This window comes from Eucalyptus grandis, chromosome 9 (genome assembly GCF_016545825.1).
Source record: "Eucalyptus grandis isolate ANBG69807.140 chromosome 9, ASM1654582v1, whole genome shotgun sequence".
In the NCBI taxonomy this organism is placed as follows: domain Eukaryota; kingdom Viridiplantae; phylum Streptophyta; class Magnoliopsida; order Myrtales; family Myrtaceae; genus Eucalyptus; species Eucalyptus grandis.
Window position 1 is genome coordinate 23,771,189 of NC_052620.1, and position 60,948 is coordinate 23,832,136.

General features: G+C 39.2%; 6 protein-coding genes across 14 annotated transcripts; 2 read left to right on the forward strand and 4 right to left on the reverse strand.

Moving 5' to 3' along the window:
* Positions 1-857: 857 nt before the first annotated feature.
* On the reverse strand, positions 858-7,843 carry LOC104418626. Of its 9 annotated transcripts, none has more exons than XM_018862975.2 (15): positions 7,614-7,843; positions 7,434-7,496; positions 7,240-7,296; positions 7,041-7,139; positions 6,487-6,573; positions 5,832-6,398; positions 5,275-5,742; positions 3,952-4,013; positions 3,755-3,860; positions 3,579-3,658; positions 3,142-3,429; positions 2,806-3,006; positions 2,665-2,701; positions 1,904-1,945; positions 858-1,128 (listed from the first exon to the last, which is right to left on the reverse strand). In XM_018862975.2, exons 1-12 carry the CDS (start codon positions 7,680-7,682, stop codon positions 2,934-2,936), a joined length of 2,019 nt encoding a protein of 672 aa, XP_018718520.2. In that variant the 5' UTR covers positions 7,683-7,843; the 3' UTR covers positions 858-1,128; positions 1,904-1,945; positions 2,665-2,701; positions 2,806-2,933. The 9 variants fall into 9 exon arrangements, with proteins under 9 accessions (XP_018718520.2, XP_018718516.2, XP_039157336.1 ...); XM_018862971.2 differs by having other exon boundaries at positions 2,050-2,701; XM_039301402.1 differs by having other exon boundaries at positions 858-2,701; positions 3,142-3,199; positions 3,321-3,429.
* A 2,147-nt stretch (positions 7,844-9,990) lies between these two features.
* LOC104418628 (pentatricopeptide repeat-containing protein At3g50420) lies at positions 9,991-13,813 on the forward strand. The gene is given in 2 exon segments (XM_010030021.3): positions 9,991-11,014; positions 11,017-13,813. Coding segments are annotated over 2 exon segments (2,109 nt in total). The 5' UTR covers positions 9,991-10,098; the 3' UTR covers positions 12,210-13,813.
* A 153-nt stretch (positions 13,814-13,966) lies between these two features.
* Positions 13,967-16,367, reverse strand: LOC104418629 (GDSL esterase/lipase At2g23540). The gene is made up of 5 exons (XM_010030022.3): positions 16,051-16,367; positions 15,778-15,908; positions 15,416-15,664; positions 14,941-15,196; positions 13,967-14,336 (listed from the first exon to the last, which is right to left on the reverse strand). Exons 1-5 carry the CDS (start codon positions 16,292-16,294, stop codon positions 14,113-14,115), a joined length of 1,104 nt encoding a protein of 367 aa, XP_010028324.2. The 5' UTR covers positions 16,295-16,367; the 3' UTR covers positions 13,967-14,112.
* Positions 16,368-26,066: 9,699 nt separating this feature from the next.
* On the forward strand, positions 26,067-30,443 carry LOC104418630. Its single transcript, XM_018863003.2, has one exon. It carries the CDS (start codon positions 26,986-26,988, stop codon positions 29,755-29,757), a length of 2,772 nt encoding a protein of 923 aa, XP_018718548.1. The 5' UTR covers positions 26,067-26,985; the 3' UTR covers positions 29,758-30,443.
* Positions 30,444-31,930: 1,487 nt separating this feature from the next.
* On the reverse strand, positions 31,931-38,873 carry LOC104418631 (protease 2). Its single transcript, XM_010030024.3, has 11 exons — positions 38,288-38,873; positions 37,846-38,024; positions 37,299-37,521; positions 37,068-37,209; positions 36,780-36,980; positions 36,331-36,456; positions 36,095-36,223; positions 34,394-34,791; positions 34,018-34,234; positions 33,525-33,715; positions 31,931-32,238 (listed from the first exon to the last, which is right to left on the reverse strand). Exons 1-11 carry the CDS (start codon positions 38,668-38,670, stop codon positions 32,061-32,063), a joined length of 2,367 nt encoding a protein of 788 aa, XP_010028326.2. The 5' UTR covers positions 38,671-38,873; the 3' UTR covers positions 31,931-32,060.
* A 2,851-nt stretch (positions 38,874-41,724) lies between these two features.
* LOC104418632 (extra-large guanine nucleotide-binding protein 1) lies at positions 41,725-48,843 on the reverse strand. Its single transcript, XM_018863017.2, has 8 exons — positions 47,234-48,843; positions 46,997-47,134; positions 46,808-46,912; positions 46,553-46,738; positions 45,322-45,502; positions 44,204-44,436; positions 43,035-43,198; positions 41,725-42,667 (listed from the first exon to the last, which is right to left on the reverse strand). Exons 1-8 carry the CDS (start codon positions 48,446-48,448, stop codon positions 42,073-42,075), a joined length of 2,817 nt encoding a protein of 938 aa, XP_018718562.2. The 5' UTR covers positions 48,449-48,843; the 3' UTR covers positions 41,725-42,072.
* Between the last annotated feature and the right edge of the window lie 12,105 nt (positions 48,844-60,948).

Genomic DNA, 60,948 nt, shown 5'->3' on the forward strand with positions numbered 1-60,948 from the left:
ATAAACACGAACGTGATACTTGCAAAAAAGCCCATGAAGTAAATGATTAGGGATGGGTAAGACACAATCCTCTAACCATTAGAAGGTCCTCCTGCCCATCTCCTTATATGGTCCATGTAAAGCTTTATATACCGTCCTCTAAATGGGAAGGCACGTGATAATGCCCTGCACAAAGCATATAATTGAAATGGGCGAGAAGAGCATTAATAGGTCCAAATGAAGCCTTATCCATACTAGATTTTTTGTTTATTGATCTATCAAACTCTAACTCTCAACTCACTTCCAGAATTTTATCCAACCTCTTTATAAAGCATTAGAATCAAACCCTACACTTGAAAAGCCCTTGCCATCTCAATTTCAAATGTCCCTTCCTCAGACTAATTCATCGTAAAAAATGAAAATATTCATACACGTGATGCTACAAACTCCACCATATCCAAAGGCTGGTGTTTAGTGATTACTAGCTCTGAGAAACTAAATATTAAGTGCAAGTTTAACTACATACCATAATATGCTAGGCTATTTGATCAGTACTCTTATGGTGACTAGTATATTTGAACAGACACCGCAACACCAGTAGAATAGGAATAAAAGAATCCAAGATAACCTTCACTCTCTTATAAGGCAACAATCCTGATTAAATGATTATTACAAATATAATAATTTATCAATGAATTAACTAATTAGCCAACTGCAATTTATCATAGTGAATGGTACTTCAAATTTGTAATATTTAGTATGTTACTAGTCGTCTTGTCGTGTAATTCACATAATTCACATACTACATGGTCCAACTCCACAATTGGTTTGAGGAATGACATAGCCGTTCGCCTACCCGATAGACAAAACCTCGCCCATAACCAACATAAACCCATTTTCAAAATGTATGTACGACAAGCTAATTACAAAAGATCAGGAATCTAAAGTCCACCAAAAAGAACATATACATTTTATTAACTCAAAAAAAAAACTTGAATATCAAACTACACAATTCCAGCGACTAATCAAATTAAACTCGACCTAAGTAATTGTACAAACATATGTACAACTATCTCAAAAAGTATCAAAAACTACCAAAACGTCTCCCGCTAAAACTGCTCTCGTCCCAATCGTCCATAATTGTAGAACCTGAATAAGAATTGAAATGAATGTTATAAACAAACCAACACCGAGTAAGTAGTCTCTTCCGAGCAAATAAAGCACTACAATACGCACATTTACTAATAGTACCTGAAATATATTTATCCAAATCTAGTAATAATATATGTACAAGATCAAACGGGAGTTACACATATCATATTCAATCAACAAACATCAAAGCAAACATCAATGATCCGGTTCATTGATCAATTTGATGCTCAATATCAAACTATGACCTCATAAAGCCTTGTCAAAAAGACTCGGCAAAGGTGTCCACCTATATCAACTAGTGGCTTGGCCCAAACAGGATGTCTTAAGAATAGTATGCATACTCACAACCCCCCAATGGTTTAGATAATAGCACCATTAGGCATAAAACCATCAACTCATCCTCCAATCATAACCAATTCAATTTCATAAATCAGGTTCACGAAATAATACATATTAACTGTTCACTATTCACTCCACCGAGCAGATTACTTTTTATATTCTCAAACCATTTAGAACATGTATTTTCAGCCTAGACTCTCAAATCATTTGCTTCATACAAACTACTTCAAGAAATGCTTTGCTATGTCATTTCACATCACCAAAGGGGTTCTGAATGTCTTCAGCTTTATGCTACATATATACACTGAACATCACTCTTCCTTTTTAATAAAACATCATTCCATGATGCCTCTTTCATAGCTTATAACATATATACATTTCCTATAATTTAAGAAATGAGTTTCCAACTCATAAAGAGATAAGCACCACTTACCTAACAATCCCCGAAGCTACCTCGAGTAAAAAACTCTAAATCCTATCAATTAAGTGAGAAACTAATATCAAAATCAAGTAGATAACTACCTTAACTAAGACTTGATTAATTTAAGCTTAAATGGTAACAACACAATTTTGATGCACCTTCCAAAACTTGCTCAAAACGGAGCAAGTCTGCTGAGTGACAGCTTGCATGCCAAGTCTGAAGTGGCTAGTTCAAAATATAGCGTCCATTTCAAGTGGGCGCAGAGTCATTGGAAAGTTACCGAGGTGTGAAGAAAAGGAGACCTCACCTTTGACTCAAAAATGGACAGAGGAGTAAAAACTAGCGCCAAAGACTGTTTTCAATGGTGCGTAACAAACTTCATAAATCGACTTCTGTAAAATCTAGAGATCTACAACACCCTAAAGTTTCTTTACAACATGATTTCACAACTCAAAAACCTCCTGATTCAACCCAGTGACTCAGAATCGCAACTAACTCGGACAATCCAGCATTAACAGAACACCTCTTTGATTAAGTACAACAAAGCTTCAAATTCTTCCTCTCTTTCTTCCTTTTCATTTTCTTCTTCTTAGACCAGCTACGACAACAATTAAATGGGCTAGGGATGTAGCTTCAAGGGTTTAAGTAGCGCACTGAGCTTGGATCTCTGAAGCCTTCTTCTCTTTTCTTTTCTTTTTTTAAACAGGCCCATTTGTTACATCCCCTGCAAATGAACCTTTGAGTGAATAGACATAGCAGAATTTTTAAATTACCTCAGTGTATATTGGAAATGATGAAGTGGTGAGTCCCCTGCAACAATTTGAAACACCCAATGTCACTGACCTGAAAGATCTTCAGAAGCATGGTACTCAACAAAAGGGAAAAATCACGATCTTCCTTTATCAGCCACCTACATAAAAGGTGTTTTATTGGTATTATGTCCTTCCATTGCAAGTGCTGGAGTGGGTGAATCTATCAGGAAATGCATCTCATTCTTGCCATCCTCCAAAGTAACTCTCAAAAAGATGATGCCTTCAATCTCTCATGTCAACCTCCCCTCACCCACCCTTCCCATACATCCCTTGTTAAAACATAGCTCCTGGAATTCTGTTAGACTGCCACATAAATATATGCAGTTCAGATGTCTCTAGCATCTATCTCAGCCGAAAATTTAGAAACTACTGACATATGTTTACATGAAGAAATTTTCATATATAATTATGATCAAAACAGTCAGGAAGAAAGCATACCGTCTCAGAAGAACTTTAGGATTATAAGGAAACAAATTTTTCTGATGGAGATTTTCCACTGAATATTTTAAGGACAGCAAACATAGTTTAGCTTTGTCAAATGGCTTTCCTCCAGCTCCTTGGAGTTTATGCCCATGTCTGAAGTTTCCAGTGCTATACGGCTCCAGACGAAAATTTACCTTTAGTTGGGAAATTTTTCTTTCCTTAGTTGACGGCCATTCCTTTGGACTCCGCACATATGAAAATTGTAAAAATGCTTCCCATGATTCAGAGATCAGTCGCAGGCACCTTCAAAGAAAAAGGAGATACAAAGAGAACATAGTCAAAAAATGCCAAAGGAGAAAATGGATATCCGCAGTCCAAACATACCTGGATTTCCCATTTCAGCAACACAAGAGAAATGGAAATATGAAAACTATTTCCAAGAAGGTGCATACCGTAGAAGATATTCTGCACAACTGATTCCCATGTCCTTAGATATGAGGTAATCAAGAAGCACCTGATGATCATATTTGATCTGCAGATCCAAAAGTCAAAAGGTCTTAGGACCTACAATGATACAAGACAAAAAACCTAAATAGGGTTTCAGTCCAGGAGAATCTACGAAACATACCTCTGCAAGAAATGAATGGAATAAGTTAAAAGGATTAAAAAGGTTTGAAAGGTGAATAAGGGTATTTTCCCGTGAGTCTGGGATTCTCTCTTTTACTTCATCAAACCTGCAAGCAGCATAAGTTATAAAAAGAATCACATAATTCACTGATCTAATAAGAATATAGAAGTAGAAAATTTGAGAATACTTCAGCTCACTTTTCAGATCCAGGAATCGGAATGCTAAGCACTTCCAAGAGCACTTTAAATAACAGGTCATCCTAATGTTAAATAGAGAAAAGAAGTCAGTGCCCTCACTCAAATCATTTCCACGGAACATCGATAGCTAAAAAACTAGGCCTTAGTCCAATCTCACTGAATACAAAATTATAACAATGCCATGTAATTAGAGTAATATATGAGCCTAAGGAATAAAGATCAGCAATATAGAATAAAATAATTAAGGCCTCCACAGATGGTACTTTAATTTAAAGAAATACATACAGCTTTTTCATGATTAAATTACTTTATTACCACACACATGAGTTGACCCTCTTTTTGCAAGTATTCAACATTCTAACTTCAAATATGCAACTCTAAACTGCCAACTGGTAACAAACAAATTAGCATCACATTGGGACGATTGTAGAGGATGAAAAACATTTTGAAGCACCATATACGACAAGCTTGTAGAAACCACAGAGCAAATAATCAGATCAGCAAAGACGTGGACAATATCTTCCATATGGACACCTCCTTACACCACCCTTTTTATCCGCTTTTCATTTCTGGCTTTTGTAAGAGAATTGTGCATTTCTTCTCCATGTAAATGGAATCCCTTTGAGTCCTCTCAATTTTTCAGTGAAAATTATAATGAAGATTAAAGCCTCAGAAGCCATGTAGTTAGGCAATATACCGCAAGAGATTACTGTCTTTTCAAGATCATCTCTCCAAAGAATCTTTGCTCATATTTGTTCAGCTCCTCTCACCCAGATGCCAGTACACACATAGCAGATGTGAGCCTTGCTCCAAAGACTAAGCTTGGTCATATTTTAACATTTAGACCACACTGGGAAACAGCAACTCTACAGTACAGGTGAAAAATTCTACCTTTGGTCTTAGAGTAGAAATGCCAGAAAACACCCTACCCTTCCCCAAATGCTCCTGTCACCTAAACGGTACATGTATAGTAGACATGTGCCTTGCTCTAAAGAGCGAGCTTGCTCAATTTTTTAAATTAAGACACATTTGGAAACAGCCGCTCTATAGTGCAGAAAAGAATTCTACCTTGGGTCCTCAAGAGTAGAAATGCCAGAAAATACCCTACCCTTCCCAAAACTCACAACTTGTCAACCCTTCATTTCTTGCAAATGTAATAATTATCTTGTTCTGTACGGATCAGAAAGAGAAAAAAGGGAAAAGGGAAAGCATGACAAGTGTAATTGCTAAATCTCCAGAAGAAGCAACCCTCATAAAACTTTTAATGGTAGAAAAATGCCATCCTTGTAAAACTTTCAATTGCAAGAATTAAGAAATGCAAACCTCTTGGGCATATAGCCGAATGAAGGATGAGCCAAAATGCATGCACTTCTCCATATATGTTTCACTGTCACAATGGGTATCGTGCTGAAGATTCTGACCGAGCCACTTATAAAGCTCTCCTAAAACTTTCTTTTGACTGCAATATTCTGGATGTGAACTTAAACATGGTCGTGCAGATAGGCAATCGCATTGCTGGTCAACCACCTCTTCACTGAAAATCAATCTCAACGAACACTTGATGAAAAGGAAAATAGCCTGCCGCTTTAAGTGGTATAGATTAGTACCTTGAATGTTTTCCTCAAACACGCTTGCTGAAAAGGGGGAACCTTCTAAACTATCATCTACGACAGGCTCAAGCATACTTATTTGTTCTGACATAAGATCTTGAAAGTATTTTTGAAGAAGCTGCAACCATAGGGTGAGAATAGAGGCCTCCAGGCCCTGGCCACTGAGCCTAGTCATCAGCATCTGCAATTACTAATATCTGAGCACAAAGAAAGTTCCCAAATAACAAGTAGAATTGACACGTCCTTAAAGGAAGCTTAGGTGGATCATACCAACAGCTTATGTCTGAAGTATAAAGAGATGCGAGCATCATGATGTTCTTCTTCCTTGCCAAGACAACATAGGAACAAACTGGGAACAAGTTTGGTAATGGAGAAAAGAAGTTGATGCCCATTCACAGAATCACCTTGAACCATTTCATGATCGACTTGCTCCACCACTGAACTCAGTAACTGAGTTAAATATCCAAGAAATATGAACTTCGGCATTTGCGGACCCATGTGAACACACTTTGGAACAACATTACCATCATCCAATAAATTCCAAGTTACATGTGAAATAAAGGAATTCAGAGAATTTAAGTATGAATCAACTAGCTGATCCCTAAAATCATGCTTCAAATATTTCCAAATGCAGCGCAAGACCCGAAAAATTCCAGCCACAGTGGACCAGTTGGCCTTTTGCAACTTTGATTTGATGGCGAGATCATAACTTTCTAAAATACCATAAAAATCTTCATGTACCCTTGTTCTGGTAATGGAAGAACATGGTTGAATGATTCCTATTGACAATTCAGCATAAACAAACAACAAATGCACAAAGGCGGCCCATCCTTTTCCCTGCAGATCAGGAAGAGCTAATGCTTTAGAACAATAAAGCTGGCACACATAACTGATCTAACTTTGATGGTAACAAACGAGAACCTACATGGGCACACAGAAGCTCAGAAATTGCCAAAAGGACATTGCCTGTCAAATGCTGAACATGTTGACTATGAACCATTAGAAAATGCATCTGCGATGAGAGTGCAGAGGAAACCAGTCAAACAAAGTATAGCAGACATGTAAAGATGTATGCCAAGTTTCAGTAGCAAGAGACAGAAATCGAAAGAGGGCAGCATGGCAATAACAACACATAAGCCTTAAGATATCCTGCAATGGCAGTGCTTCAGAGCGTCCAAGAGCGCGCATTGCACTTTGGTTCCTCACCAGTACTAGTAATTGTTGATTGCTAATGAAAACCTTCGTCCACTAGAAACAACAGGAACCAGTTTAAATTTAAACTGTAAAAATGTGGGGGAATATACAAGAAAAACGTTTTATTAGGCTGTATTATTCCCCATTATCATGTAATTCCAATCACACTAATTATGACAGAAATAGAGATTAAACAGAGCTCGAGAATAGCAGAATCAAATGAACAATCCATCAGCTTCATTCCAAAAGGAGACTTCGCAGCTCATTAGCATTTGAACAACTCACCAAATCACCAACAATCTTGCCCAAAAAGATCTGTTCCTCGGAGCCGAGAGCGAATTCACCCGAATCCACGCTCCCGGTAACGGATTTCGCCTCCACATCCTATGCAGTGACAAAGACAGCAACCAGTCCCCAAACTATCAACTATCCAGAGACACACAGTGGGGAAGAGAGAGAGAGAGAGAGAGAGAGAGAGACTGACGCTATCAGAGGACACATCAGTTTCTTCACCGGTCCAGAGCCGAATTTCTCGCAAAACCTAAACACCGACAATCCGATCAGCACTCGCGCAACCTCGTCGACATCTCAACACGCACTGACGAAGCCGAACCGGCCGTTTAACATCGAAAGACATGCCAGCACGAGACGCGAACGGGGAAGGCGAAACAAACGCACCTTGGAGAGAGCGATCAGCAGATCCTTCTCTTCCTCTCTCCTCGCAGAAGCGACCTCGACTGCCTGCACGCACAAATACCGAACTTTCGACATCGCAAGACAGATCGACGATGAGAGGACGCGAGGCCGACGCGTCGAAGTAGAAGATTTTCCGGTGAACGAACGACGAGAGAGACTCACAGCGCAGGGTCGAAGATGGAGGTCGATCAGACTGGAAACGCGGGAGAGCTGAGAACCGTCGCCGGACATTTCGCCGGCCGCGGCGAACGGCGGCGGGAATGGCGAGGATAGCTAAACCCCCGACGCGTCTCGCAAAGGTTTAACTTGGTGAAGACCTCCCTGAAACGCCGTTTCGTCGGCTCCCCTTCTTCTCTTCCCCCCGCCTTTCTCGTCATTTCATTTTGGATTAATACCATGAAAACACTCTTGTTAATTTCTGCTTCACTTGACAAACAAAAGATGTCATTAAGACCGCCGCCTATAGCGGCCCAATTGGATAAATGCTCCCACCATCCTTTGCGAAAGGAGAGAAGTTCAAATTCCGCTGGTCGCACGGATCTTAAGTGTGACGTCGGAGTGGTGGGTCCTCCGCTAGCGTTACTCCAGAGTTTACCCGTTACCCGGGCCTGTCAAACTGTTTTAGTACGGTGCACGAATTTCCTAAGTCATTAAAAAATAAAAAAGATGTCATTAAGAGACTTACCCAGGGTTTACCCATTACCCGGGCCTGTCGAGCTGTCTTAGTACGGTGCGCGAATTCCCTAAGTCATTAAAAAAATAAAAAATATGTCATTAAGGGACTCACCTATGCGTGACGAGATAATTCGTGTTTTGCCCCTTAAAAGGCAAGGAAGGTGTTTGAAATTTCTCACCCTCATTGCAGGACTCACCTGCGGCCCGTGAGGGTTTCTACGGGTCGCCCTAGATTTACGTCGTCAACTTCCGACTGTATAGCCCCCATTGCACAACTCACCTACAACCTGTGGGAGGTGGGTCCCTACGGATCGCTCTGGATTTATGCCACCAGTTTCTAACTGTACAACGGTTTTCGAGTCAAAAAAAAAAAAAAGAAGATATTATTAAGGGTGCATTTAGTAATATTTCTATTCAAAAATTGTTCTCGAGAATAAAAATAGAAAAAACTATATCTGTTATGAGGAATAATTTTTTAACAAAAGAACACATTTCGTCAGAATCGTATAAAATTTATGTTCCACATAAACACGTTCGAGAAATTTGTATAATTTTTTTGTTTCTTTTAATTTTTAATTTTTTTCTCATTTTTTTCTTATTTTTTCTTTCTTCTTTCTTCCTTTTGGCCGGTTACCGGCCTCAACCATGGCGGGCAACCGGCTGACGAGGGCCAACAACCTCGCCCAGCCACAATGAGGCTCGTCGGCCCCCGATGAGGCTTGACCTCGCCTTGCCTAAGCGACCTCAAGCTCGCCCAAATTTGGCGAGGCCAAGCCTCGCCCGGCCAGCACAAGGTTGGACTTGCTAGAGGCTGACGAAACTCCGATGACCAGCCAAAGAAAAAAGAAGAAGAAAAAAAGAAAAAAAAAAAAACAAGTGTTTCTCGAAATTGTTAAGAACAAAAGTGTAAACAAACACGTTTTTGTTCTTTTTGGTTCTTGAACAAAAGAACAAAAATTTCTGTTTTGGAGAATAGAAACACATTTAAACAAGCACACCCTAACTCAGCAATTTGATATTTAAATTTAACAAAATTAACATATAATAAATTTATTATTGATATACTAATTCAGATTTTTTTATGGGATAAGTTTATTATATATATATATATAGTAGGTAAAACTTTTTCGTTATATTAATTCTTTTAAATTTTTTCACCTTAATCCTTTTTCTCATTTCATGTAAATTACCTATATAAATAATATACTTCTTTAATAAATAATCACTTTTTAATTGATTCATAACGCAACACATGATGCAAAGTTCTGTGCTATCACCACCTGGTGCCCTCTGCCCCGTGCCGAGCCAAGGCGAAGCACGTCCTTGTGGGGAACGAGGCCTTATGCCCTGTGTTGTGTTGATGAAGTGATTTATTTACAATGTCTCTTGTTTATAGTAAATAATTCTTTTAGTCAAATTTTTTTCTTGACAAAATTCTTTAGTTAAAACTGTGAACCGTTTGTGATAATAATTTATATTAAAAAAATGTTAATTAACAAAGATCATCAGCAAGGCTCAAACCCATTACACAAAATCCTTAATAGCAACCAACTTAAGCACATTAGAGAGTAGAAGAGGGTAAAACAAAGTCCGCATAATAATGAGCTCGAAATAAAATATGTTCATTTCGACGAACATAAACGGTCATGGATTTTGAAATTTTTTTTTTTTTTTTTTTGGTCATAAGTCTTGTATTTTGATGACAATGCGTGATTTTTACATTTTCAATAAATAACAACTTCCCCCCTTTTCAATTTTGTAATTTTGATTAATTAGCTCTCTTTAAATTATTTTGGTCATCTCAATGAGTTGGGAATTATTATAAGGTTTTAACTTTAGGGCTGTGTAAGGGGAAGACCAGCAGCGTTATCAATCGTCATTGCCCGAAGTCGCGGCTTGGCTTCTAGTAGCAGTTGGTAGTTCGTCTTCACCGGCCGGAGCTGGCCGCGAAGCTACTGGCCCCGGCCGTTTTATGCCGCCCTTATGCGAGCCGTCCCCCTTCGCATCGCTCCTCCAAAAATGCGCGTCCGCGACCGCCCTCGACACCGCCCGCCGGCTCCACGCTCTCGTCCTCACGACCCGCGCCGTCTCCCCGTACGTGAACAACAATCTGCTCTCCATGTACGCTCGCTGCGGGTCGCTGGACAGCGCGCGGCAAGTGTTCGACAGAATGCCTCAGAGAAACGTAGTTTCTTACAACGCGCTCATCTCGGCTTATTCTCGGGTGCCCGGTCGGGCGTCCTCGGCCTTGGGGTTGTTCGCCCGACTGGGCGACGAGGGGCTGAGGCCTAATGGGCTGACGTTCACCAGCTTGTTCCAGGCTTGCTCTTTGCTCGAAGATCGGTTCGCGAGTTCTTTGCTTCATGGTCGTGTCGTGAAATGTGGGTTTGCGGATAATGTCTGTGTTCAGACGTCTATTCTCGGCATGTACTCTAGTTTCGGGGATCTGGAATCTGCAGGGAACGTCTTCAGGTGTATAGTCGATAAAGATGCTGTCGTGTGGAACTCGATGATTTTGGGGAGTTTGAAGAACGATAGAATCGGGGACGCTCTCCGCATATTCAGGGAGATGCTTGCATCTGGTGTTTCTCCGACTCAGTTCACGTATTCAATTGTCCTGAATGCTTGTGCAAAGCTGGAACATCATACCTATGGACGGATTGTCCATGGCCAAGCAATTGTCTCTGGCACCACCTTTGATCTGCCTATGGAGAATGCCCTGCTTGACATGTATCTTAACTGCGGTGACATAAGTACTGCACAGAGTATTTTTGATGGAGTGCAGAATCCAGACATTGTTTCTTGGAACTCATTGATTTCTGGGTATACAGAAAACGGTCATGGAGAAGTTGCCATAGAGATCTTTATACGGTTAATGAGACTTTGTTCCCTAAACCAGATGAATACACGATTGCAGCTGCCATTTCTGCAACGGGAACATTCTTAGTCAATGACTGTGGGAAGGCTCTTCATGGTCAAGTCATTAAAGCTGGATTTGAAAGTAGCGTCTATGTCGGAACTACACTAATCTCCATGTACTTTACCAATGGAGAAAATGGGTATGCTCATAATGTTTTCCACTCATTACCAGTAAAGGATGTGGTTATCTGGACAGAGATGATCACAGCTCATTCTAAATTGGAAGATGCAGAGACTGCAATGAAATTTTTCTATGAAATGTACAAGGAAGGCCATAAGACTGATAGTTTTGCTTTAAGTGGAGCTTTGAGCACATGTGCTGATCTTGCAGTTCTCAAACAAGGAGAGATGATACACTCCTTGGCGGTAAAAATGGGATATGATGTCGACATGGCTGTTTGCGGTAGTCTAGTTGACATGTATGCTAAAACTGGAAACCTTCAAGCTGCTGAGTTAATATTTTCTGATGTTTCCAACCCTGATTTGAAATGCTATAACTCGATGCTTGGAGGATATGGCTACCATGGATTGGCAGAGAAGGCATTGGAACTTTTTGATGAAATTCTTGTGGCCGGTCTACTTCCAGATCAAGTGACCTTCCTATCAGCACTCTCTGCTTGCAACCATAGTTCCTTGGTCAAAGAAGGGAAGAACTTATGGAATTGTATGAGAAACTTTAATCTTAGGCCAGGCCCTAAGCATTACTCATGCATGGTCAGTTTGCTGAGCCGAGCAGGATTACTGGAAGAGGCAGAGGAAATGATTAACAAATCACCATTCTATGATGACCATTTAGAATTGTGGAGAACCTTGCTTAGTTCATCTGTAAATTGTCAGAATTTGCGCATGGGAATTCGTGCTGCTGAGCATGTTCTGAGTTTGGATGTAGAAGACACTGCAACTCACATCTTGCTCTCTAATCTTTACGCTGCTGCAGGGAAGTGGGATGTTGTTGCAGAAACAAGACGAAAGATAAGAGGGCTCGCGATGGATAAAGATCCAGGACTAAGTTGGATTGAATCCCAGGATACAATTAATGCATTCTCTTCTGGTGATCAGTTACATCCTACTATAAGCAAAATTCAGTCTGAACTTAACAGCCTAATTGGAAACATGAAAAGATCGGAAGTTGATGAGTTTGATTCAATAATATGTGGTATCTAGAATGAGGAGTCCAGATTTAATACTTCTTTTCCAGTGAAACTTGGTCATCAGCACCAAAACAGGAGATGATGATCTCATCATGTATCAGTGCAGGCATAGGCAACCTCCTGTGGAATGAGACACCAGAAAGAGAGCAGACAGTTGCTTTAGATGGAGACCAGATAGCTGCTCCCATGGCAGAGCCGATAGATTCTTTGTCTGTTCTAGTTTACTCTCCATCCTTAGATTCTTCTCCATCTGAGCTTGACTTACCTATTGCTCACAGAAAAGGTATACATTCCATAGTTAACACTCAGCCAATCTATACTTCTCCGAGTTATAGTCATGTTCTTCTCCCTAGATGGTATTCCTCTCTTCCTTGGATCCTCTTTTTATTCCTAAATCTGTCACAGAAGCATTGTCTCACGTTGGCTGGGAAGCCGCAATGAAGGAGGAATACCATGTCATGAGAAGATGCACACTGCACACGATCACTGTAACATTCGGCCCATCCTGCCTTCTACAGTGCTCAGTAGAAACAGTCAACTATGGCATCAAATAGGTTACTGTAGCTGAGATTTTTATTTCACACCACGACTCTAGAGGCACTGAACAGAGCATAATCTAGCCTGAATGCTCTTGGATCAGCAGCATGCCCAAAATAAGGGTGCAAACTACAGAGAAGAGGGTAATTGTTGCCTAGCAATAATTGGACTACAGGTCCTAATAAAGGAGCAGAACTAGCTGCAAATTGAACACCTGGGTTGAACATTGTCGGGACGGACTGCGGGACAGTAGTAACAGGTAGTGAATGATTGATAGCTTCTAATGCTGCTTTAAGACCCTAAATGGCAGGTAGCACGAACTGAGGTATATATCACCAATAATTGGCTTGTTGCCAACATGCAGATAAGCAATGTTGACGCAATGTGCGTGTAAAGTCTGATTACTCCCTTAGCAAAGACATCAGAGCAAGTCTTGTCTCCAACTAGGTGGATACCTCCAAGTTCCCGATTCCCAGCACCACTTGGATTCTGATGTTTATATTTTACAGCAAGAGCACAAAGTTTTGTAGTGTTCTTCAACCTACACCATGGACTGGTTTTGAGTTGGGGAGGTCGTCTCCATGAAAATAGACAACCTGCGACACCTTGACTCTCTGCTTGAAGTAGCATTAGTGAAACAGATGTGAGATGTCTCGATCAGAAGATAAGGGTAAATTCTTTCAATAGAGAAAGACAAAAGCATACCTATGACCATAGAAACAGAAACAACACTGAGATGAAGTATGAGACTGAGACAATTCTTATGCAGAATCAATGGCTGTTTCAAGTGATGAGACAAGGAACCAACTGAAATCTCTGATGAGTATTGAGAGTCCGAAACTCTGAGATTGAGGCTATCATCTTCCCAGTCTCTCCTACCACGCAACTCTGTTTTTTTGTTGGATAAGTATGTACAGGCCGGCATTTTATTTGTAAACTGTACTGAGAAATTTTCTAGCTCCCCTTCTTTTTTCCTAATTTCAAATCCCACTTATCCGACAAAACATTCTTAGGCTTTCATTGTCCCAAATCATCAGTTTTCTCTGAACAAATTAAACAGCCAAATGGAGTCATTTTGCACCTTGTGAATTTGATTAACGTTTGCAGTTTGCAAAGAAAAAAAACATTTGAACCGAGGAAGACTCTAAAACTCCCTGTTTGGCTTTTGTCAGGCTTGCCCATTTCTTTTTAGAGTGGATAATGTATGTGTGTGTGTGTATCTCACAAAGAAGGTTGAATATACATTTACTTATCAACATTGAATGCAAAATTCCCAAGGCTCGTACAGAAATGGTAGATCTACGGCACCATGATCCAAGAAACGGTAACTGCTCACTTGGCCACACAGATCATGTTACAGACTTTATAAAGATGTCAAATCAAAGATCTCGAAGCTGTCTGAGATTCATAGGAGAGATGTATCTAGTGTCTCCGTCGACCAATTGCTTTGCCAGTATGAGATTGGCTGCCTCACTCGGGTGATAAGGATCCCAGAAGACATGTGTAGATCGATCACTACACAGGCTTGATACTGGACCACACGGTACGATCCCAGCAAATTGCCCTCCGTTCCCGCAGCAAGCTGTAGTGGCTGTTGTGAAACCTGCATCATCAAGCATGTACTCAGGAACAGTCAGAAATTAGGAAATCAATGAGAAGATTCCTATATTTTTAACATTTAACAGTAAGGTATCCGCCTCAGCTTGGTCTCGAAAAGAGACGCATGCGGCTCCAACTTCAAATCAAAATGAGACAGTCCTCGAATGATGGTTCACGATTATACCGGATTTCCTAATGCACCAAGAAAGTGATATTTAAAAGTAAGTCTAGCGTAGCAAGAGTACCATAGGATACCACTGATTAGCATTAATTTAGTGAGACAAACAGTAATGTTTTCTTCCTGTTCTTTTCTTTGATCCACGGGCGGTGGATATAATTAGCCCACAAATCATCTTGCCTGAATCATAAGGCCATAATCAAGCGTGAATGATAAGTTTATCTTGCTGTGACTTGAGAGGCGAGCTTTTCGGGAAACTCCATTGAATAGAAATGAAACTCCACAAGCTAAAAACGCGCGACAAACATAGCTAAAGAAAAGATAACAAGACACTTTGTTCTTGATAAACATCAAACTCCTTTTGATAAAGAAGTTTCCAGTTGTGCCGATCCTTGCAAGTAAAAGAAGATGGACTTATAATGAACTTTACCATAATTGTCGTAGTTTGTGATGAGCTCCATCACAAGATCATAGACATTGGCATGGACAAAAGTAGCTCCTGGAAGATTTTCGTTGAGTTCAGTGAGCAGATCCTGCAACCTGCTATTGTACTGTCGTGCCAGTTGATTGGCCAAGTCGACACATTGATCCGAGCTTAGTTGGTTTATGGTCTTTTGATAAGGTATACATCCAATTGGACCTACGTTCCCTAATACGAACTTCCGAGCATCCAATTGATAGAGTCTCTGCATCAAATCATGACAACTATAACTTTATGAAAAAATTGGACTGTAATAGATTCGATCGAATTAGAGCTAGACTTCACGATTCTGCAGCTAGGTCGAGTGAATCTCACGAGTAAACATAACCTAGGAATGAAGATTAATCTAATCCATGGTTTTTAACAGACTAGAACTTCCATTCCCTTCTAGAATTTCAAACATCGGTTAGAATCATTTGGGTACCGTAAGTTGGTTCCTCAAGTGATTGATCATGTCATCAATGAAAGCGTCAGGAGTTTGAGAAGCCCGGGCACCGATGGAGAGGACCGGAAGCAGGTAATTGTTCAGGAAATCATTAGATCCAATTGTAATCGAGAAGATTGATTTCTTCATCAAGTAGTCTTTTGCTTGTGATGGTCCCAAGAGGCTATCCAACTGCTTCCTTGTGATGTTGAAGTAGTCAACTTGGATATCCAAGCTCAGCCTATTTACCTGCAAAAATATAGTAATCTTCCTACCTTCAGATGGCCCGCGCATGTGCATGCAAAATAAGTTAAACAAACGTGTATGCTACAGCATGATGTCAACTACGTTTGGGTGCTTACAAAGATTCTTCCAGTTGCATTCAGAATCCCTCCTCCCCCAGATGCATAATTGACTCCACTCAGTATAGCTTTGCCAGTTGAGTTTGGAGACAAAAACGGGACAGCATAGTTTGGTTGCCCCAATTCTTCCCCTGAAAGTAAAGAACAAACAATTATGATGAATATTGTGAAATAAAAGAAAATATAACCTAAAATACCCATCAATGCACACCCCGAGGAAAAAAAATCACAGAAGCTAGAGAAATAAAATAAGCAAAGAAGAAATTCACATACCCACAATGTCGCCAATGGTTCTTCCATTAGTGAATCTGCCAGTGGGATTTCCTCCAGAAGCTCTGAAATCAATCCCATTTGGTGGGATGTTAGCCTTTGACAGTGTCTGCAAATAATTGTTGTTTCCAGCATCAACCAGGGAATCCCCAAAGATGAAAGAAGCACCAAGGCCATTATCATCTTGAGCCCTCACGTGAACCAGCAAAAGCACCAAAGCCACCAAAACAATAGGTTGTTTGGCCATGTCTCCTATTTAATCTAGCAAAAGAACCATAAGAATTAAAAGCTCTAAAAGCAGACAACCTTTTGCTTTTAGGGCAAAGCCCTCTCGAGAGTATGTATTTATAAGGGTCCTGCTTCCACAATGGGATTTAAAAAAGAATAATGCTTAAGTGATTTACTTGCGAGCATGGTGTTGTTTGCTTCAGCTTCAATTTGGTTGGTTACAAGGGGAGTAATGAGGTAGTTGACCGGCCTTATGGACATTTTCCAAACGTGTCATGAGAGTAGAGATCTTTCCCGTTGCTAAAGGCACGCAAGCGACCTCATGGGATCAAAGCCAAAGGATTTTGCCATGATGTGAAAACCTTAAATTAGAGATTTGGAAACTTCTAGGAGCCGTTTATGGTTGGTGTTTGGTTCTGGAGATGAAGTTGGAAGCAGTTGTGCACGAATTTGGCAATGCCATCCACCGGTCACCTCCCCTAGTAGAAAGCAATTGGAACCCTACAAGTAAAGTAAACATGTGAGGAAATATTAAATTTGTGCGACGAGAACACGGTATTGTCAGCTAAAAAAGGATATATTAAGAAAGAAGTTTTTGGATATGTGGAGTGGAGTGATTTCAACATCCTTCAAGATGCTGAAAATATACCAAATTTGAAGCATTCTTTAATGTGGTATCTTATAGATGCATCAATTTGGTAATGTAGAAGAAACCAAGTCGTGAGAATAAGAATTTTCCTTTTTTTTTTTTTTTTTTTTTTGGTCGAAGACTAAGAAGTTAAGAGGTTGGACCATCATTTTTTTCTAATTTTCTGGCAAATTATCTAGATTGTAACAATGGTGTCACCTAGATACCACATTTGTAGAGCAAACTAAAGCCAGATCAACAATGGCTTATTAAGCAAGATCAGCATGAAAATAGTTAACATAGAAGTCATGAAAACCTTTGTTCAGCCGACTCCAAAATGGATTAGGAAACCCATGTTTTCTTCCTCGTTCGAATTTACAGAAGGCAGTGACACATCCCCATTTGGACTTTCTTTACATGGGCCAGACTTTCACACACTTCAATTCGGGTCGGATTTCATTCATAAGCTCAAACTAGAGACATACTCTTTATAATTTGAATAACATTTTCTAAAATAATTAAATCTGTGTGATTTAAGCAGTGTGTCTATGTGAAGAGCCTATTCCCACCACATCAATGTCTAGTTTGGATATCGACCCATATGGGGCATTATTGGATCTCTAAATCCACTAATTCCGTACCTAACTAGGCCACTTATTTCTCCTATCCGGTCCACTTTTCTTAGATTGTTGGCACCAATGGGCAATCTCCTATCCATTATGTTATTTCATCATGTTAAACCCTGGTTTGATTACTCTACAGTTTCGCGCATACAAATACAGCATTCTACTCTCTTCTAATGCAACTTCGCCTCAAGAAGCAAGTCCTATGAGAATATTCCATGGTCTGTTGTTGTTTCGCCAGAATTGTTACAAAATATCTTTTACCGAAAGTTATTCTTCAATTTTTATTAAAAGGGATAAGGGTCATGCACCAATTGCGGACAAATAATATCTCATGCAATAGTGAATTCAACTTCTTTGATCCAAACAACATTGGACAATCTTAGACTGAATCGAAATTTAGTCAACGACAAAGCCCATAAGTTATAAGACCAATCTCGAACTATGCCAAAATTTAATTGACAATACAAGCCAAGGATAGTATAATACAATGCTAGAATCTAACTGATGACACTATACTAGGATAGAAGAGACAACATCGTAATTTAATTAACAATGATGCATTAGGATAGAGAAACACACTGAAATCTAACCGATGATGGGAACTTGAAAACTATAGCTAGGGAAATTAAAGTGTAGTATAGGAAAAGTAAAGATATAAAGATAACATGTTAATTGATTTGTCAGGAGATTCTCACTAGATGACTAACATTATTTATAGTGAACGTACGATAATCATTCAGCAATTGTGTTTTCTCTAGTAACTTCCCTTGGCTAGATCCACATTCCCTTCTCCCGTAGATCACTCTACCCATATTTCATATAACCGTCTTGGTCATGTTCTGTGGATTGTGCGGTTATCGACGGACATTCCATGATTGGGTCTTCAAATATCAACTTCTCTTCATAAAGTTTGCCTTCGATGCTTGCTATCTTGGCGCTTTGAGTAATATTTAAAGTATCTCTATTGAAAAGTTTGACACCAACGTTCATCTGCGTGGCTACCAACTGTTTGTCATAATATTTCAACAACTATGCACGTGGCACTTCCTTATTTCGTCGTCGATCATCAGGCATTTGCCCCTATGTCCATCAATGACTAGGCATGCATGATGTATCAAATATTACACACATATTATGTACGTGACTGTAGCCCATCTTTACCCAATTAAATTTTCTTTTCCGTGTGACAACCACGTGACAGCCTGATCAATTATGGATGTTAACAATCGCAACTCCCGTTGCATGAGTTTACATGCTCGAGTCTCTTCGCTTTCTCTGCATGTCACATGATGACATTAATCCGGCTTGGACTTGGACGGCTCTAACAGAGAGAACAATGACCCCTAGCCACGATTTTGCCTTAGACTGATCCCAATATGGCCCGATGGGTCTAAGTTGTGACCTAACGATAGTTCTTTTTTTTTTTCTGACAAATACCTAACGATAGTTCAGCCGGTGAGAAAGTACTTCTGATTTCTCTCCCATGATTGAGCCATGATCATAATTAAAGAGTGATAAGTAGTTCAATCTATTATGGATGCAAACAAGAGGAATGTTTGATATCGAGAGAGAGAGAGAGAGAGTTGTACTAGTTTTGGGTGTTTGTAATTTGTATAGCTAGAGTCTACAAGAATCAAATGGGTGCAAATTTGGGGGCTCTTGGACTAGTATCAAGAGAGCCTTGTCTACTTCACCGACCAACATCTATTGACATGACAAATGCATTTTTCTTAGACTTACGAATAAGATCTATATGATCAACAGTTGTGATAAATTCGATCCATCTAGATTCAAGTCTATATAGGAATTTGTTATTGCACGAAATGATTCAACTGAATGCCATGCTATTTTTTTAAATCTTTTTCTAAGCAACATCAACTATGCACACATTGCATCCTTCAAAATTGACCTGCTTAAAGGCAATTTCACATAAATCGCATGTCCAATTGAAATCCATAATTTGGTTTTTGATCCTTCATATGAATAAAATTATCAAGATTTTAGATCCTAGAAAATAGCTCGAAAGAACCACTTTTAACATATTTTGTCTTACCATTGAGGAGTGTTCCAATTGGCTTATAGTTTCAATACAAGGTTATATTTGTCTATAATTAATTTGAAAGGAAAAAAAGGATGTCATCTAAAATACGTGGCATGACTGATGTGCTATAAAAGAGCTAGTTCGGCCAAACATGTTAAGAAATTTTTCTTCTTATTCAGGTTAACAAACACAGAGACCTAACCATCTAAAGCTCATGCAATGACATACAAGCCCCACAAACCAATTAAATTTAAGCCTTTTTGTCTATGTAAATGGCTCTGATTAGATGAGTTCACCCGTGGGTGATGGGATCTGATAAAGTAACCTTTAGTTCCTAAGCTGGACTGCTTAGGCGCTACATACAACTACGAAATCCTGCGTTTTTTTCATTATGTGTTGTCGCTCAAATCATAATTGTTTTCTTTTTTTTTACATGCCATTAAGTCAATGACGGCCCCTTTGGCACGTTTGTTTCAAAGGTATAATTATTCCATTCTCAGTTAAACGGTCATTCCATTGTTTGGTTCAAAAATTAATGAGGATTAGCTTGGGGGTCTTGGAATAGCAGGCAACTAGGAATAGGTTCGATTTTTAAATATTCCACAAATAACCCTGCATATTGAGGAATTGATTACATTTGAAATAAATCAAAATTATCAATAAGTGATTTACTGTTCCTTATATTTATAATCATTTATCACAATTATATTATCTATACACTAAATGATCAATCAAAAATATATTATTAGAGTCGGTCATTACTAAACATTAAGTATGAAATTACTATTCGACAATTAGATAAGTATAATATTGCAATTAAATAGTATAATATATATACAACATGTATTTAGTTATGTATAATAGAGTCCTGTATTATAAATGTTCTAATTATCATAATAAACAATGGTTATAATATAATTGATAAATGTAACAATAGCTACAATGTTATATTTACATAATTAATTATCATCATTATTACAATTAGGTCATTTATAACAAGATTACACTACAGTTACTATTACGAATTAAAGGAATAATGTTTTTTTTTTTTAATGAAGTGTAATCAAATCAAGTGTAGCTATTAATATAGTATTGACGATCGAAATGTTCTAATTATGATAATTGCAAAAGAACTATAATGTAACTAGACCGATGATAATTGATAGTATAATATAATTGTTCAATAAGAGTAATCATTACCAAATTCAATGGTAAAACAGTATATTTAGTATTAGGAATACAAAATTATTATAAAAAATGGTATTATGGAAATGCTTTACTATTCCTATCTTATTCTTTAAGCTACAAAGTTAATCAAACTAGAGTTTAGTCTTGAAATAACTGTTCTGTCATACAAACCAAACTAAAAAAAGTTATGGGAGTGATCTATTATCCATCGGTATCACTTTCCGAGGTTGTAGCAGATGTATGTTTTATGGTAATTCCATTACGAAATGCCATAGCTAGCACCAAACTCCTGAAAAGGTTTCAGTAAATGAGCATAATCAATTTTGTTTTTAGTATAAAAAAACACCAACTTTGCAGGAATTAATGGTTTTTCTAGAAATTATAGAACTATGACATGATAAATACAGACGCAGGAGACGAGGTCGTAATTGTAAATGATCGCTTGATAAAAGAAAGGGACATCAAAGTGAATGCATGATTACAAAAGGATAAATGCTTTCATTTAGCACCTTTATAAGAAAGGTCGCATTCCCTCTTTTAACGAACTTACTGACAATGGTCTCCAAAGTAGAAAAGCTTATTATTATTATTATTATTATTATTATTATTATTATTATTATTATTAAATGTAGTTTCTTTGGGTTTTAGATGCAAAGAAGCACGTGTTCTGATCATGTTAATGTTAATGATTTAGTCCACCTACATATAAATATTGCACATAATTATGTTCCCTATCAAACTGAATGAGGAATAATCTATCGTTAATTGAACCTAAAACGTCTTACCTTCAGCATTTCGGTCGATAAGACTTCATTCTCATGCACGAGAACAAGAACCAGACATGTTAATTCGTCTATGAATATTCGCAAAAGATTTTTTTTTTTTTTTAAGAAGGAGAATAGACATTAAAGTGGACTTATCATCCACCTATACATTCGTTGGAGTTGATTATTAAGGGAATAAAGGATAAGTACAAGGAATGAATTTATAATAATTACTTGGCCGCTGACTTTCCCTCAATAATTTCGGAATTTTTCCAAAGCTTGAATTGGTGGAGGCTCATCCGAAAACCCTCCCATAAAAATAATTAATTAAATATAATTTATATAAAAAAATCAAGGACAAGACATTATCATAACATCACCACAACATCGATTTATGCAACATGTTAGTGCAGCATCTTTAGTCCTTTTCGCCACCTTTCAACAAAGGCTTTTTTGGAGCTTTATGCATATTTGGTTTAGCAGAACTTTTATTAAAAAGTTTCGTTCATCTTTCCACCCACCTTCTCGGGGTCTGCAACACGAACCCTCACTAATTCGCAAATTGAAAGGGAAGGGAGGGAGGGAGAGGCAAAGGGAATCCAAAGGGTCGTGTCTTTTGACATTAGATAGTGAAAGAAAATGCGAATTATAATATATAAAAATATATATATGATTTAAATCTTGATTTTTGAGATTCAAACCCCCTTGAAATTATATCCTCTTGACTATCATCATGAGTTTTGCTGGAATGTAAATGTCAACGAGAGTTACCATCGTCATTTGTAAGTTTTACACGTGTTGATATGATTACTAAATGTGATTAACGAAATCTCGAATTCAAATCTTAAACTATTAATGAACATCGTCAAATACGACTTTTGAAGATATGGGTCGACCTTCAATTTTCCTGGGTTGGAAAAAAAAGACTAAGGATTAGGCCAAGTTGTCTTTTGTTGATTAGCCAGGCGGATGACTAAGATAATATTTTTAATTATTTTTTTGTGGGGAGTGGACAAATTTGGTGACGGGGAAAGCTTTGCCAATTGAATTAAAGCAATCGAGTTAGGTTCTTGGCCTTTTTTTAGTGCTCGAGGACAGGGTAGAGCAAATTGATGATGGAGAAACCTTTCCTAATTATTATTAATTAGAAAATCATGCTGGGGTCTTGGCTACTTCTAAGGTTTAAACGCCTTAAAACAGTTACTTTCTTCGCGTCTATGGCTTGTGGTCTCCTATATAATTAAATCTTTCGATTGCGACATTATCGCTATGGCCGAAATGTCATGTTGTGTGTTCATCTACGTGGGTCACTAATCATTTTCAGCTTCCGTATGCGAAATGAGCATGGTCGGAGCTTAATCAGCTTTTGACACCGCACACTCAAGTTGAAAGGAATAAAAGTTATAGACTCGAGTTCCAAATCTCAACGAGAGGAAGACTAAATGATTAACACGAGAGTCGGCCCGGGCCAACATCCTGCCAATGCCATATTTGACCATTTGCTGTTTTTATTTGTTTTTCAGTTCATTCGGTCAACCAACAGGGTTTGAAATTTTCTTCGTCCTCTAATGTCAGCCTCTGAACTTTCCACAATCCACCAAATATGAATATTTCCTTTGAAACATAGCGATGTTATCCGATGCGAAGGACGGCGTCGTTAATTTGGACAGCCAGCATCCACATAAACTCCACCTGTCTCTCTCTCTCTCTCTCTCTCTCTCTCTAGGAAATTAATATATAATGGTGTTATCGCCTCCACAAGTGATGAACGGGCAAGCGCCCCAGTTGATCCAGTCAGGCCTAAGAGACCTGCACAAAGAGGCTGGTTCGGACGATGTTCTTATAAAGAGAAAGTCCCGCCTGCTCAACTTCGGTCTAGGCTCAGACTTTGACTCAAACCTTTCTAAGTAAAATTCATGCCGCGGGCAAGTTTCGACGACACATTAGGCCTATTTTCATGATAATCCCTCCATCTCTCATATAGGTGGTTGTCTCTATCGAGAGAGAGAGAGAGAGAGAGAGAGAGAGGGTCATGGTGCTACGTTTGCCAGAAATCAAGTGCCGATGGTGATAAAGCCAGTGATGGACAACGACGAGAATGGTGGAGATAGTCGGCGGAGGTTGAGAAAGGAACAAAGAAAGAAACCGTTCAAAAAAAAGGAAAAAGAAAAGTTGATAATATTTGCCAACTTAGATAAAAGGACTTGAGATGATAGTCCCTTTCATATGTAGCCACTTGCGTGGCAATCCATGTCAATCACGTGATCTGCTGTCCAGTTAACAGAAGGATCATATTACCATTTCTTGACACGGTCACTACTTATGCGGCAATCGATATAAATCATGTGATCCACAACCGTTGTTAATGAAAAAATAACAATAGATCTATTATTTTTTAAGTTTAAGATTGAATAAAATGGTTGAAGCATAAAATTGAACAATTAAGAAAGTTTCATGTCTCATGATCCCATAACTATAGACTAATGGGATCCAAATGCCATTGAAATTTGATTCATTTATTGAATCAAACATAATAAATTAAGTAGGTCATTGAAGTGGGGGCAAGAGCCACCAAAAATCTAAAATATGCCAATTATAACACATTTACCCTAAATTACTATGTGATATCAAAAATCCCAAACTTGTATATATATGACATATTTACCCACCATCAAAATTCTACCAATGAGAACTATTAAAAATCTACCAACATGAATGGTAGAAAGTAAATAGTATTGATATAGAATCGATGTGGCTTAAGTAAGACGAAAATGTTATTGTGGCTGAAAAATCATCTAATAAAACCTTGATGAAGAGTAAATATGTTATATAAGTACAAATTTGAGATTTTTAATATTATAAGAAAAAGTTTAAGGTAAATATACCACAGTAAGCATAATTTGGGATTTTTAATATCAGGAAAAAAAAAGTTCAAGATATGTGTCATAGTGGATATAAGTTGGTCTAAGTACAGATATTCATGTTATTTTCATAAAACTAGATAAGTATAGACTAAATGGGTTATTGGAGTCTCTAACCCACGTAAGACACATCCCATTATCCAACTTTGGTCAACAGACATCGACTATCTGCTGTTTAATTTATTTATTTATATATTGCTTCTTCAATTTGATACAACATTGAAAATATACGCACCTTAGTTTTTTCCTTTTTTTTTCTTTTAGCTGGGACCTTTAGTAGTTGATGGTAAAATAAGGGAAAAATACAACCGACTCCTTTGCATTACGTAATGCTAGACTCTCCCCTATCCTCTGGCAAATAGACATCAACTCATTGACAATTCAATAAGAATGCAACATTGATGATATTCATATCTTAGTTGTTTTTCTGTTTCCACTCCAGCTGGGGCCATATATGTAATATAGTACAGTAAGGGTAGAGCCTAGGGGCTCATTTGGATTATATATGGGAGGTTGGACCCTCCCCATGTGTTGTCAAAATATCAGTAGAAAACTCGCCATTACACAGTACATCATTATATTATAATACTCTGTTAATCTTATTTTATCATAGCAATTCCCTGATTCCCTGATTTCACCATAATTATAAAGATTTGAGGTCCTGAATGTAACCAAAAAAATATATATATATATATACTTTATCTAAAACTTAGAATTTGATTTCTAGTCTAACTTGGCTAAGGGCTAACACTATGAATTTTTTATATTTGATTCTATGAGGTCATCCGAGGATGAGTTGTGATAATTTTTAATATGCTAACAGCATTGGCGAGTTGAGCTCAAAACTTAGAGCATATCCTTAACGAGTGTTCAGTAATCAATTAAGAGATATAATGTCCATGAATGCTTAATTCATAAACCTTCAACTCGAAATCAAAGTATATAAAGAAAAACTAAGAAAATGATTTTAATTTCCAAAAATATCAAGTCATTGTCTTTATCACACATATACTTTTATCGTTTAGGATATAATTTTTCAAAATGTTGAACATCTCCAATTTTGAAAAAGAAGAATTTTAAGCATAATGATATTTAATACCCACTTGAAATTATGCAAGATTTTTGTCTATCACTTTTCTCAAGCATATCATTTTGTCTTTCGTCCCGACAAAAATGTCAATAAAGTAACTTTTTTTCCGACTTTTTCAAAATTTCCCAAATAATAAATGCATTGGAGTTTGAATTTCTTGCGTTAATCTAATCGATTCGACCCGATCCGACCCAACTCGATGGGAACGGATGTGAGAAAGGGAAACCATTAATGGGCATTGGTGCAAAGTGAAGATCTTTCTTGCCCACTCGCTATTTGCGCATCATCATCATCATCATCTCCTTTTTCTTTTTGGAGTTGGGGGTGGGGAGGGGTTAGACCAGCTTGATTGATTGACTTTTGGCCATGAGTACAGAAGAGAGACGGCGTGGGGCCCCATCACAGCAAAGCACCAAAAAAAAAAAAAACAAAAAACAAAAAAACAAGAAGAAGAAAAAAAAGGAAAAAAGAAGAGAGGAAGAGAACAGTCCACACTACTAATAAAAAGCAGATTAGTAAAAGGGGCTTGGGCATCAATTACGATTCAGTTTGTGAAAGTCAATGACCTTTCTTTCTCTCTCATTGTTCGTGTGCGAGTGATAGGTGGGCGGGGAGGATCTTAGAGAGAGAGAGAGAGAGAGAAGGGAAGAGAGAGGGGAAGGGAGATCACCCGTCATAGGAGGAGGAGGAGGAGGAGGAGGAGGAAAAGAGCGACTCTTCTTGGGGGTGTTGAATCTTGGGCGTTTCTTGGATTCCAGTTTCCAAAGGGGGTTTGCTTTGCTTTGCTTTGCTTTGCTTTGCTTTGCGTCTCTCCTTGCGTTGACGCGTCGAAAGGGAAGCGAAGCGGAGCGAAGGGGGTGGGGGGCTGAGAGCGGGAGATTGCGTGTCTGACTTCCCTCTTTCTCGAATCCCAATTCTGGGTTGGCGTTTCCGTTCCTTCCTCGCTCTTTCCTTTCCGGGTTTGATCAGGAGACTTCTTGCTCTTCCTACAGTCCACTCGCCTGCAAGTTTGCTGATTTGCTGGATCTGAATTTGGGTTTTTTGTCGGGGGTCGACCCTCTGATTCCCTCTCCGTCCACTCTCTCTCTTCTGGGTTGATTCCATCAATTTCCTGTGTTCAGAGTCAAAGCTTCTTTCTTTTTCTTCTGGGTCGTACTTGGGGTGGTTACTGAATTTGTACAGTCAAAACCAAGTTGTCGGCTTGGAGTTTCTCCCTTCATTCATGGGGTGATATAATGTTGCCAGCTCCGCTTCTGGTTTTTTTGCCTCTGGGTCGACTGGTCTGAATCTTCTTGTCGAAGATCTTTGAGTTTCTGTGATTTTGCTAGGGTTTTCCTTTAGGTGGGTATGAAAGAACACGGGCTGAATCAGTAGTTTCAAGCCTGACTTGGTAGGATTTAGTTCTGGGATTCTCTCTGTAAATCACTTCTTCTTTTTTTAAAGTAAGCTTTGATGCATTGGTCAACATGGAAGCCCCTAGCTCACTGTGCTGCTCTGTTCTTTGACAAAAAGAGCAGGAGCAGAGATGGGTCTGGTAGGCCGCCCGTTGAAAGCAAGAAGCACGCGTCTGCTGTGCGAGAGAAGAAGCTTAGGGAGGCTATTCAGGAGGCATCTGAAGATGGATCACTCTTTAAATCTCTTGAAATTGAGTTCAGCTCCATTTCCCTGGATGAGACCGGGGTGGAGAGATCGAGGACCCTTGCACGTCTCGAATGCCAGGGCTTGTTCCTCTGTGCCACAGCTCAAGCCGCAGAGACTACATACGAATCCGAAGATGCTGTTCCCAATATCAATGAAGCTCTCTCCAAGTTCCACAGCATGTATCCTTCATATCAATCTTCTCAGAAGATTGATCAGTTGAGGATGAATGAGTACTCGCACTTACAACCAAAGGTATGCCTTGATTTCTGTGGATTCGGGCTGTTTTCGTATCTGCAGAGTGTTCATTATTGGGATTCCTCGACGTTTAGCTTGTCCGAGATAACAGCAAATTTGAGTAACCATGCTCTGTATGGTGGCGCTGAGAAAGGTACTGTTGAGCATGATATAAAGACCAGGATCATGGATTATTTGAACATCCCTGAGAATGAGTATGGCCTTGTTTTCACCGTCAGTAGAGGGTCGGCTTTCAAATTGTTGGCTGACACATACCCTTTCCAGACGAATAGGAGGTTGTTGACTATGTTTGATCATGAGAGCCAGTCTCTCAATTGGATGGCTCAGAGTGCAAGGGAGAAGGGTGCGAAAGTCTATAGCGCGTGGTTTAAATGGCCGACCCTTCAACCTTGTTCAGCTGATTTGAGAAAGCAAATATCAAGCAAAAGGAAGAGGAAGAAGGGTTCTGCAGCAGGTTTATTTGTGTTTCCTGTTCAGTCCAGAGTCTCTGGCGCGAAATATTCGTACCAATGGATGGCACTCGCACATCAGAACAATTGGCATGTCTTGCTTGATGCTGGGTCACTCGGTCCCAAGGACATGGACTCACTCGGGCTGTCCCTATTCCGGCCAGATTTTATTATCACTTCGTTTTACAGGGTCTTTGGGTATGATCCAAGTGGTTTTGGATGCCTTCTGATAAAAAAATCTGTTATAGGATGCCTTCAAAGTCATTCTGGCTCTACAGGGTCTGGAATGGTGAAATTAACCCCAGAATTTCCATTGTATCTTGGCGATTCAATGGACGGCCTGGATGGACTAGCTGGGGCTGATGATGAAGTTGTTGAGAATGGTGATAGTTCCTCTGAGGCTCGCCCACCGCAGCAGTTGCCTGCCTTTTCTGGACTCTACACATCTGCTCAGGTCAATGATTATATTGAGACTGACATGAATCATGACAATAGTTCATACATTGATGGAGCAAGCACTTATATTGAAGAAAGCGGGAGTATATCGATCGGGGATATGATGAAGAGTCCTGTGTTCAGTGAAAATGGATCGTCGGACTACTCTTATTGGATTGATTTGGGTCAGAGTCCCTTGGCGTATGATAATCCAGGCCAGCTGAATAAAGAGAGAATGGCCTCTCCCTTACCGCCATCTTGGTTCGCTGCGAGGAAGAATCAAAAACAACTCTTTCCAAAACAGTCATCCAAAATATATGGCAGCCCTATATATGACCACAAGGACATAAGCCCTATGGCTCACGAGGAATATGGTGCACTATCATTTGATGCTGCCATTAAATCAGCTTCTCAGGATGCACATCATCTGGAAGACATACACAATGGAGGACTTGCTGGAAGAAAGAACATTTCGGACAATAGAGTGGTTTCAGATGATCGATATGTTGGTGAGATTGAGGAAGAGCCTCATATTAGTAAGCAATCAAAATATGCTGTACCTGGATCCCATTTGAGCAGTAACTGTAGCATGGAGAATGGTTCGGCCTCTGCAAATGGTGCGCGAGTAAAGGAGAGTGCTATAAGAAGAGAAACTGAAGGGGACTTTAGGTTATTGAGGAGCAGCAAAGGGAGCAGATATGCTGGCAGTAGGTTTTTTGGTGTTGAGGAGAGCGATCACCCAAGTGGTGGAGGAAGGGTGTCCTTCTCCATGGAAGAAAATCATGTGGAGCAGACAAGCCATATCCTAGAACCCAGTGCAGTGTCTGGTATGACCCTAGATGATGATGATTATGGCACAGATGGCGAATATGGTGATGTGCAGGATGAATTCAGGGGCGAGCCTGAGATAGTGTGCCGCCATCTCGATCATATAAATGAGTTGGGTCTCAACAAAACCTCCAGTAGACTGCGGTTCTTGATTAATTGGCTAGTAGCCTCTCTACTGCAACTAAGGTTGCCGAGCTCAGAGGGTAATGTGTCGCTTGTTCATATATATGGCCCAAAAGTTAAGTATGAAAGAGGTGGTGCTGTTGCATTCAATGTGAGAAATAGTTCCAAGGGGATTGTTGAGCCAGAAGTCGTACAAAAACTTGCTGAGAAAGAAGGTATCTCTCTTGGCATTGGCATCTTAAGTCACATACGTGTCGTTGATGGCTCAAGACAGCTAAACATAGAGGACAGCAGCTTGTCCAGGCAAACGGAAGTTGGTAAAAGTGCTGGAAAGAATGGTTTCATGCGCATTGAGGTTGTCACAGCCTCTCTCGGCTTCCTGACCAACTTTGAAGATGTTTACAAGTTGTGGGCATTTGTGGCAAGGTTCCTTAACCCTACATTTGCCCGCCAGGGTGAGCTCCCCACCGTTGTTGAAGGTTCGGAGACATGAGGGCTTAAATGAGGGCTGATTCTTCTAGTCTTATACAGATGGGAACATGCGGTTCTTCTAGGGTGGAAGAACAATTGGGGAGTGAAAACTGAGGCTCGCGATTCGGAGACCTTAAAAAGCCAGAGAAGAGGGGGAACTTTCTCAAACCCTGTGAGGTGGATTCTTTTGCCTTTTGCCGAGACCCTAACAAAGTGATGGATTTGTTTGATTCATGCGTTCGCTGCTTTTTGAGATTTTCTTTTTCTTCTTCTCACTTTTCTGGGTTCTTGTAGAGTTAGCCTCGGAAAATTGTATCCTTTGGCAAAAACCTCCACCTTGCTATCTTTTGCTTTATACAATGATTAGTTCGAGCTATGTAATGATGAATTAGCATAGTTTTCTCTGTGCTGATATTGTATTCTATGCTTCGACCATAGCATAGAAACTCAGTTCGTGCCAATGATTTTAAGGTCCTACTCTGGTCACGCCATTGTTGTCACAAGAAGACATTACATCGACATTGAATCCCTCCAATTATTATAGTTTCCAAAAGACTGGAAACTTTTCTCCTTATCTAAGAGATCCAATGTTGCTTAGAACAGTAAAGGAACTGCAACCAACGATAAGTACAATATTGATCATGATTTCACAGCAAATCATGTAGATGTTCATAGGATGCTGATTATGAATAGATTTTTACTGATTTCCTTCCTTTGTACCTGATGGGAATCAGCAGCCGAGGACATTCTTGCATTTCCTGGCTTACTCATATCCTTTCAACTGCTCTTTTGGATGAAGCAGCAGGTTGGGTGTGTCATCTGGTCATTTCTTTGTATTTTCATTGACATATTGGCCATATATTGTCATGTCTATTCCTAATCTCCTATCTTGTTTGCAATTACAGATCCAACCGTCAAAGATAGGTATTCTTATTGGTAGCCGTCCTTATATTGACAATGAAAGTAGCAATAACAATGCTTTAAAATTTGTCGTCGTCTCGAGCTTATCCTAATCAGGTAGAAGAAAATAATGGCATGATTCAACGCATCCCAAAGACAGATAGCAGACAGAGATTAGGCCAAGAAGCAGATTTTTTTGGACGACCCGGGTCTTTGTGGGCCAGAAAAACTGTCAAAATTGCTCGGTCACACATGCACACGAACCATGCAGAATCTTCGCATTCGACATCTGCGATTCTATTGAGAAGAACAGCTTTCTCTTTCTTGTTTGCAATTTTAAAGGGCACGGTTGTTTTCTCTGCGGTCATCATGACCGGGCCATACCCACTAACTTTTGTTTCCAGTGAAAACTCCCCTCTGTCGAAGATGCCTTTTCCATTGTGTTCTTGAAGAGATGGTGCGAGCATCTTTTCCTCAAGAAATGGCAGTCGATGCATCGTGTAGTGATCTGATAATGATGATCAAGACCCGCTTTTTCTTTTTTTCCTCTAAATATGCCCCTTTTTTGTCAAATAAAGGAGGTTATCCTTTCTTATAACATTGGATGATTGATATTTTTCAAATCCTAGGAAGGGAAAAAAAAGTAAAACAGGAGACTAGTGTCGCGTTGACAGCTGAAAGCAGGCGTGCCAAAGCTGCTTTACGAAGAGGAAATGGTGGTTGGTGACAGCAACCCTTTGACAAACTTGGGCACTTGTAAGATGGAGTTGGCAACTAAACCATGGCACGACATAAACGTCATCCTTCATATTAAAAAGAAAAATGAAAAAGAAGGTAGCATTATTGTGATTAATGAATCATGGAGCTTGTCAAATTCAAGATTAGCTTTCTCAGTCTCGTGGGGATGATAGCAACTTTGCAATTAACAATCGCTGATTATTTCATGTACAGACAAAACGTGTTCGCTATCATAAGAGTTGGCAAGAACAATGAAAAGCACACCGGTCCCCAACTATTAAAGTAGTACCTTCAGGTATGCAGAATGGACCATCATCTACCACATGAATCCACAAGCAAAATGCACCAGATTGTCAGCCCCACCATTTCTGAAATTCTGACAGATTCTCAGGTTTGACTGTAATCTGATGGCCTTTGTACTCTGGCGGCCATAACCACCATTCCTTCCACGATGTCACTAAATTCCCTGCAGATTCTCTCAAAACATGTTCCTGCTCCAGCCATGAAATTTCAAGAGAGAAATCCGTGGAGAATATGTAAATAACACTCAAGGAGAATAGTATAAACACATGGAGAATGTTATAAAGTTCCCTTTAAAGGCACTTGTAAATACTCATTGAATGTGTTTGAGAAATGTAATGTCTCGTTTTTTATACAAACACATTACAGGTGATGGTACAGCCAAACCTAGGAATCTACCACTTTAATAAGAAAAGCTGTCTCCAGTGCTGATTCCTTGCAATGTAGATACCGGTTTTCTTCTACTATATCAGTAGTTAGATTGAGAAGTATGGGTCGTTTAGGGTCGTATATAGTGTTTTCACGGACTCGTGCAACCCACTTCGCAGCTTCCCAAACCCCAAATCTGAAACATGAAGAATCATTGGACGGTAAGAACTTTGGAGATCTCTATGACATCACAAGATTGAAGGAAAAATTGAACTGACTAGCAGACAAAACAGAAGCAAGCAATAACTGCAGAAAGAATCACTTAATCAATATGATCCTGTAATAATTAGATGAATAGATAATTCCTTTGCTCATTAGTTTATTCACACCCTTAGAAGATGCAGCAGTCCTAAAGCCTGATTCCATCATCCATGAAATGAACACCTTCCACAAGCCAGCAAGTCTCCTTTTCCTCTTCATGTGCACCAAAATGCAGGTGCCACGCCAAACGCCATACAAATTGCTTTCCAATCCACAGAACATCGAAAAGCTAAAAACCATATTGCTGTCGATATTTCCTTATCAACAACAAAAGAAGGGTATAGAATTTTTCATGTTAGGATACACATGAGAAGCAGCTCTATCCTGATGATTCATTGGCTAGGAGATTTTTCTTGGTTTGCATGATGGCTTAAGAGTATATGTCCCATGACTTCCAATGAAACAAGCCAGCCAACCCTCAGGCTCCTTATTGTAGCCTAGCCATTATCTGTATATTGGAAAACTCTCAAATATACATGGTCATGTGAGATTAACCTAGATCAAACTTAAAATCTGGTCATGTTAATGCTGATCAGCATCCACAGTTATAAATTTTGTTTTATATATGAAATAAAAAAGAACTGATAATCTACGTGCATATTGTTGAATCCAACCGCCCTCAAGAATAACTCAAATATCTGCTTTGGCTGCATTTTCTGTTGCATATAAACATCTGCAACCTTGACTCTAGAAAAACTCAACTGATTGAGGTGTCTACGATTCTCAAACCCTCCCCCACCATGCCAGTTATTCCAGAACAATCACCTGCCATACCAATTATAGAAAGGAGAAATAGGTGCACTAAAAGTCTAAAACTTATCACGAAAGTGCAATTGAGTACCAAGACATTTAAAAAATGCAATCAAATCCTAAAATTTTTCATGAAAGTGCAATCAAGTTCTAAAATTTCCAAAAAGTGGAATCAGCATAAGGACTTAATTGGACCAATTTGATCAATTTTAGGATTTGATTGCAATTTTTTGTAAGTTTCCAGACTCAAGTGCACTTTGTGACAAGTTCTAGGACTTAAATTGTGCTTTTTAAAAGTTTCAGGACTCAAATACACTTTCCTGACAAGATTTAGGACTTCCAATGCACTTACCGCTAAAAAGGAATAAAGGATGAGTCTTAAAATTTGAAAAAGAAAAAGAAGAGACCTACCGTGTGCTAAAGGAAGAGGTCACCAGAACTCCAGGAAAAGATACATCTTTCGGGATATTGTCATATGGAGAATACTCCCTTATGGCTTGAAAGTCATCAATGTCCCCAGGGTAACCAAATTCTTCATAGTCACTAGCTGTAAGTGGTAAAATGGGATAGAGAAGTGTGTTTGTCGCATCTAAAAAGGGTACCTGAAAAGACAAAGAACAAGTAAGCAGCAATAAGTTCACACGTAATCATCTTAAATCCAACTCTCAAATATGCAAACATAAGAGGTAATAATGGTGCAAAGTGGTACTACAAGACTCCTTTGAGGTACAACTGCTAAATTCTACTTATTCATGGAACATTGCAGTGACAATACACGGAAACGAAACATCAGTTTCTCAACCATAATAATACAACTCGTAGCAAGTATACATGCAGAACAGGCACAAGAAGGATAGACAGAGCAAAAATTATCAAAATACACCTGAAAGCAAGTCTATCAGACCTTCAAAACTGCAGCACGAAATAAGCCTGGACACCTGTTAATGGCTGAAGCAACTAAAAGTCCCCCAGCGCTATATCCCCAACCAGCAAGTTTGTTTTCATGTACCATCTCTCTGTCAATCAGGAACCTGGCACAGGAAATATAATCTTTGATTGAATTACACTTTTTCCTATTTCTTCCATCATCCTGCCAAGACCTACCTCTGCCACCACCACCTCTGCAGACAAACCACACAATCCATCAGAATTGAAAGCAAGTCTAAATCCTCCGGTAAATAAAAAATGACAATTACATCTTTAAGAAAAAGGACAGAGGAAATTCCTATCTAGAAACACTAAAGGCTACAGAAAAGGGAACCACAGCAAGGCAAACATACCTAACATCAGCATATGCAACAACCCAACCACGATCTAGAAGACTCTTAAGTTCACTGCGCCAACGTTTGTCAAGTAGTTCACCATAAGCTCCGTGTCCATGCAGCAAACCAGGCTTTGAATTTTCCTTCTTATTATTGCGTGAATACACAATAGTCAGAGGAACAACAACCCCATCACATGAAGGGACTTCATGACGTTCACAAGCATAAAACTCAGAAAGCTCATTCCATGGATTATCCTCCGATTTAACCTCAGTCATAGAAGAGGATTTTCCATGAATGTTAGCAGAAGAAGCCATCCCATACAAAATTCGTGTCCTCTCATGAAGTAGATTTTGCTGCTGTACGATATTCCATGTACCAGTTGATAAATCATAGTCAACCACAGCATCTGGCATCTGAGACATAAAGAAGCCCATCAGATACGCATTCTATATGTTATTAAAGAGAGATGTTTACAGGCTTGCAGATGTCTGAAAAGGCAAAAACAAAGAGAACTTCTCCAAATCATCACACTCAAAAGAAACAAATGCTGTCAACATGAAGGTGTTCACCAGAGAGGAAATGCAACAGTTGCAACACTCATTAAATTTTTGTCGATGAAGAAAGTTACAGTAAGCTGATGACCCAACCTCAACAAATTGCAAGATGACTTAAATATGGGCATCAGAGCCATTTTGGATAAAGTAGCTCATAAGATGTAACCACTATATACTATAAAAGGGAAATATTGCACATTGACAGAAGAACAAATAAGCAAACATTATGATAACATCCACCACATCGTCAAGAGAGGAAATAGAACAGTTGCAGAAAGTTGAATTATTCATAAAGTTCTTCATAATGATACAAGTTACATACTAAGCTGATGCCCCTAGCCTTCAACTCTCAACAAATGGCAATTGCAACATAACTTACATACACAGGTAATGATGAACAAGCAACTAGAACCTATGCCCATCACTTTTACTTGGAAGATGACTTCCATTGCAAGTGCCTATTTAGAACCAAAAGCTAATCAAAAGGGCTCCTGCCCACAAAAACAAGGAGCTCCAAGTGAAAAGATAAAGATGCCCCCTTATCAGATCATACTTTTGGCTTCCACCATTCAAATTGGTAAAACCTATGAGCAAAAGTCTTAAAGTCATACCTTCCAAAGAACCAAACATCAAGTTTAGTAATGTTACAGCAAAGCAATCGTAGAGATATTTTAAACAGCCAGAGACATGATAAAAAACATAGATGCCTCAGACAGGCTTGCATACTTTGCCAGAGTTTATGGATTGAGTAATTCAACACAAAGGCTGGAGGAAGGCCACTTATCAGCAAATAAAATCAACTTAGTCGGCTACTCATTTAGCAAATCAAATTCCACAATATCATCAAATTGGAAAAGGGAATTAAATGATCAATGAGATGGCTTTTACGGCTATAGTAAATTCGCCAAGAACAATTAGCAATAAATTCCCACTATTAGGCATATATTACTTTCAAAGAATGGTAAGAATTCCTTTTTTAAAACAAAGAATTCACAAGGGACTCCACAGGAATTAGAAACTGTTTTAGTCAATCTAGACAATACCTATGTGAGGCTACAAGACATTTTTAAGTCCTGGTAATAAGCAAAGTCCATATGCTGCTTTTAAACTAAGTGAATATATAGTATGTAAGAAGAAAACCATGGAATGTGGAAACACGTACCACAGGTGATGATATTGTAAAACGCATCGTAGTGGAATAGTAGTCATAATTTGGTCCAGGTGAGATTTGGGAGACAAAATTTGGAAGAGGTAAGAAACAAGGGTTAGCCTGCTTAAGATGAATCCGACCCTGCCATACCCAAAGGAATATTAATGAGGGCACAAGTTATTTATATGTTATTGGCTGAGTGCCAGAATGACTTAAAAAGATCCCATGGCAGATTCTTCTGCGAATACCTTCCCAAGAGGTAGGGCGACTGAACAAATTCTGTAATTTCCATCTTTTCTCACTATAAGAACCAAGTACTTATCACTGAAGTCAACATCTTCAATGACTGAATCTTCATCATCAACAAATACATTCTGCAGCAATAAAAAGAGCAAAGTAAACTGGTCAAATAAACTGGTCGAAAAGAGCAAAGAAAAAAACAATATATTCAAGTGAGAAGATTCTACAGGAACTCTTCTGTTGATTATTGTAGAGCAATGAAATAAGACTTGATCCAAAAAAGTTAAGTGACGTAAACTCTAGAAGATGCAAACAAGATATGGCTAGAAAACACGATTTGTAGATATTTTATAAAAATGTTTCTAAAAAATGTCACAATTGCACGTAACGTGGAAAACTAGTAGGATGAGAGTAAGCTACTGAAAACATTGGTTAGAAAGCATAGCTTACCACTAACCTCCCAAGTTGCTGGAACATTAGAAGGATTTACAGGGCTTCGAAGAAGATAATGATTCTCTACAGGTTTACCATCTTTTGTAGCATCTGTGAATAGAAAAAGGTAGCCCTGATGGTGTTCAACTATACAATGGCATAGACCTTTACTCTCCCAAACAAGCGTCATGCCTGAAAGTGGATCTGCTGCATTTATCAGAAACACCTGAAATATCATTCTATTGATTCAACTGCATGTACTTGCTAGATTAACCTTTTGCTTATCGCAAGACATCAGCATCAGGAGGGATACCTTTGAAGATGCAACGGAGAAGGTATTAACGGTCACAAACTGGAAATCCTTAGTATGTCGTATGTTAATATGAATATTATCATCCAGTTCTTGCAGGAGCAGAACATCTTCTTCAGTCGATCCAATCATGCTACAGTACAGCCTTGTGATCAGAAAACGCTGATTTAGATTCAGCAATCATAAGGGTCATATAAATATAAGATAAAGCAAGCAATGACATGCCATACATACCTACAAGGCCGCTTGTTTTGATCTGTGACAACATAGAGTAATGCCTTCCCATCCTTTGCCCATGCCAGACCCGAAACTCTTTCAGCTTGAGGCTTACTACATAATGAACCCGAATTTAAATTCCTCACAGATAACTTGAAGAAGTCATTGTCCTTGTCATACATGGTATATGCAAAAAATTGATGGTTCGGCGACACCTCCGATAATTCTTCATAAGCATAACCTGAAAAAAGACGGAGGCAATAATGTACAACCACATGAGGAAGGCAAAAGTCGGGAAATACTTCCTCTTCTTTGGCTGGGTGAGCAAGTAAGTAGGTCAAAGGAACAAAAGTTAGAAACTTTGAAAACCCCTTCATCTCCTACTTTATCCACAAAAGGCTAAAACAGAACAACAGTAAATCAAGTAATGAATGAAAGAGACATTCTTTTAATCCTCCACTTGCATCTCAATAAGGTCGCTGGGTCCAGCGACGTGTTAGAGTACCAAGCACCCAGTCTTCAACATGAAAAGAGCATGCATTCGGCCAAAAGTGAGGAACGTTACCTCCAAATCTCTCAGCTTCTTGATTGTAGTCAACAAGCTTCTGCTCAATTCTCTTCCCCGAGGTGAAATCGAATCCAGCCGAAGGAGATTTATTAGAGATGAACTCTTCATTTAAGCTCACCAGCCGTCTACAGAGCACCGGATACTGCTTTCCTTCTTCAACTCGCCTATAGTACAGCCTAAGTCAAACAGGTGGAAATCATTAGAGAACCATCAGAATCTCCCAAATGACAAGAAATCTGAAAATGGGTTGGCTCCAATACAATCGGAAAGACAATGGACCCGCAAATTAAATTATATTCTTTCATCAAATTCCACTATTGATTGAGATCATACTCTTCCATGATCAAATAAGCAGAAAAAACCACGGAGAAAATATAGGTAACTCGAAAAGCACCCAACTTCACAATGGACCAGGGGAGAGAAAGGTAGAGGGAGATACCAAGGGCCCCAGCGGAGAGGCGGCGTGGAGAGTTCGAAGGAGAGGCGGGAGGCCATCTCGGACTGGAGCTTGCTCTGGAGCTTGTCGGTGTCGGACATGGAGGCCTCGGTGTACTTCTCCTCCTGCTCCATGTGCACGTCCATGTGCCGCATCGCCACCTTGTCGTTCAGCTTCGACATCCAGCTGTACGGGTCCTCCCACGCCGCGCCGTGGAGGGCGAAGGCCTCCGGCTTCCGCGGCGGCCGCGGCGGCTTCGGGGGGTCCGGCGGGGCCGGCGGCGGCCTCGGGGCCTTGTAGCGGGAGGAATGCAGGGAGGCGCCGGCGGCCTTGGAGCATCTGAGGAGGAGGAGGCGGCGGTGATGGGTGCTCAGGAGGTGGCGCATGGTGGGGGACGGCGGGGTTTTGGGGAGGTTTCCGGCGGTGGGTATCGCTCCTACCGCCCTAAAACTCAAAGGGTTCGATCCCACACCGCCAAGGAGGCTGGCTAGCCGAGCAGCATCTGCCAGCAGCTGCGGTGCTCGTGAACCAGCTTCGCTTAGCGCTCACTAGGGACCCCGAGTGTGATCAGTTCCCGGTCTGGTCTGGTTCCGAAATGAAATCGAGAATATCAATTCCGAACTCGACCCATTGATCCTAAGGTCAGGAGTCAGATTGGACCATCAATCTGGTCAAATCTAATGAAATCGGTCACATATTTTTTCATGTTTTCATCTGAACATATTTTTGTCCAAGCGTGATGAAGAATAAATTCAGAATTTGAGACAAACCTCGTGTTTCCATCTTGATATCTTATTGTCCATTAAGGGCTCTTGTTTCCTCAGAAATAATAAATTAAATTCATTAATTTTTTTAAGTAATAAAATTACTAAAAAAGTGGATATGTAGTGACCTCGGTCCAATTCCCCCTTGGAATTGGAAACTAGGGATTGGTCCGATTCAAGCGGTTCGTTTGGCACACTCATACTTATTCCATTGAGATTCAATGCAGCTATAACGACGAGCTTTGCCCATCAAGAGATTTTACAGTCTCAAGTCCAAAATTTAAACTTGATAGGTAATATAAACGTGAACAATTATGGCTTATTACCACCAACCGTGGTGGCTCCATAGAATAAGAACTTTGCTAATCATTGCCCAAAGGTGAGAGGTTTGAAACCCAGTAGAGACGCTCGGTGTTTTAAGCGAGATGTCGAGTAGTGGGTCCTTCGCTAGTGTTCCCCAGGTTTGTTCGACCGGTTGCCGCCTATACAAGGTTCCTAGGTCATTAAAAAAAAAACAATTATGGCCTATTTGTTAACATTTTTTATTCTTAAAAATTCTATTGTTTTGTTATTCGAAATAGAAAAAAAAAACATAAATCTTTAGTAACATCAACTAATTTTTCTATTTCTCAAAAAATAGATTAGTGATCGAAAATAGATTTGGAACATAAAAAACTGAAAAAATTTACCTCTCATTTCCTAGGATCAATTTCTAAAACAAGTCATTTTCTTTTTTTCTTTTTTCTTCTTTTTCCTCATTTATGACGGGCAACAAGCCAAAGACAAGCCAAAGATAAGATCTAGCAACCTCAACATGACTAGATGAGGTCGAGCCTTGACATGGCTAGAAGAGGTCAACCTCATCATGGTCAGGTGAAGCGGACCTTACGAAGGGCGATGAGGCCCCCCCGACCTGTGAGGTTGTCAACTCTCATCTTTGGCTAGTTACCAACCATTGCCAAGGCTCATCAACTGACTAGAGGAGAAAAAAGAAACAGAGAGGAAAAGTAGAAAAATCTCATAAAATTATTAAAGAATTAAAAGAAATTATACGTTATAAAAAAAAAATTGTGGATTGTATCAAACATATTTATGTTCTTTTTCTATTATGGGAATAGAAATTTTATACAATTAGGGCGTGCATGGTTGTGTTTTTATTTTGGCTAGTTACCAACCATTGCCAAGGCTCATCGACTGACTAGAGGAGAAAAAAGAAACAAAGAGGAAAAGTAGAAAAATCTCATAAAATTATTAAAGAATTAAAAGAAATTATACGTTATAAAAAAAATTGTGGATTGTATCAAACATATTTATGTTCTTTTTCTATTATGGGAATAGAAATTTTATACAATTAGGGCGTGCATGATTGTGTTTTTATTTTCTGTTTATGAACAAAAATTTTGTTTTTTTGTTCCCGGGAACAAAAAAAAGAACAAAAACGCGTTTATTTGCATTTTGTTCAAAATCTATTTTTTTGTTCCCAGAACAAAATTGGAACAGAAATAAGAAACAAAAAAAAAGGTTATTTTTTTTGTTTCAGAAACACTTTTGAAGAACGAATTCTCTCTCCTTTCTTTTCTTATCTTTTCTTCTTCTTCTTTTTTCTTTGGCTAGTCGCCGGCCTCGGCCATAGCCGGCGACCGACCATCAAGGGCCAGCGACGCTCGACCTTGCCGGATCTAGGCGAGGCCAAGCTCGCCCAACCAAGGCGAGGCCGAGCCTCGCTGGCGTGGGCAACACTCGGCCTCGCCTTGGGTGGGCGAGCTCGGGCTCGCCCCTCCGGTGAGCCTCGCCGTGGTGGCGAGGCAAATGCGGCCGTCGGCCAATCGCCGGTCTCGATATGGCCAGCGACGGTCAAAAGAAGAAAAAAATAAAAAATAAAAAATAAAGAAAAATAAGAAAAATAAAATAAAAATATTTAAAAATTCAAAGAAACAAAAAAAAAAGAATATAAATTTACCAAACGTATTTCTATTCATTTTTTATTCCCAAAACAAATTTACCAAACACGTCTTTTGATAAAAAATTATTCCCGAAATGAAATAGTTTTTTTTTTTATTTACGTTCTAGAACAATTTTGAACATAAACACAAACAAACGCACCCTTACTAAACCACGTTTAAATGCTCAGAAACTCATCCAGGAAACATAAATAGAAAAAAATAAAATTCCAATAAGAAATTGTTCTCTCAAATGGAAACTCTTTCAAACACGCCCTTAGAGATGTCCTCAGCTTTGGTCGCCCATTCCCTGCTCTTTTCCTTACCCAAAAAAGGCTTATCGATAGCCCCCTCGCATTGGCCCACCATAGAAAACAAATCAGTTCATGGTTCTAAAACATCATTTAATAGATCCCATGACATCTTGACGAGCTGCTCAAATTCGAACAGATTCTCTACGGTATGGACAGTTCACTGCAGTTCAGTTCAACTAGCCGAAGCTCGTGTGCCTGCAACGGCTGGTAGTTGCTTGTCCATACGATCGTGCTTCTGATCAGGCAGCACGAGCAAATAACTTTCCGAGAAAAATCTATGGTGCAAGAGGTGACTGGATAGGTCCCGTATAGAATCCGGGCCATCGGGTCTGAAGCCAGCACGTCATCTGCCGGATCGGTTTCAAAAGCCGTAACCGAGTACCTGTTAAGCCGGATAAACCGATACACCAAGAAAGCGGGACTACAAAACACAAGCTATGTGATACATTTCCAAACTATATTGCATTCAATTAATTCACATCGCGGAACAAATCTCGCAAAGCTACTCAAGATAGAGAAAAAGAAAAGGCATTAAACATTCCCGCCACAACTCAAACATCACCACACCTTCCTTGCGAATTCCACAAACAAGCCTAAGTTTGCGGTGCATTCCAAACTCTCATAGAAATGGCCTCCATTCCGTCAATCACAATAGGTCGAAGAAAAGACTCCCGTCTTAAAATTTACAGCACGTTATATGTACATTACCTACAGTAATGCCCGCTCGGAGGTTCAATTTACACGCTTTCCCCCCGGTATGAATGCCTGCACTAAGAGCTCCCCTCCATGCTGTACATCGAGTATTCACTCAAGCTGAAGTTCGCTCTCTCCTCTTCCCACTTCAAAATCTCCCTCGCATACTTTAGAGCCGCATCAACGCTGCCACGCTCCAATCCCTTCACCAAGGCAACATATAAGTTCCGACCTGTGAGTGAGGCATAAAGCCGTTTGAACTTCACCGCCACATAGTGGAAGCCCAGCTGACCGAGCGTCGGGCTGTAATTAATGCTGTTGCTGTTGCTGTTGCTCCTGCTGTTGCTGTGATGGCGGCTGACAAGAGGGTGGAAGTCATCGAACCACTCACACTCGGTTAGCGGGACCTGTTCTATCTTCTTCTCAAAGAGATCAAACTTTGTTAGGATTAGAAGGAAATCCATCTGGTCAAAAGTTGGGTGAGTGACAATGCTCTCAAAGAATCTCTGGCTCATTATCATGTTGTTCATCAAGGACCCATTTGCATCGGGAGTACACTTATTGTAGTCGGTTAAGGCAACACAGAAGGTGACTAGACCAACGTCTTCAAACATGTCTAGCCACTTGCAGTTTTCTCCAAGGCCTCTCGCGTTCACTCTGATTAGTTGGTACCTGTGAAAACGTTGAGGGGCAAAAAAAGAGAATGTTAAAGTGCTTGAGATCCAACACGCTAGACATGGTGAGAAGGTAGAGAACAGGATGAATCATGACTCTTACTAGGCAAAGATACTTGAATTCTATGTCGAGACTGATTATATAATTGGATTCACCTTGGCAAAACTGCTAAAGTCGAACATTTAATTCGCTAGTGGAGCAGTGATCTTTAGGTTCTTCTAAAAATAAAGTTCAATGGCAAAGTGATCATTGGAGCAGTGACCTTTAGGTTCTTCTAAAAATAAAGCTTTAGTAATGCCTGGAAGAGGACTAAACAATATACAGGAGCTGCAACTACAATGGAGGTTAACAAGATGGTACCAACCTAAGCATAGAATCATGCTGATCCATTGAATCGGTACAGTCATCAGAATCAGACTGGGGAAACGAGAAGTCCACACAAGCAAGTCCATTTGATGACATCACACCTTCAGAATACAGAATATCCGTATCTGAGGGATCATAATCCAACCTCAGAATGTCAACAGCCTGAACAGAAAGGAAAAGGCATTACAAAAGAAAAGGCTAACTGGTAGCCGTACAGTAATAAAATGTGGGGTATGTAGTGTGGAATAGCAAACTCGACAAGCTTAAGGTCACCTTACTCAGGGTTAATCACAAGCTAGATCACCGTCAAATCATATAAAAGCAGTGACCATAGCGACTGACACTGCTTTAGAGCTTCACATAATTGGAAAAAAAATGAGACTCAAAGTATGCATTGTCTTGGACTTGACTTGATCATTTTTCACAATATTTATTGTCTCTTTTCTTCATATCGAGAGCCTACTTATTCCCTTGCGGTATGTTTGATCCAGAGTGAAATTCACGTTCCTTTCCTCTATTGGTTCTGTTTTTCTGGGGGGTGGAAGCCCATGTCATCATCTGTTGAAAAGTTACTATTCCCTTCCCAACTTGTGCACATTTCCCAAATTCTTTTATATCTCTTTAATATAATTTTTATTTTTATAAGGATATAATCAATATCTTGGAATCACTTCCTTGTCACTTTTAACTTGAACCCAAATTTCCTTTTTTTTTCAAATGAAAAGGAATAGCCAATGAAATACTCATTCAACTATTTGTCCATTCTGCCACTCACTCAACTCCGTCTCCATCTATTACTTACCCCAAATATAAGCGAATAGCATCTCAGTGTGACAAACTTCCTTGTTTCTACTTTCTACCATCATGATCTTGCAGACGTTGCTATTAATTTGAAGCAAGCAAGGAAAAGCCAGCCCAATTATGTCAAAAGAAGCAAGAAAAAATGGAGAATCGCATATTCAACAGGAGAATTTCTTTCTTCCATGAATCCCCATAGAAATTGAGCATAATCACAATTAGTAGCACACAACTCTCTACTCGAAAATACATGAAAGAGCGTAATCTAGTTTTGCTGTTAATAGAAACAGAAAGAGCACAATCAGTGTTCTTACAAATCCATGCTTTATATGAAAGTTTTTCACACAGGGAAAGAAAACATCATCTTACCCGCTCTAAAAAGTAGTTGGCTACAGTAGGTAGCGTTTCCAGCTCATTTTTTCGGCTGTAAGTGACCTGAATGGCGGGATCATTCCATAACTCCTCCACAAGTGGGGCATATTCACGTGTGGCAGCCGGAAAAATAGCTTCCAGATTGCCCGACACCATGGTTTTTAGCATCCAGTCTGAAAAGGCTTTCAGGCGTGGTCCAATGGAATATATTGACTTTTCCTCTTGATGTTCTGCCATAATGAGATTGACCAAGTTAATAACTGCCATATTTGAGTCACATTCAGTGACGAGGACAATTTGCATTTGAAGACAAAAAATTTCTTATGCCAATACTATTGCAACCAGTTATTGTTGTTAGTTTGCAGATACAGTAGGAATACATGATATGAGTGACATTTAATTATACATAATTCAAGTGAGCTATCTATAATTCCTTAATTTCTTTCTCTCAGTCCACAATAGATTGCGAGTCACAACAACAGCAGCCCCGAATCTTTGTTTTGAGTCAAACAACCGACCTTCTGTACATCTATTTGGTCCTGTACGTCCTTCTATTTCTTATTGTCTTTTAATAGTCATTAGGCACTTACAAGTGACCTTGATACTAGAGAGAGACCGCAAAAACTTCCAAGTTTTAATCAGAAATACGCAATTACTGGATATACAAGTGAGGATTTGCATAGGAGTAAAACCATGTCATTATGACAATCTCTAATTCTGCTTTTAGAATCCTCGTGGGATAAAACAGAGGTCATCTCCATACACAGATCACATATTCATAGAGACTCTCTTACTTGAGCTAGCCATGAACTACAGACCAAGTCTCAAAAGGATACTCGAGAGTTGCTATTTAATGTGGCTAATATCTTGTCTATTAAATGATGAACCCGTTCTCAACCTATGGGGAACTTCTCATAAGCCCATCACGTTACTCCCACAGTCCTAGGCTTGATATCACGACTTTTTCACATTTACGACTCAGCAATCCAAAATATTCAAAAACATAAGCCCATCATATTATTTTTAGGACATGTTTCACGTGTACAGACCAACCTCCTCTATCATTACATAAAACAGCTAAAGGCAAGGAAAAGAGAAGTACATCAAACAATCACCTATATGATCGTTGCCACCAGAAGAATGGTTTTTCCTCATGTGAGACAAACTTTCCTCTTCAAAACGTTCACGGCCTTCAAGAAGTATCCCGAGATAGGTATATACGTTACCCTGAATAGTGATCTTCAAATTTTCACGCTCTTCAGGTGAGAAAGGGACATCATCATAGAGAAGTTTAACCTGGAGTGGACATAAGCTCATTTTTATTATCCAAAGGCAGCCTTCAATCAATCTTAACTAGTTGAAAAAATAAAATAAAAAAACGACAGAGCATAAGTCTATAATCTCTCAAATTTTATTACTATGACTCAAAGCATTAGCTTTACAACATTTTCAGGTTAAAAAAATAAAGGAAGCAGAGCAAAAATGTTGCTGAGAACCTAAACACCTAGTGAGACGCCGCAAAAGCAAGGTTTAGCAATTAGATGCCATGTTTTATTATCATAGCAAATGATATCCATATTAACTGTACAAGATTATCTAAAGATGAGAAGACTTCAATCTGGTCTCTCAAGGCCAAAATACAAAATTGATATTCTCCAATCTTATCCAAAAGTACACTCACCAAGCACTCTGCTTCCTGCATGCTGAAATTAATAAATGCACATTTTTCCTTGGTTTGAAACTTCCATGTTGTGTGCACAGACCATGCTACTAATAGAAGATGTAGAATTCCCTATGACACACTCTGAAGTAATGGAAAGAAGTCTGAAGATCCGATGTATTTAAAGAAAGTCAACCTCTTCATAAATGTCACAATGAAGCATGGTGGGAGGAATAGGGTGTGTCTTAAAGGAATTGAGATTCTGCTTTCAATAGACTAGCAAGTTGTCAAGTCCTTAGCTTGATCTGTTTCATAAATGATCTTCTGACTACTGCATCGTTTTTCCATTTCTTATTTCAACCTCATAAACTTTACACCACTGTTGAATCATATATATATTGAGCCAACTTACCTCTCTTCTAGTTTAACAGAAACCATAAGCACGATCATGTGATGTGACACGTGATATAGACTAAAAGCAGGGACTCTGGCCCAAGGCTTTCACTATGATACGCTGGCATATTTCAATATTTCACAAGCATGGACTCTGAAACAGCTTGTGATTCCATATGTATACAATCGCAGAGCTCTCTCTGAGAGTCTTCAAGAGCAAGAGTTACGTCATCAAGTACAACTGTATGCGTGCCAACATCATTAATTTTGCATGCTTGGATGGGAAAAATTACCTGCTTGAATATTGTACTAGTTCCAGATCCACTATTTCCAACTAAAAGAATCTTCTGAAGCATTCTCTGCCCAACATAGTCGGGAACACTTCTGCTCAGTAGGCTGTTCGATTCTTCCACATAAGAACCAGAAGATTTAGAAGGCACTGGAAGTGACAAGAAAGCGCATAATAGCTTTGTCCCAGCCTGAAGAAACATTTAGTTTAGCAATCTCTTAAAGAAGAAAACATAAAAGTACGCCCCAAAGAATGTTACCTTGCCCCAGATATAACCTTTCGTATTCTTTTGTCCCTCTTCCTGGTACGATCCATCCTCATTCACCCAAAAGTGAGGGTTACCAGCACACTGAACTCCAGCCAACTGCATTATTCAAAATTCATTTCCTAAAATCATACTCTCAAATTAGTGTCTTCAGAATGATTCCGAGAAGTGAGATGATGTAACCTGCAACATTCTGAGTTCCACTTTTGTGATCTCTCTACCATTTATGAACACTTGGGTATTTCCGTTGCTAGCATTCTGCAAAATTGGACCCCCAACGTGGAGATGGGGACTGATTATCTGGGAAGGCTTCTCTCCCTCCTGTTATAGTCACCAGGATGCATTATCCGTTACAGACCGTTGATTTAAAAAAATAAGAGGGAAAAAAAATGGAAAGATCTTCTGAGAAACGATGTTCACCTTTCCCCATAATCCAGATACTTTATCATACCAATAATTCCCAGGTTTTAACTTCTTCGGCGGGCTTGGACAAGTCTGTAGCATTAGCAGCTCCTCCGGGCAAAGAGGTTTCCCATTTACAAACACATACTCTGAAGGTAACTGATTTGCTTCACACAACTTCTCGGCCTTCATAATTTGCCTGACCTCTAAATCGTTAAGCAACCGTTTAAGCATTCGAGAGCACTTACCCAAATTCGGTCGCTTAGACTCATCAATAGGAAAGCCAATGCAAGAAACACATTTCCTCCCTTCCGGCATTGACCCCATTGCTCTAAGCACACAATTACTGCAATATTTTGCATCACAAACAAGGCAAACCTCCTTTTCAGTAAACCGGTTCCCTTTAAAGCATCGATAGCAAGATCCTTTCTTTCCTTTACTTTGAGGTTGTCTCTTGGCACGAACAACTTCTTGTTCCTCCCTGCTAAACTCCTCTTCAAGACCACCATCCGATTCGAGGTCATTAAACGTCACAACAGGGTTTCTTCTAAGATCAGGAGTAGACTCGGTACAATCCCCAGTCTTCCGAGAAGATGGGCACTCTAAACAAACTCTAAATGCCCGAGAGCTTTCCCCCGATTTGTCGAAACTATCACAAAACTCTATGGTGCTACAACTCTGCGCCCCATTAAACAACTCCTGCGAATGCTCGTGGCTTAACGACGACGACTCCAAACCGTGCGAACTACTCACGACATCAGACAACTCTCCAGACAAACAGTTGCCGTTAGAGAACTCCAGCGCCCCCGAGCTACTCAACTCACCCGACGACTTGCCCCCGCCCCTCGGCCCCGGCGCAATTATTCCCGACGCCACGGGCGACACCGCGATCTCCGAGGCCGAATCGAGCTCCTTCGACGCGCGCTCCCGGCTGTTCTCGATGACCGAAGTGGGCGAGACCGTGGAATTCGAGGCGCCCAGCTCTCGGGAGCGCTTCTTGGCCAAAGGGTCGGCAGCGGCGGCCGCGATGGGCTGCACGACGGGGAGCGCGAGCTTCTCGGCGATGGAGACCTGCGCGACCACGGCGGCGACGGGGATTTGCTTGAGGTTGATGGGGACGGCCCGGGGGAGATCCCGGCTCACGGGGGGACCCTCGTACTCCAATGCGAACGAGTACTGCTGGTTGGCCGACCCGTCTTCCCCGGGCGGGAAAGGGGTACCCACTTTGGCCATTCCGACAAGAACCCTAGATTCGACGAGAACCCAACCAGCGAGCGGGCACCAAAACCAGACAGCGTACGAAAAGACGCCGCCTTTCTCTTCCGGGTTCTCGGATCACATATTGCGGAAGCTGCCGGGAAAAGGGGACGGCGACGTCGCTCCCCAGTCGTTCCGCCGCCGGAAGCGGACGGCGGGAAGCGGCGGAGCTGGGCAAGAGGCGACGAGGGACTCGGAGCGAAAAGGCGGAGAAGACGACGGGGAAATGGGCAGCGAAAAGGCGGGCCGCAAGATGGGATTTTTCCTTCTTTCTTTGTCGCGTTCGGAGAGCGACGGAGAGAGAAGCGGCCGGAGAGAGGAGACACCAGTGTCCGGCGAGAGGCGGCGGAGGGGGGTGGCGGGGGGCGGGCGGGCGGGGGCGGCGGCGGCGGGCGGGGGTGACGGTCGGGGGTGGGTGGCGTGTCTGGAGAGAAGGGAAATGGGGAAAAGGCGTTTGGGAAGGTGAGAGAAAAGGACAGCCGAAGAAAACCGGGCTGCTGCTTGCTGTGGTGGGAAGTGAGAATCTGTCGCTTGTTTACTTTTTTTCTTTTTTCTTTTTTTTTTTTTTTGCCCCCACCTTATGATATATATATATATATTTTTTTTTTTTTTCCATTTTCCGTTATTTCTGTTTAATAATTTTTCTAATAATGATATTATTATCCTGAATATCCACTTCCTGTACGCCAAGTTAGCAGTGGGCCCCAGTGTGTTCTTTTCTTTTCTTTCTTTTTTTGTCTTTTCGCCCCGTGTTTCTTTTTGGCGATCGGGAAATTCGGTTGAAATTAAAGGGGTTTTTGATCGTTTACCCTTTTTCTCCGTGTTTAGAGGAAGTCGGTAATTTAAACTTTATTTATTTTACGAAAAATAAACAATATGCAAAATCATTTTCACAATAGTGATCTCTGGTATTGCTCAAAATAATTAATCGATAAAATATATTTTCATTATCCCTAACACTTTATATACGAATATTCTGCTAAACCGTCGAATTTTCGATATTTAGCCATCAAGTTTTGCTCAACCCTAGCTCTAACTTGATCGAGCACCAACATTTATTGGAGCTCGGCTAGAGTTGAAAATCAAAATTATCAAACTCAGCCCAATTATAACAGAGTTATATATGAATTCAAACTGAGACCTCCAGTTTGATAGGCTCGAGAACATCTTTCCCATGTGATTGTATACGATTGTTAATTATGTAGATTGAATGACTTATGCGCCTTGTTGGGAATGTCAAATATTTTGGAAAAAAAAAAAACAGAAATTTGATTGGGGCCAGGAGCTTGGCGAACTTGAACTCAACTTGCCTAGATACTCAATTAATTGATGAGTCGAGTCCAAGTAGCTTGGCTTGGTTTCACCCTTATCTAAGACCCCTTTTCATTGTGCTTCTTACTTTATAGATCTTATTAAGGAATTCCCCTAAAATACTTATCAACCATGTTTACTTAGGAACGGTTTGATTTTCAACACAAAGAATATATTGTCTCATATCATGGGTGGGATTTGCACCTCGAACGTTATGATGTAATTAGTTCGATTTTTGTTCAAAATGACCTTTTGAGGATGGAAATTAGAAAAAGAGATACCACTTCTCACAAAATTTTATGAATTTCAACGCGAATAACCTATCTTCATATTTATTAAGGCAAATCAGATTTGGCAAAAATATAGCTTGAGATATTACTTGATTGTAAAATAGAGTGGGAGATAATCTAGCATATAAACTAGGCGGGGTAATGTTTCAATGACATAAAATAAGACTCCATTCATTTCACAAAAATTGAATGATTTGAAAAATATTTCTCTAAAATTAATTTCTTTTGTTATTTAAATTATTGACAACAATTTATATCTAAATATTTTCATTGACAACGAAAGTACTTTTCACTCATCTTATTTTTATAAGCGATAGAAGTCATCATTTTCAAGGTATTATTTCTCAAATCAATCATTTTTTTTTCCAAACAAATGCGTCCTGAAATGAGAGTGACCTTAGTGATTTATTTTGGGTTCCTCTTAAGGAAGCATTGATGTAGAAATTGGACCACCGGAATTTTTTTTTTTTCTCTCCTGTACTTAAAACAGCTTTTGGGCCCTTTTTCCTGCCCTGTTCTTGTTAAGAGCCTTAGTACATCACAGTGAGAATGTGGCGTCCTTGAAAGCACGGGCAGCCCGTGATCGATTGTATCTTTTTGATTCACTGTGGGGTCGGACTTTGCATTGAAGGGGGAAAAATATTCAAAAGCTTTTATTTCAAAAAAAGGAAAAAACTCGTATTTTTATGCAATATAGGCATACCTATACTTGATTTTTTTTTCTTCAAGTGAACCAAATTATACACGCATAAAAGGTGAACTGTATTGTACTCGGGAATAGTTACTTTAATTTTAAAATTATTTTATACATGGACCATCATTTGTAAGCTCAATATAGGATCATTTCATTTCGCCTTTACTAAATAATATTGGTGTGGTTTCTCATTAGATGACATGAATTAGTAATAAAAGTTCAATTACATGATATGACATTTCAATAAGATCTTATACTTTAAATAGTCATATAATGAAATGTAAGCATTTCTTATTTATAATACGATTGATGGAAAATTATGATAACATCATTTTACAATTCTTTTATAGTAGCGACAAGCATTTTTTACATATTTAAAAGAAAAATGACGACATATACCCGTCCATACCTCAAACCATTTAATTTCCATCCCATGTATTATTATTATTATTATTATTATTATTATTATTATTATTATTAATGTGCACAAAAATCACAATAAATGGAGTGTCCATTCAGAATCCGAGGTTGACCATCAAAGAATGTTTTGCAGATGCCCCGCATCGGACGCATATCCATTTCAATTTTAATGCGTCACTCGAGTAGGGTTGATTTCCTTTCTTCCATTGCAATTTTAATTTTTTTTTAAGGGTTCAACAAATGAGGTGATAAAGTTTGTATTCGGAAGTTTGCTACTCAAATTCAAAATATGCTAAAATTGATTCAGACATCACTTAACAGTTCAATAAGAAAAAAAAAAGCAGCCAGACAACAATTTTACGAAGAAAGTCACCATGCTAACTTAGAGATCAATTTTAATTAACTCATATAAGCATACTGTTGAGACATGTAATAGAAGCATGACACTTTTACCAAAGAAAATCACCAAGACAGAGTCTAACTCTAAAGGTGCATTTAGTTCGGCTTTTCCAAAAAAAATTCGTTCTCCAAAGGCCCTTATGCCAAAGTTGAGGCGTTTGATAATTCAATCCAAAGGTCCTTAAGTCAAACTTAGCATTTCCAAGGTCCTTTAACCCGATGCCACTTTTGTGTGACATTTACATTTGATCATTTTTCAAAATGCTATTTGGGGGGTAAATTAATTATTTCTTCCAACTTTGCCCTCACTAATATATTTATGTTCCTATTTTGCCATCGCTCTGTTGTTTATTGTTTCTCTATAATAGACTTGCTATCGCACTAGATTTTAATTGATGTGAGCCTAGAGTCAACGATTGCTAAGGAATGGTTGCTAAGGGTCAAGGAATGACAGTTGACAATCGTCGGGCTATCAAGTAAAAACTAGAGGGTCAAGGATCACACGAGGCTCATGACATTTATTGAGGGCCGCTAAGATCTAGGTTTGCATGACCTCAAGAGAGGGTTGTTGGGGTTGTGCGTCCCTCGACTTTGCCTCGCTTGGGCTTCCTAAGATCACATGACCTCTTTGCCTCACTTTGCTTTATCTTTCCAATGATTCAATCCTTCTACAGCTTTGATTACTTCTACTAGGATTGTTTCCACCATTTCATGATCCCCGGATGGTTCAATCCTCTTTATTCTCTTTCCTTCTTTTTAATTTTGAAATTTGCTTTACAAAAAACCCTTTAGTTCAAAACAAATAGTGTCCACCAAAACACTATTTATATTTCATGAAAACCTTTAATCTAAAGTCATGCAAATTATTGGACGAAAGCTCTCCCAAACACATTTCGAATCCACAATTCACTAAATAAACTTAAGTGAATGACTTGTGAGCCAATTATGATATACTAATCATTAAACACCATTCCAAACTTTTCGACTCCGAACTTCTCCAAACAACTGACACGTGAACAATAAGGAGTGCTCGGCAGCCACAAGCCAACAGCCAACAAAAATGAGTCCTATGCACATAAAGTTGGACGACTTATCAGGCCATTTACAAATTTTATTTTTATGAAATAGTAACATCGTAATGTGATTGAGCAAAACCTTTAGGTGGCATTTTGTCTTGAAGTGGCGATGACTAGCGATCGCAAAGAGGGTCGAGAGGTTGCTGAAGCATAGCACTATGTTTATACTCTATTAAATTCGAGCGATATACAGTTTCCTAAGTTTCTAAGCTATGTCATATTTAATTCCAATGGTCAGCATATGATTTTATAGGAAATGCGGGGGCATAATATGATACGCACAAGTCGATATGTTCCATTCCTTCTGGGGATATTTCCTCAATTTATATTGTTTCCTTTTTCATCGGATTCCATTCTCAGGGCCATGCCACTGCAATAAAGGTGACAGGAGAGATTCATGTGCGGTGGTTAGTGTCCTGAATAAGAAAGCCATGCATGCTTCGGAAGGATTCCTTCCCTACTTGCAGAGAACAACGCCAGCTCAGGTTTAATTTTTTTTAATTGCAACCTAGAGATTAGATTAAGGCTCTTCCAAGCATGCTTTAATTAGGATTAATACCTAAATATATATATATATATATTTATATTTATATATTAAAATATATATAGATAGATAGATACCTTCCCCGTGGTTAATGACAAGGGTGAGCAAAAAAAAAAAAAAAATCGCCCGGAACTTTAGGGCACTAGTATGATTTCCAATTCCATGTACTTGGATCTAGTAACTTTCGGGTATGTTCTCGGTTCCAACTGTTGAACCACTTACGTGAATGACTTGGATTGGACCATTTATTTACTTTTTAAAAATGTGAAAAATCCCTAATATCTCTTTCATCCCTCTTTAATCTTTCTTAGATCTAAAAAAAACCCTAATCCCTCTCACTCAAGCCTCCTCCTCCTCCTCTTCCGCCGATCTTCTCGAGGAGAATCATTCACTTCCATTACTAATACCTTCGTTCCTTCTTCCCTGATTGAACCTTGAAACAGAGAAAAAGGGAGGCTCAAGAGATGGGTTGAGACTGAGAGTGACATGGAAGGGATTATGAGAAAACTCTAAGCGAAGGGAGCATGGGAATGCAATCATGCGAGAGTGGTGCTCTTGATGAGTGAAGAAGAAGAAGGAGGAGGGAGGGACGGAGGGACGGAGAGAGTTGGCATCTGGTTCCATTTACCCACCCAAGAAATGCCTCGGACTGGATTCCAAGATCAGATGGTTCAATTCCCAATTCTTGGATGAGTATTGGACCACCTAAAAACCGATCATCCCTAGTTCATGGGTTGGGTGATGGGTCACTACTTGACCGAGCGTTGCATGCCATGGAGGTCCATATTCTCAAGCCTATTTATTTAACAAAAGTTGATGTAAAAAGTTGGTCGTGTCAAATTCAACCCCAATTAATTGACGATAGCTAGCATATTTTTTCGCACGATGAATATCTGGGAGAAGACACAAGTCTCGTGCCTTAGCGAGGGAAACAGTTGCGCGAAGATGGTTATGGTTATTCGGTAGACCAACTGAATCCATTGAAAACAAGTGCAACAAGGGGAGAGTGGCGTTGGGATTTAGGACCCCAAATTCGTACCAAAGTCAGGTGACAGCTCAACGGCTTGGGATACGGGGGGGCCTTCTTTCCTAAGCCTACGAAATCGTTAAAATTATTTAAAAATGACACGTGTCCTATTTATACATGTGTACACATTCGTCTTGGGCTGCTAAAGAGAGCCAGAAGCCCATTGTTGTTGGTTCGGATCAGCCCAAAAGGCTGAGAGATAAGGCCTGAGTATACCGTCGCAGATCTGCTGTTTCTCACGCAAGCCTCGTTTACTGTTTCTTAGAACGAGATGACGACACGTGGACGCTCCAGATCAAATCCCTTCGACCAATCCTAAAGGACCTTTCCCCTTCTCTCTCCTCCTTTCACCATCCCTCAGCCTCTACGTTGATTAAGAGGGGTTGCGATTTACAGCAACGTTTCATGCTTTTCATTAGACCCCGTAAGGTGATAATTTTGCTTTTGGACTGAATACCGATGCATTTTTTGGAAGCGAAAATTGTTTTTGATGGGTGGAATTAAGCTAAGACTGAGTAAGTTACCAACACGATAGAACTGATGTGACAATGAATAATTACCCAAAAAAGAATCATAAATTTATTAAAGGAAATTTTTAAATAAGGTCCCGAAGTATATTCATTTTCTCAAATAAGTATTTGAAGTGAATTTTGTTTTAAATAAGGGCTTAAAATGCCATAATTTTCTCAATTAAGGTTTTGAAGTGTATCTTATTTTAAATGAAGGCATGAAATGACTATTAGTGCGTTCGATTGGATTTTTGGAAAAAGTCTTTGGGAAAATGTTAAGTGGGTTTTCAAAAACGCAAATTATGTTTGTTAAGTTGTAATCTAAAAGTCAAATTTGAAGTACGTTTGAGCAAAATAGTGTTTGGAAAGTTTATATTTACAAAATACTTTTGTGATTAAAAAAAAAAAGAAAAAAAATTAGTCAAAAGAAAAATAAAAAGTTGCCAGCAAGAGCAAGCAAGGTCGGCGATGGAAATCTGTTACAGGCAACTAATGTCTAAGATTGCAAGACCTCAGCGACCTCAAAGATAATCGACAAAGGCCACCTAGGGTCAAGTGACCCTCGAAGACCACCGGTGAGAATTGCTTGGTCGCGTGACCTTAGGCGACCCTTCATAGAGGTGGTGCGACCCAAATTTGGGTTGCCGAAGGTCACGCGATCTTGGTGAGGACTGCTTGGTCTCGCGACCTTAGGTGGCCCTTTTGTGAAGGTTGTGTGACCCAAATTTGGGTTCCAGTGATGCGATTTGTGGGGGGTCGCCGAGGTCATGTGATTCACTAGCGACGGTTGCCACGACCACATTGACCTCACACCAACCTCTCTCTAGCCCGTCGCTAGCCCTTTGCAATCCCGCGCAACCTCGTCGACCAACCTCGATAGAGAAGAATGTGAATAGTCACAAGGGTAAAACTGGAAAAAATAAATGACAATGAGGATATTTTGAGAAGAAATATTTTTGTCTTATCCCCCTCTCAGCATGCCATGAAAGCTGAATGCTTAAGGCAATCTCATACCTGCCTTGGGCTTTCAGCCTTCCAAAGGCCTACTTTCCCGCAATTATCTTTGCCAAAAAATTTCCCAAACATCATTTTTTTTTAAGCCAAGGACTTCGGATGTCCTAAGTGGCTTGGAAAAGCTATTCCCAAACACAGCCTATGTTTGTTTTAAATAAAAGTTTGACTTTCCAACTAGTCAATGGCATTTTCGTTCTTTATCTTTAGCTGACTAGCCACCTGCGAGGTGAGGTCCTTATTTGAAACTATTGTGGCCACTTTAAGCCCGTATTTGAGATTGATATTGTCACTTTATGCCATTATTTGACACAAGATCAACTTCATGCTTCTATTTGAAAAAAAATGAGGACACTTGAGGTCCTCATTTGGAAATGTTCTTTTTATTAATATTAATTCAATAATAAACCTTTCAATTTGACTAATTAAGTCATAAATCTTTTCAATATAGTTCTTCTAGTTAATTTTAGATAGCAACCATTGACGTGAATAACTATCATCCTACGTTAAACAACCAAAACTAACGTAAAGAAAATTTTGAAAATTTTGATTTTTTAATTGAATTTGTTGTAAACTTTTTTTGAATTTTTTCTATTGTTTTCCTTTTTTTTTTTCCTTCTTCCTCTGCCACTCGCCATGCACTTGAAACTGTCTTCACTACACTTAGATTTGACTCAATCTTATGCACTTGAACCTATTTTCTTACTATTGTCTTTTCCTCCATCTTCACCAAGAGGTCCAACCGTGCCGTTCCATTAAGGTATCTCTCGTAAAGTTTATCTTTTGATCGTTTCTTTTTATCTATATGTTCCGACCTTCATACTTTTCATCTTTGGAAAGGTTTAATTCTAATTTCCTTTGAGCAATGCGAGATAAATTTTGTTAATGACAAACAATACAAGAAAGGTCATAGTTTTCAATCTGCTATTTTTCTCATATCATGTGTAATGATTGTCTTGAAAGTCAAAATATTCACAATTAAGCATGCTCCGCAAGCAAGTGCTCTAAGAACACTCATTAACAAGATCCACGACAATAACGGGTCAGTCCCCACAAGAGAGAGGAAAGTGAGATCACATGGAAACGATCAAGTTTCCGATGGTCCTGTGGAGTAAAAGAGAGAAAGGCGTGACCATCCCTCGTTTTTGGCCCGGTGACGAACATGCTCTCTTGGAGCTCTCTTGCGCATATCATCAAACAGATGGCGGAAGGCCAAGAATTGCAGTTTCTCGGGGGCTAAAAACAAGCAAACGCGGCGGTGGAAGATGATGGGTCGGTAGAGGATTGGCAAAAGAGGAGGCTCTTTAGCCGGAATGACAGTGTCTCGACTCGCTAACGTTCTCGTATGAAGCGGAAAGCAGCACGTCAGCCCTCGGTTTAACGATGGGCGAGAGCCCACTGTTTTTAGGACAGTAGTACGAAGTGGCCGACCTTTGGCTTTTGCTTTCAAAGTTGACGCCACGATATTTTCCTCCTCCTTTAAAAAAAAAAAAAAAAAGCTACCGGAAATGCTCAAATTATACTCACAGCAACAGATTTACTTTAAATTATTTTTTGTGATATCGAAAACCCCAAATTTATATTTATTGCGACATATTTATCATAAACTTGGTATTGTTTTTGGTGATAGACATCAAAGACTTTCAATTTGTATTAATATGACATCTTATTTGTGATATCGAAAACCTTGAATGATACTTTTGACCTCGTTTTTGGAACCTCAGAGTAAAAGTGGGCAGCTTTAGGAGGATGTTTGCATGGAAAAAGAATGATTTCATTGTGACATGATTTCCAAATAAAATTGCTCGAATGATGTTAGCGTAGTTGGACTTTTACACTGAGTTTGACTATATAGATGGAAAGAAGAGTGCGAAAACCTTCGGACTCCTCACAACAAAACCTGTGTAATTTTGATAATGCAAAAGATACAGTTCCGACCACGATGGACCGAGTTTGATCCAAATCTCTCACAAAGGGAATGTCATTGTGAAAGAGTTGGACCGTTATTTGGACCGTCTTTTCAGCTTGCATAGCAAGGCTCTTATGATAAGATAGTCCTAGCGATTTCCCAAAAAACTTGAGACTCTAGAGAAAAACATTTGCTAAATGCAACACAAAGAAAGTTTTGTCCTAAAGCACGTTCCCGATTGATCATGATACTTATTTAGTTTGTAATTTAGGCGATATAGAAAGCAGTACGATTGGCTTGGTTCTTTCCTCTTTCAAATAATAATTTAAAACTTTGAATCAAAATATTTTCAATTCCATGTGCATTGCTTGCCTCACTTAATGCAAAGATTTCCTTCTTATGCGATTTAGGGGCACGTGCTACGATTATCCTTGAAGTTAGGCGTGTGTAGATTCCTAAAACCTAATAAATTAGGTGATTCCCAATCAATGTGGTTCTCATTAAAGTTTGACCACCCATTATTTCCAAATTTCAACTACCCACATAGGCCATGGTCCAAAAGAGAGAAAAGAAAATTAAAAAGTAGCTTTGATTTCTTCTTCATATTTAACTTTCCAAGGATGAAGAATTAAATAAACAAGAACTTTGATTTTTCCAGTTCTTCGAGCAGGTAAACTTGCATCTATGAGAATGATATATTTGACCACTGGGAAGCCACAGGAAAACCTCACGTGCCTTTGGTAATTGGTGCCATATGTGAAGCAAAGTAGTTATTTATTTATTATTCTATCATTATTTTTTACCTTTATCTTATCTGCAAACTCGGACCATAAGTAACTTATGATTAAAGTCTTACTCAAAGCACTATGAGGAGCCACAAGCTTTGGATATCTCACATTATGAACATAATTTTATTTTTATGTTTTACGTGTTGACTGTGATGCGATTTACCAACTTAATTAGACCCTTAAATTACAAAAATCAGTCGATAAATGAAGATAGTTGAGTCACATAACTTTCATTCTTACGTTAGAGAATTACTCAATGAAGATAATCCATACAAAAGCATCTTGTCGACTGTGAGGTTTATAGGAACATCAAAGTGGAGAAAGGTCTTTTTAAAGTATAGTGTTTGTAGGGAATTTCTAGTCAGCGAAATCTCATCATTTATTAAAAAACTAATTTACTAATTAGTTGCTATAAATTATGAGCGATGAAATGTTTTGTGTTCAAACAATTTGGCTTTTGAGTGAAATTAAAAGCTACAAATGCCAAAATATGGCTTGAGCAGTTATATTTATTTCCGTTATCATATTTTTTTTGTAAAGCAAAGTTGTGAAAACTAGCAATTTCACAAACTATAATTTTATTAGTAGCCAGCTAAAACCCCCCTGCAAACTCGAGGTTGTAATTGTATTACTGCATGGGTAGACGTGATACCTATGTACACTAAACAATTTTAAAATAGGATTTTACAAAAAAAAAATTGTACGAAGCACTTGTTAAAAAGTTAATTAAGAAACTTTTCTCGTTAAGTGTCACATTTAAAATAGAATTTCATGTTATGTGTGGAGATATTCTTGAGGATCGAAACATATCTTGTTAAGCATGTCTAAGAAATATTCGTGACTTTCGTATTAAGACCCTTTAGAATAATGTTATATTGTGTATATTCGATTTATTACTGTTGATAAAAATAACCAAAGTGAACAATCAGAATTAGTCTCATCGTTTCTTTTGCATCGACGGGAGGGATAACACGTGGCGATTTGATTGCAATTATTATTTTTTGGTAATTTCAATATTTTTGTTCTATTTGTCAAACTAGAATCGGAATAAAATAAAAAAAATTCAATCCTATGGTATTTAATTGAAATCTCTTTAACGAGCAATGTGTATAACATCGATATACTAATTACATCTATACGATGACGAAGGAGCTTTGAAATGGGCCATGTTTTCTTCAATCCCAAGATTGAGGAATATGAATATTAGACATTTATCGTTGTGTAAGTTTACATGTAGATAATATACATAAATTGTCACCCAATAATCAAAGACATGGATAGAGGGAATCTCGTCCAACCATGCTAAAAGGAAAATATTGCCCCTTATAACAAAAATTGTTTTCTAAATATTTAATAAGTATCATGAGAGCATTTGTAAATAAAAACTTCCTTAAATAGCAAATCACGTGTGCATCCGCACTATAGAAAAAAAGAAAAAGAGAAAAGGATAAGAGTAGGACCGGTAATATTCATGATTTGTTTATATAAAATGAACATGAAATACGATTATAAAGGGAAACTCCAATTATGATACAATATGAATGATTCAACTCATTTATCAACACAAACAAAAAAGTAATTTAATCTTTTTTTTTTGTAATAAAGGAAAATTATGAATTTTTAATACCAAGATGATCGACTAGACTTAGGGTGTGCATGGTTGCATTTTTATTTTTTGGTCATGAACAGATTTTCTAATTTTTTGTTCCTAGGAACAAAAAAAGAACAAAAACGCGTTTGTTTGCATTTTTGTTCCAAATCTATTTTTTTGTTCCAGGGAACAAAATGGAACATAAACAAAAAAAAAAAAAAGCTTGTTTATTGTTTTTGGAACAATTTTTAAGAACAAATTTTCTCTCCTTTCTTTTCTTTCTTTTTTTTTCTTCTTCTTTTTTCTTTGGCCGACGACCTCACCGGAGCATGCCGCCCCCGGTGAGGCCGAGCTCGCCAGCCACCGGCGAGGATCGGCGTCGCCGGACCACCGCCGGGCGGCGAGGCTCGGCCTCGCGAGCCTCGAGCCTCGCGGTGGTTGGGCGAGGCCGCCGCCCTCGTCGGCCGGTCGCCGGCCCATGGCGAGGGCGCAACCGCCAAAAGAAGAAAAAAAAAAAAAAAAAAGGAAAAAAAAAATTAAAGAATTAAAAGAAACAAAAAAGAATACAAATTTACTAAACATATTTCTATTCTTTTTTTATTCCCGAACAAGTTTAACAAACACGTTTTTCAGGTCAAAAATTGTTCATCGGAACATAAATAATTTTTTATATTTATGTTTTCGGAACACTTTTTGAACATAAATACAAACAAATGCGCCCTTAGTAACCCGAGTTCTAATATTTGGCGACAAGTTGCCGGCCAAAGGTGTGACATCCATAAATCATAAGAACCGGCAATTTGAATTAATAACAAAAGAATTTTGTGTAACAGATGGCCTAGATTCATGCCACCTCCGCGGGAAGTGAATCATAAAATCAAGGAACGCACCCACAGTTTTTTCTGCC

What these genes read in the sequence shown, in the direction of transcription:
- LOC104418626 (XM_018862974.2), bottom strand. Translation starts at nt 7,682, where the DNA reads ATGTCCGGCGACGGTTCTCAGCTCTCCCGCGTTTCCAGTCTGATCGAC. An exon ending in CTGAGCTTCTGTGTGCCCAT is followed by an intron (nt 6,399 to 6,486) that starts GTAGGTTCTCGT and finishes CCTGATCTGCAG; the next exon opens with GGAAAAGGATGGGCCGCCTT. An exon ending in TCCATTCATTTCTTGCAGAG is followed by an intron (nt 3,659 to 3,754) that starts GTATGTTTCGTA and finishes TTGGATCTGCAG; the next exon opens with ATCAAATATGATCATCAGGT.
- LOC104418629 (XM_010030022.3), bottom strand. Translation starts at nt 16,294, where the DNA reads ATGGCCAAACAACCTATTGTTTTGGTGGCTTTGGTGCTTTTGCTGGTT. An exon ending in ATGCAACTGGAAGAATCTTT is followed by an intron (nt 15,665 to 15,777) that starts GTAAGCACCCAA and finishes ATATTTTTGCAG; the next exon opens with GTAAATAGGCTGAGCTTGGA. An exon ending in CACAAACTACGACAATTATG is followed by an intron (nt 14,337 to 14,940) that starts GTAAAGTTCATT and finishes TTGATGATGCAG; the next exon opens with GTTTCACAACAGCCACTACA.
- LOC104418630 (XM_018863003.2), top strand. Translation starts at nt 26,986, where the DNA reads ATGCATTGGTCAACATGGAAGCCCCTAGCTCACTGTGCTGCTCTGTTC.
- LOC104418631 (XM_010030024.3), bottom strand. Translation starts at nt 38,670, where the DNA reads ATGCGCCACCTCCTGAGCACCCATCACCGCCGCCTCCTCCTCCTCAGA. An exon ending in AGAAGCTGAGAGATTTGGAG is followed by an intron (nt 37,522 to 37,845) that starts GTAACGTTCCTC and finishes GTCTTTTTTCAG; the next exon opens with GTTATGCTTATGAAGAATTA. An exon ending in TCGCCCTACCTCTTGGGAAG is followed by an intron (nt 36,224 to 36,330) that starts GTATTCGCAGAA and finishes TGGGTATGGCAG; the next exon opens with GGTCGGATTCATCTTAAGCA.
- LOC104418632 (XM_018863017.2), bottom strand. Translation starts at nt 48,448, where the DNA reads ATGGCCAAAGTGGGTACCCCTTTCCCGCCCGGGGAAGACGGGTCGGCC. An exon ending in CTAGTACAATATTCAAGCAG is followed by an intron (nt 45,503 to 46,552) that starts GTAATTTTTCCC and finishes TGTCCACTCCAG; the next exon opens with GTTAAACTTCTCTATGATGA. An exon ending in TGGTGGCAACGATCATATAG is followed by an intron (nt 44,437 to 45,321) that starts GTGATTGTTTGA and finishes TCATTATGGCAG; the next exon opens with AACATCAAGAGGAAAAGTCA.